At 42.4% G+C, this 72,089-nt stretch overlaps 2 protein-coding genes across 2 annotated transcripts; both read left to right on the forward strand.

Annotated features, from left to right (window-relative positions):
* Positions 1-8,724: 8,724 nt before the first annotated feature.
* On the forward strand, positions 8,725-47,987 carry LOC122761231 (BAH and coiled-coil domain-containing protein 1). The gene is made up of 27 exons (XM_044016412.1): positions 8,725-8,752; positions 16,871-17,053; positions 23,988-24,113; positions 24,328-26,754; positions 27,028-27,142; positions 27,252-27,451; positions 27,680-27,838; positions 28,927-29,213; positions 29,550-29,895; positions 30,618-31,556; positions 32,792-32,955; positions 33,042-33,178; positions 33,360-33,473; positions 35,689-35,803; positions 36,111-36,345; positions 36,469-36,663; positions 37,442-37,615; positions 37,750-38,033; positions 39,839-39,965; positions 40,050-40,164; positions 40,757-40,832; positions 42,890-42,998; positions 43,118-43,234; positions 43,336-43,497; positions 44,031-45,277; positions 45,423-45,659; positions 45,754-47,987. Exons 1-27 carry the CDS (start codon positions 8,740-8,742, stop codon positions 45,961-45,963), a joined length of 8,613 nt encoding a protein of 2,870 aa, XP_043872347.1. The 5' UTR covers positions 8,725-8,739; the 3' UTR covers positions 45,964-47,987.
* Positions 47,988-64,161: 16,174 nt separating this feature from the next.
* Positions 64,162-70,607, forward strand: LOC122761230 (fascin-2-like). The gene is made up of 5 exons (XM_044016411.1): positions 64,162-65,218; positions 67,852-68,008; positions 68,117-68,238; positions 68,322-68,489; positions 68,573-70,607. Exons 1-5 carry the CDS (start codon positions 64,396-64,398, stop codon positions 68,776-68,778), a joined length of 1,476 nt encoding a protein of 491 aa, XP_043872346.1. The 5' UTR covers positions 64,162-64,395; the 3' UTR covers positions 68,779-70,607.
* The last annotated feature ends 1,482 nt before the right edge of the window (positions 70,608-72,089 follow it).

Consider the following 72,089-nt stretch of genomic DNA (forward strand, 5'->3'; position numbering starts at 1 on the left):
TCTTCCAAAATCAACCAAAAAAGTTATAGTATAGTATGTCGTTCAAAATCCCCCAAAAAAGTCATAGTATAGTTTGTCGTCCAAAATCACTCAAAAAGTCAGTTTTTGTTTGTAGGTCCAAAATGCCAAAAATGTCATAGTATAGTATGTCGTCCAAAATCACCAAAAAAAGTCATCGTATAGTATGTTGTCCAAAATCACCCAAAAATGTCATTGTATAGTATGTAGGTCAAATCACTCAAAAAGTCATTGTATAGTATGTAGGTCACTCAAAAAGTCATAGTATAGTATGTTGTCCAAAATCACTTAAAAAGTCATAGTATAGTATGTTGTCCAAAATCACCCCAAAAGTCATCAGTTTAGCACATATTTGTCCAAAAATCACTCAATAGTATAATGCGTCAAAATCACTCAAAAAAGTCATAGTATAGTATGTCGTCAAAAAAAAACAAAAAAAAGTCCTAATATTGTATGTCGTCCAATTACTCAGAAATGTCATAGTATAGTATATGGAGTCCAAAATCACCCAAAAATTGTCATAGTATAGTATGTGGAGTCCAAAAAATCACCAAAAAGTCATAAAAAGTATATGTTGTGTAGTATGTTGTCCAAAACCCAAAAATGTCATTAACATAGTATGTAGATCCAAAAACCCATAGTAAAAATGTATAGTATGTGGAGTCAAAAATTACTAAAAGTCATAGTATAGTATGTTGTCCAAAATCACCCAAAAATGTCATTGTATAGTATGTCGTCCAAAATCACCCAAATAATGTCATGTATAGTATATAGGTCAAATTACTAAAAAAGTCATAGTATAGTATGTTGTCCAAAATCACCCAAAAGTCATGTATTGTAATATGTAGTCAAATCACTCAAAAAGTCATAGTATATTATGTCAGGTCAAAATCACCAAAAAGGTCATAGTATAGTATGTCGTCAAAAATCACCCTAAAAAGTCATGGTATAGTATGTCATCCAAAATCACAAAAAATATGTCATAGTATAGTATGTCGTTCAAAATTACACAAAAAATTAAAGTAGTTTATGATGTCAAAATCACCCAAAAATGTCATAGTATAGTATGTAGGTCAAAATCACCCAAAAAGTATAGGTAAGTAGTTGGCGTCCAAAATCACTCAAAAGTCATAGTATAGTATGTTGTCCCAAAATCACTCAAAAAGTCATGATATGGTATGTAGTATCCTGTCATAGTATAGTATGTCGTCCAAAATCACCCAAAAATGTCATAGTATAGTATGATGTCCAAAATCTCCCAAAAAAGTCATAGTATAGTATGTGGGTAAAATTGCTAAAAAAGTCATAATAGTTTAGTATGGCGTCCAAAATCCTCAAAAAGTCTAGTATGTGGTCAAAATCCTCAAAATAGTATAGTATGGTGTAATGATCCAAAATCACTCAAAATGTCATAATATAGTATGTAAAATAGTATGTAAAATCACCCAAAAAGTCATAGTAGTGTATGTCCCAAAATCACTCAAAAAGTCAGTATAGGTATGTGCGTCCAAATCAACCAAAAAAAAGTATAGTATGGTCAAAATCAACCAAAAAAGTAAGTTTAGTATGGCGTCCAAAATCACTCAAGAGTCATGAGTATGAGTATGTAAAGTCCAAAATCACTCAAAAGTCATAGTATAGTATGTAGACCAAAATCACTAAAAAAGTCATAGTATAGAGTAGTCCAAAATTATAAAAAAGAGGACATGTATAGTATGTCCCAAAAATCACTCAAAATAGTCTTAGTATAGTATAATATCCCAAAATCACCCAAAAAGTCTTAGTATAGTATTAGGTCCAAAATTACTAAAAAAGTCATAGTATAGTATGTAATCAATCAAAACAAAAAAAAAGTCAGAATATAGAATGTGGATCCAAATCACCCAAAAAGTCAGTAATAGTATATGAGTCCAAAATTACTAAAAGTCATAGTATAGTATGTTGTCCAAATCACCAAAAGCGTCTAATAAGTATAGTATGTTGTCAAAATCACCCAAAAATGTCATAGTATAGAATGTAAAGATCCCAAATCAAAAGTCAAGTATAGTATGTCGTCCAAAATTACTAAAAAAAAGTCATAGTATAGTATGTTGTCCAAAATCACCAAAAACGATCCTTATGTTGTATAAATCACCAAATCTTAAATGTCATATAGTATAGCAGGTCAAAATCACCCAAAAAGTCAGTATTTCAAAAATCACTCAAAAGTCATAGCATAGTAGTAATAAGTTTCAAAATCACCCAAAAAGTCATAGTATAGTATGTAGTCCAAAATCACTCAAAAAAAGTCATAGTAAAGTATGTCGTCCAAAATCACTCAGAATAGTCATAGTATAGTATGGTGTCCAAAATTTCTAAAAAAAAAGTCATAGTATAGTATGTCGTCCAAAATCACACAAAAAAGTCATAGCATAGTATCTTATCCAAAATGTCCATAAAGCGTCACCTTTTTGTATGTAGTTCAAATTCACCGAAAAACTTCATACTGTAGTGTTTTTGTGTGTGTTTTTAGTAATTGTTGGTTTGGTGTGTTTGAGTGCTCATTGTTACTATTAGAGATCCAATGTTCAGTGACATTTTTATTTGTGCATCTTAGAAAGCAAATACTGATACTGACATAATGGCATACAATACATTTGGAAATTTGAACAACATTGTTGCATAACACTTGGTTGGTTGTCACCATGATACAGAGCTAGAGTTCAGTAGGGTGACAGCTGCAGAAAAGAAGCTTTCTCTGAACCTGCTGATTCAGGTGCGGAGAGACCTTTAAGTAAAAGGGGGAGTGGCTACAGTCGAGCAGCGAAAGCCTATGTGTGCTTCTTTTTATATTTAACAATGTCTTTTGCATTACTTGTCCAAACAATTTCAAACTTGTCACTGCACTTATTCGTGCCCGTAGCAAGACACCTGTCAAGTTTGAAATCAATCGGACTATTGGTTTGAGAGATATGCCAGCAACGCACACACAGACAGACAGACGTCCCTGGAATTTATAGATCGATAGATGGAGCTGCTTTCATTTATGTAGTGTTGTGGGTATCATTATACATCCAGAGGAGATGGGGAGACTCAAGACATGGGACGCCTGTGGGGCTTATCTGTTTGTTTATCTGTGTATGGAGGCTATTGCACCCCTTTTATTCTCCCTCTTCATGCTGCTCATGTCTCCTCCAAGGCAAATTTACTTTTAAGTTCAATGGAGCACACTCTCCTGTGGTGAGGTAACATCCACCCACATCCACACTCCACTTTTCCAAAGCCTATCTATCTAGCACCACCGGGTGAGAGAAGAGAGGTTTAGACCACCCAGGAACGGGTAGTCAAAGAGCTGCTTTGATGTGGCACAAGCATATGTGCAGTGCATGGGTACAATCTCTGCTAAAACACACTCACAAAGCACAGTTTTACTGTACTGCCTCCTTGTGCGGCATCATTACTCCTCATCACTGGAGCTGTAGGATGCTTGAAAAGAGAAGTGAGGGAGCAGCAGCCACCTCCTGTGCCAGGCTGAAATACTGGAGCCGTATGGTCACCCTGAGGGAGGGGAAACCTGCCCAGTCTAACCACATCTCAATTAACCAATTAAGTTCAAAAGTTAACAGGGGACTAATTAGAGAGAATAGTGCTGAGCACGTGTTTTCATCTGCCTTTTTTTCCTCTACCACCAGCCCTGTCTGTGTCCGTGACCTTGCTGGCTGAGCTTTGGCTGTGTCGGCTGAAACATGGCACGCAAGCCGCCGTTACTCACCCATCCAACTCCATGGCCTGAACATAAAACCATTGGATTTAGACAGATCAGTCATCAGCCGTAAAGCAAACCAGATCCAGAGCATTCCTTGTGATGTTTCCATGTGGAACAAGAGAACCATGCAAATCCTACAGTTTTGATCTGGACAATGACAGACCTGTGAGAGAGCATTCACAATTGGAAGACAGTCTTCTCATTTGACGTGGCTGTTTCCTGTGCACTTTGTCGTATTCGGTCCCGCAGATGGGTTTTAATGGATGCCAAATGGGAGGTTTAGTGCCTTGCTATTGGCCTGTTGCAGTCTCTTTTTAACACAGCGATAATAAATGACTTGTGTTTAGTACTCAAGGCTACAGCGAGCTCCTCTCTTTGACAATAAGCCTTGGGCACGAGGTGTTTGTAACTTACCAGTAAAAGTACAAATTTTATCCCTGTGTTCAAAGGGAGGTAAGGGGGGAGGGTACTATATTGTCTGCTGAAGCACCTATAAAAGAAATGTGGGCTGTATGACACAATTGTAGTGTGACTGCTTTGAGCCCTGGAGCCAAATGCAGTGTATTTGGAAACAGGCTGACAGCTAGATCGAGAAAAGAGAGAGAGCGAGAGAGAGAGGTGAGAAATCCCTCTCTGACTCTGCTCCTTCTACAGCAGGGATAACTTTGTGCCTTGATTTTCTTTTTTTGGATTATTGAAAGGCTGTGACAATTTAAGTTATTGTACAGCTGGGGGGAAAGACGGTGAGAGAAGTCTTGGATGTCAGGATGCAGTTTGAGGGGTGAAGGACTCCCCTGTTTTATGTGAGATCCTTGGGGATTCCTCCCCCTCCTCATCTTCCTCCCTTCTTCACTCCCTTACATTCATCTCCTCCTCTGTGAGATTCACAATGCTGGGAAGAAATGTGTCATTAACAGGGGAGACCAAAATAATGTTTATGGGCTCAAGCAGCACTGAAATCATTTTCCATATCAGTGCAACTGCATGGGCCCTGTGGGGGAGTAAATCTGATTTTCTCCTCTCTGTGCCAATGGGAAACATCATGGGAAAGAAAACAGATTGGATTGTTAAAGAGATGGCCTGACGCAGCTGTGGGCGGCTCTTTGTGTGTTAGGGTGTGTTGCTGCATCTGTGCTTGTTTGTGTGTGTGTGGGTCTGTGAGAAGAAAAGAGATAGAAAAGGCAAAATAAAAATCCGGAAGTGTAGTGCGTGTGTATATGTAGATGAGAGAATGAGATGGATGAGCCCCACTATGGTAATCACAATTTCATGCCTCAGGAATAATAAAAAAATATATAAATAATTGGGATACAACAAAACGGCCCTGAAATGCATGCTCTCATTGAACAATGGGTCAGTTAACAAGCACACTCACCAAAGTTTTGACACATAACAAATGGTTCTCCTTGAGGAGTGTACAATAGCGTCTCTGTAAACGGAGAATAATGTGCCTCTGGCCCAAAAGTGTGAGGCAAAAAATCAAGCCCATGTTGGCCATTCCATATCGCCCCTTTTTTTCCACTGGTCAGAAAGCCACTAACACCAACTAACATCTGGCTTTTTTTTCCTGTAATGGAAATATATACAATATGCATTTATTCCAAGGTCAAATGCCAGCAAATGTGGGATTTTATCAGTGCTGTTTGACAGTGAGTGAACCTCAGTGAATGTGCTAATTGCCTTTATTTTGGCGGTCCAGATTAGGGCTGAACAATTGATCGCTTTCAAATTTAAAACATTGCAAGTGCAGTGATTTAAAAGCAGTGCGTCTGTTTCACGGTTTACACTTCACTGTCAATTAATGCTTATTGTCTTATGTAGTACATACATATTGTGAGCAGTGTGCATTATAATATAGAGTGGTTAATCATTTCTGATGGTGTTATGTGGTAATGTTCCATCATGTTGTGTAAATGATATACTATACTGTACTATACTATACTAAAATACTGAAGTTAAATTGGACTTGAACAAAATTAGATTGCAAATCAATTACAGTGTAAATATATACGTAGTATTTGGCAGGAAAACTTCATTAATTTTTTTCTCCAAGTCTTTCTGCCCCTGTCTGATTGCAGACTGCACCTTTTCTGCCAAACGCTATGAATCCCACTGTGTAAGCAGCGCTCTAATCGTTGTTTTGTCACCACTCAGTTTGAAAGAAGAACTTGAGTGGACACTTCAAGTGTGACCATGTCTCTGTGGCATTTTCTAGCACTCTTTCTTACGTGTACGAAGAACTGCATTAAAAACATTTTATCTGTAGCAAAAGGATGGTTGTATTACTCTGAAAGTAGCTCTGTTTGAATAAAGGCATTTTAATCCGAATTTAAGTATTTTTGCTCTTGTGTCGTGAAAAAACATGTCTTTATTATATTATTTATTCATTTTTTGTTGGGGGAGGGTTGTTCTCATGTGTTAAGAGATGGCAACAATGCAACAATAAGAAGACTCTTCCACTCACCTCTTTCTTTTTTTCTAAGCATGTCGGGGAACTACGGTGGCCTTCACATACCAGAAAGAATGAAAACACTCTTTTGCAATTCCCTCCACTCACCCACTCTTCCTGCCATTTCTTCTTTCTTCTTTGTTGGTTTGTGCATCAGGTTTTTTTTTTTTTTATGGGGCTAAGCTGTTCAACATCATTTCCATAGCAAGTTCCCACAAAATGTGCAATGTTCATGTGTTTGGGCAGCCATAGAAATGTTAAAGCAAGCTCCTTACCCTATAAAGCATGTACAATTCCTTATCCTAATGCTACAAAACCAAAGCAATTATACACTTATAGTATATTCAATTTCAATATCCCCTCCACACTCTTTAAGTGCATCTCTACCTCTTTTCTAAGATACATTAAAAAAAAGGCAGGGCTTTTATAATGTGAGTGTTGATGGGAATAATGAGGTGGTGCTTTGAGTCATACCACGAGAGACAAGTCAAAATAAAACTGCAATGTTCCTGTGAAATATGCACCTCCTGTTGCATCACTCTTAAGTTCTAAAACAGAAAGAAGGAACAAATGGAGAGAGAATCTGAGAGTGGGGTTAGGTAATTTTTGAATTGTGACTCTGCTTTTCTTGTGTGAACTATTAAATGTGTGTTGTGGGCGTAGTAGGGAATGTGAGTGAGCGTGTGTGGGTGGGAGTGAAAGGAAGGTAATGGGCCTTGAGCTCATATGTCCTGGCCTGGTCCTGTTGCTGTTTCGCTGTTTCAAATCCATCCTCCCACCTACGTGTCTCTGCTTAGATGCCTGCACGTTCTCCACAGATGAGGCCTGTGACTCAGCACACTGCTTGACTTTCACACGGCTCGCAGTGAGGACACCTTAATGAGTCCAGACTCATGTCCCAGCAACTTCAACAGGTTACACTGAACATGAGCCCGCAGGTCGTGACCCTTGTTTACCTTTCACTTCCTCACCCTTACCACAGTTTCTTTTTCTCACCCTGTAGCTTTCTTTTATCCACACTGCTCTACCTTTGACACCCGGAGGTCTTTCTGGCTCACTCCCTAGAAAATAGCTGCACTTGCGCTATACAGCCCATGTTTTTGCAGATTTCCGTAGATGCGTGTTCCTTGACATCGCTCCACCCCGATTAAATCAAAATACCCCTCAGACGTTTTCCCTGTTTTCTCTGTGGCATCACAGTATGTGGAGATGCATTGTTGTTTTCAGGCTTCCCGCCAAACTGGGACAAGCCAGTTGGACTAATTTGTTTAGGATTAGAATCTCTTATTCCCATCATGTCAACTTGTATATTGTATAAACAGCTGGGTGAAGTGGGCGGTGTACTCCGGCTGACCTCCCAGAGCCAATTTATTTGCATAGCACTTCTGTAAAAATAAGAAAAAAAAAGAAGAAAAAAAAACCCCTGAGAACCTCTTTTACCCCTGCCATTGCTTCAATCACAAAGTGGCTGACCACGAAGCCACTCTGCAAACACAGACTGGCAACTTCAGCGAGACCACCACCATAGTCGCACACAATCACACACACACAGGCTCGCATATGCTGAGCGGCACACACTCCCACACACTCTCTGCCGCTCTTTCACTCACAAACTTTCTCACATTTTCTGACACCCCTGATCTACACTTCTTGACCACACTCTCACCCCTTACCCCTCCTCTGGATGTTGCCTTGTTGTGTAGGCAATCTCTCCCACTCTCTTCCTGCATCCATCCCTCCAACTGCTTCTCCTTCTCCCTTTCCACTTCTCCCACCCCCGCACTGACCACATCCACTAAACTCACTCCACAGGCACGCAGTGTAGAGAGTGTCGGAGGCGTGCGCTGCTGGCACTTTCCCCCACCCCTGCACTGGGCCCAGCTCCAGGACTGGACGGCCTGCTTGCTCTTTCTCCCACTGTCTCTCTCTTACTACAGCATGCTTCTCATCAGACCAGCCTCTGAGTAGAAATGTAGATGTGGGCGCAGTCCCTCAGTCCCACTATCCAACCACCCACTGACCTGAAAAGATAAAGTCTGGGAAGGATTTTAAAAGCAGGGGGGGGGGGTGAGCAACACAAACAAAACAAAAAAAACTCTTGTGATGGTTGTTTCCGAAGTGAGGAGGAATTTGGCTACCAGTTGTGCTAATGTTTTCAAGATGACTTTGACTGTTTGAAGGAAATCCCCCCTTCTTTAGTAGCCATTTGAAATTCCTTCTGTGTTTTATTGTGAGGAAGTAGGCGCTGGGTTAGTCAGCGGCCCTTCAGGGTAGCGTGTTCAGTCTGTCTGGGGCCACTGGTGCGTACAGCTGCCCAATCCAATCCAGTTTCCCTATGTAACTGCGAAGGCTCTGAAAAACCTAGCCGTGTGCTCATGAGTGAATTTGTGTGTGGAAAGACTGGCCGGCTTCTTCTTGGGCGTCTGAATTCTTGGGCAGAACATGGAGCTACATCAGTCAGAAAGTCTGATGAGAAAGACACTGAAGCGGGAGTGAAATTCTCTAACCATTAGACATCCTGCTAAATATGTTTTTACTTGGTAAGTAAACATTCAGATGTCTATTTCTTCTGTCTTGAGTCTCTGCTTCCTGCTTTTAGCTGCCTTCCTCGTGTTAGTCAAGTATTAAAAAACAAAACAAAAAAAAAACATTAAGACTTACAGCTAACACAGAAGGTCTTAATGGCTCAAATAAGAAAACTCTGAAAGCAATAATAACCCAAGTCTTGTATCTTACCAGTACACACTCTGGTGTTGATTGTCAGAGAAGCAAAACAGTGTCACCAGTTGCTGAATTTTAAGGAGCCTTGAGAATAATGATTCTTTGATCCCTCAACTCTTGGTGACATTTATTTGATTTATTTGAAACAAAGAGAGAGGAGGGTGCGTTTTATTTTATTTTTTTTTTGCCACAGAACATGATGGAGCTACAGTACACACTGTAGTGTTTAAACTGCTTACTGTATAACCTCATCTGCCTTTTTGCTCACTGAACTAGTCGCATGTGTGTGTGTGTGTGTGTGTGTGTGTGTGTGTGTGTGTGTGTGTGTAATCTCCTTTTTCTTTTCCTGCTGTCCTTCCCTCTCTGGTGCCTGCTGATAACTGAGCTGTGGAGAACAGGTTGATGCAGTCACACCTTCAATTTTCTCTCCGTCTTCCCTCTTGTCTTGTCACCATCACTCTCATCTCCTGTTGCCTGTCTGGCGTCCTTGTCTAGACAATGCGTCCATCCGTCCCTTCAGGCTGCCTTTTCCGGATAAAACGAGAAAGCGAAAACTATACCCTGGCTCATTTTTCAAGAGCAGACGGAAATATGTTGCACACTGTGATAATTGTACTTCATCTTCTCTTCGACAATAAGTATAGTTGTAGATTTGTGTGTGTGCGTGTGTAGGTGTACGAACAGCATGCTCAGTGTAAGTGCATGTGGGTACGTGTGTATTTTCTCACGGAGGAAATGTTGCTCTGATTCCCAGCATTCAAAAGAACAGTGTATTGTGGGTGGCTGCTTGTTGTCTTGGTTATGTTTTTTCTTGGGCCCACACTAAATCTCTTTACATCCCATTATTGTGTAACTCCTCGTTAAGACACCAAGCAAGTTACGCACATGGATATAGGGGCGGATTAGTGACCCAAACAGGGCCAACGTTTATGACACCATCCTCCCAGCAGTTTAACAATTGAATCCAGATTAAATTGTGGGGTACGTGAGTGCACTGTGATCTAAACGGTTAATTGGGTGTGGTTTCAAGGTTGGTAGGATGGACTGTTGTTGCTGAGCAGCACACTGACCAACTGCATCTGGCCACTGCTGGTGTAATGGCCAGCACTCAGACTCTTTGCCTCAAGCACTGTTTCATTCCCATGACAACAAGGCCTTCTTCTCCCTGCTCTGCTTCTGCGCCTGCAGCTCATTCTGTGCCATTCAGGAGAGCTTCTGCTGGTGTGTGCGGGTGTTTGCAGTTGTGTTCTTTCACCCCACACACCCACACTGAAGAAAAAAACATTACAACTAACACCTCCACCTCCAGAGGTTCTGCTGTATTTGTGCATTTGTTAAGTTTTGGTGTTCGAAATGTTAATTCTGTTCACTAGTTTTCGAATTTTCACATAGTCAGATTTTACTGTGGACTTTTTAATCTCAGAATGCACATTATAGTCAAAAAACTGCTTTTAAGTAACATTTCATGCAACTGACATTTGTATGTAAAGATGGAGCAACATTAGCAAATCAAATCCAGTCTAACGCTCACTAAGACAACATCCATATTACTGTTTTGTTTTGGGTTTTTTTACACCATGTTTTCAGTGGATCTTCAACCATACAAGAGTCTAACTCTGTTTCGGAATCAAGAATGAATGTGTTTGCCAGCCTAAACAGGAAGCAGACTGTGTACTTGCAGTCGGTTGCTTAGTTGCAGAAAATACAACTCACAAGAAACGGCAATGATCAAAAGTAAAAGGAGGAATTTTTATTGGACCACCAGCCTGAGTGCTAGTTGTGTACTAGATTTTGTTACACAGTTAGGATTCATATGACTTGTACACGACTGTTGTTTTTTTTATGCGTTATTAAAACACTAATATCAGTTTTGTGGCCACTACATTACTGCACATCTTGACATTAGACTTTGTTACCATGTCTGTTAGTGGTTGCCCTCCTAGTGATTTCATAGCCACAGGCCTTCTTTCCCAACAATATCACATTTGTTTGGCATTATACTTCTTCTTCTTCTTCTTCTGCTAATAATGTCCAGGCTGTACACCTGGAGGTGTAATGCTGCCCTCCACAGTTCAAAGTTTTTAATCACATTCTCAAGGTCATTCATGTATCATTCATCCTCATCCAGCGTTATACCTTGCATATCTTGTAATTGTCCACAACTTGGACACAGTTCATGTTCCTTTCCCTTCATTACTATCTGATTTCCTACAGTCATAACGCTTAAGTGCATAGCTGCTGTATGTCTGCACAGAGAAAATGTACTGAACAGTCATTCAGTCTATTCTTTTTTTCAATCAATAATTCTATTCAGTTTTTCTTCATAAAATGTATACTTATACAGTGTGACCCATTTAAACATAAAGGTGACCGTGTTGGGGGGGATGCGAGGTTCCACCTTTCCATCCCAACACTCCCCTCTCCTCCAATTCTCTAATAGGATGAATCTCCATCTTGGCACGTGACACGAGTCAGTACAAGTCCACCGCTGGATCCACACATTAAATTTTAAAACTGTAGTGCGTATACATTCAAACCGTCGTCGGAATGAGTTCACACATTCACCGATTAAGCCTATCCACTCCACACGACTCTCGCGTGTTTCTCAGAATAGCAGTGTTTAGATCTTCCTGTGTTGATTATCATGATTCCCGAGCTGCGCGCAGTAATTGATTTGATCAATGTCAATACAAACAGAGGCAACGGCAACACTCACACAACGCTAGTGAAGCCAGATGGCTGCAAACAGGTTGAAGTGTGACTGAAAAGACACAATGCAGCGCCCTACAACAAGTTTCAGAAGTGAAGTCTACCGCTCAAAAAAAACAGGAAGAACATTCGGGTGCTGACAATTGACAAATGAAGGTCACAGCAAAGAAAATGATGTCTCGGTGTAATCACTTCTATTCACAAAATAGACAAAATAGTAATAATAACACAAAAAAGCTAAGCTAAATATTGAATATTGCGCTCTCGTCATGACTTAGACCTTTGCTCCACTTTCCTTCTGCATGGCTTTTACACCCCGACTGTTACTGCCCAAGCACTGCAGGGGAGCCGGTACACTTTTATAACATGTGTGCTCTCTCTCCAACATCACTGAATCATTGTTTAGCTTTTAGTAGGTTCAGGGAGGGCATTACATAAACCCAGGGTGAGTGTAGTGGATTAGTGGCACGAGGACGTCCATGCACACTGCTGAAGAAAGACGGAGATTCGTGCAGCATCGTGTACACTGTGTTTCTCAGCGGGGTGCGTAGGTGTAACACAGAGGGAGGGGTTACTTACTGTGTGAGTGATGATGGTTGCTGTTCTTTTGTTCTACTACAGCCCCAATAATAGTGGTCATTGTTTCTTCTGGTCCAATCCGTATGATATTTTCAGAAATGAATTCTGAATGATGTTCTATTAACCTGTGATGAAGCAGCAGTGAATGGCGTCAGGGTCAAAGGAGTTCCCAACAGCAGGAGATTATCTAGAACGTTTAGGTGAAGGCAGACACATGGGTGGAGCATAAAGGAAGCATGCGGGAAACTCCCCCACTAGCTCTCAGTTCATGATCCTCACACGAGCTTCCTTGGACATTATCCTAACATTTGACTATGGAGCTGTCAGGAGAAGGTCCAGAAAACATCTGGACATCAGGACTTCAGCACATGCTTGAAAGCAGCTTTAGATCTACTTTGCTTTGGAATGGACTTATGAGTTGATATTGGACTCTCAAAGGCCGGAGATACTTGAATGTTTAGTCTAGTGTTTGCACAGACTCAGATGTGTCCTAAGCTCAGCTGTTTGCGTGTACATGTACTACATGCGTAGAATTTCACCTCAAATTTAGCTTTCTTCTGTTTGACTGAAACTTGGCAATGACTGTTCTCTGCTTAATTAAACTGCCCCATGTTTCTGGCTGAGGCAGTGGCCTCACGATGCTCTACGACGAAATGTGGAAAGCAACCTCTGTGAGTGTCACCCGTGTCTGCTTCATTTGAGCCAATTTCCCATTTGTCTATCATCCACTTAAGCCTAATACAGACTTGTTTTAAATTAAAATTCTGCATTGTTGCATTTGCATTGGTACAAAAAATGTTCTAACAACTGAATTTATATCATGCCTTGATAGTATTTTAATTTTACAATTCCTACCCTCTCCAAAGGCCACATCCTTGATCTCATCTGTTGCCCCGGTGTAACTCCACGTCACTGTGCTGCTTCTGATTAGAATACCCAAAACTATTCCACCTTGTTCCATTTCTTTTCATAATTTGAACCATCACAGGAAACTCATCCATACAACACATCACCCCTGGCTCTCTGTACACTGAATACTGCGACTATCAAAATCCTCCTCCTGACCTTCAAAGCTCTCCATAACCTGGCACCCTCATACGTCTCCGACTTCCTCCATATCTACACACTTCCCTGTACTCTAAGATCTTCATCATCCACGCTTCTCACTACTCCTCCAGCCCATTTATCCTCTATGGGGTCAAGAGCCCTCAGCTGTGCAGCTCCCTGTCTCTGGAACTCTCTCCCACAAACCATTCATAACGCTGACTCTCTTCGTACCTTCAAATCCACCCTCAAAATTCACCCTTTTTTTTTATTTAACCATTTAACTTCCTACCAATTATTATTTTGTTTCTGGACGGTATTCTTGAAAGACACCCTTAAAAATACATGCATTATTATTTTAGTAGGAACACACTACAGAACTCTGTGGGCCACAGATCAAATTTTTCATATTCACGGCAGCATTGGATGTGTTTCGCTTCGTTACTTCTGAGATCATGGCGGCAAACGATTGTGGCTACATTGTAGATGCTATGCGAGGTCCTTAAATCAACACATTTGTGACAATGGCAACACTGCCTCTGCATGACCACCATCATTCATTCATCTTGCGGATGCGTCACGCAAATTTATGAGGGCATGCATAACCAATGCACTAAGTGGACAGTCTATGCAAAGCATTTGTGAGGGATAATAATTATATCTGGCATGTTGTAACGTTTTCTTCATCATCTTTCTCACCTAACATTAGCTTTAAATTTCAAACATCCTATTGTCTCACGTCAAGACTTTTTTCTTTTCTTTTTTTTTATCTATTGTCCCTCTCCTCCTCCTCTCCTTGTCTTTGTGGCAGAGGCTTTCTCCTCTCTTGGTGTGTGAAGAGGGGCTTTGCAGCCTCTCCCTGTCACTCTCTATGCCTCACTCCCTTTTTTGTCCCCCTGGGGTGAGGCTGTTAATAATGCAGGGGGATTAGCTGATTTATGTGAGCTGGGGTTCCTGGGGGTGACACAGAGAAAGACAAGGGGCTGACGAGTGAGCAGTGTAGAGGGCGGTGGCATACAGGAGCCCTGGGTGTCTGGATGACGGGGGCTGGATGTGTGCCCAGTGAGCATGCTGGCCATAATCCTCTCCCCCGCTCCCCACCACACCCCAGACCCCCAGTCTGCACTCCACAGGGCAGTGCCAGCAGCTCTCTGCAGGGACAGGGGTGATGGGAGGTGGCAATGAGGGTGCAAGGAGGGGAAGGTGGGCTGCATGTCATCAGCCTCACTCGCGATGCCGCCCACATGCATGTGCATGTTGCTGTGGCACCTGATATTTGAGGTCATCCACATTTATTCGATTTGTATTGATTTATTGCAATTCTATACAAGTATTGTGACTCAATAGTGAAGATGGTTGCAATTTCCCTTCTTTAAGCCCAAATGAAATGACACATTTCTTAACACAAATAGCCTCAGAATCATATTTCCAAAAGCACTGCAATCAGTCGGTCGGACATTAATCTAAAGTGAATGTACAACAGAACGTTTTTAAATAAGCTGCTCCATTTAAAATGTGAATAAAAAAATAAAATTCAAATAGGCCAAGTAGAGGATAAAGTCTGAGCTTGTGGTGCAAAAAAATATAATAAAAAGCTGGACAAAAAATGAACCTTTAATTTGAGCCTATAAATGAACATGCTTCAAATGATGCCGTCTTTTCAAAACCCTGCATCGCAGAGAGGGCTGATAAACACCATTTACAATACGTTTTGAGGTAAATTGGTAATTGCTACTTTTAGCCTTTTCTGTTCAACAAGGGAGGAGACATTTCATGATTCAGGGAGAGAAAACAATTTTTAAAATTGCTTCACAAACAAACAAAACAAAAACAAAAAATCCCAATATTGCAAGTCATTTCCCCCGACCCCTACTATATAAGTCACTAGATAACACTAAATAAGTAATAAAATTATATGAAAACAAGTGACAACATTTTACCAAAAACAAGGAACCTAACACCTAATGCTTTCTACTGTCATCACATTTCAGTCTCTATGTTGCTCTGTAATATTAACTGTATGAGTTTAACACACAATGGTGACAGTTAATGTTTTTCCTTGAGTTTGTGATAGATAGCACACCTACACCCACACACACTCACACACACAAGAGGGATATTGGGGGATTTCCACCTGTCTGGGGTTGTGGTGCAAAGTGTGAAAGAAGTGTGTCTGTTGTGTGCGAGGAGGCATATCAATGCCTATTTCTATCTGTGAAGTGTATGAGCGTGCCTGTGCACGCTCCTGTGCTCTGGCCCTTGAGCTGTAGCCTATGTGGTGCAGGAGAGAGCGGCAGACTGATGGGTTTATCCCTGCTGTCTGCCCAGAGGATGTGCTCACTCATTGCCTGGCTGATTAAGACTTCCACGTGATCGTCCCTACACTTCCAGAAAAAGGATCGATTCATGTTTTGAGCTGATTCGTGCTTAAAGAAATGCTAAACGCACATCGTTTCTTGTTAGATCAGCTCGTCACGCGGGGCCGATAATGAATTTAAACCGTGTTGCTCTTGCCGCTACCTCTGTGTGCACAATGTGTGATAACAGAATTGGGTGCAAGTATGTGCATGTGAGCGCTCATCCAGGCATCTTTATACATATGCATGAGACTTTGCAGCAGTGAGACTTAGGGGGGGAATGTGCAAAGAGTTGGGCACCTGGGCCCCTCGCTCAAGTGCACTGGCGGGCGCGTAATGGGAATGCAATTTAAGCAGTGGTTAATCAGTGTGTTTTCGCCAGCTTGCCCAGTAATGCATAATAGACAATCACCCCGCAGTCACACGGGCGTTGCTACAATGGTCAATTACTCATCATAGTCTTGTTAAACACATAGTTCAGCCAGCCAGGGACAGATTACTCTGCTGGTGCCATCATTATGGTAAAGAACAAAGCAATGCTATGTTATGTGTCAGAAAAAAGAGGGACAGAGAGAGAGAGAGAGGAAAATGATGTTTGGGAAAGAGGCTCATTGAGATGGCACCAAGGAGGGAAGAGCGAGGAGAAGAGAGGGTCACTGTGACAAAGTAGAGGCAGCAAGCTGGAGGAGTAAAACACCAAGATGGAACCAAAGAAGGATACGGGATTGTCTGTCATGTGCCGAACGAGAGCAAGAATGAGAGAGAGACAGAGAGGAGGTGAAATGGAGCAGAGCAATAAGAGAGATTGAGGCCATGAAAGTGAGAGATGGAGAGCATAAGATAATGGAGAGAGGGAGAGAAATTGAGAAAGGGACACTGGGGAGCGGGAGTAAAAGTGTGTGAGAGTGAGAGGGAGAGAGCCTGAGAAAGTGTGTACTCAGCTGTGAGATGAGACCTCTGTCTGCCCATGGGGAGAGAAGACGAGGGGAAAGGACTCAGCTGTCAGTGAGGGGGAGGAGAGTCTCACACTCTTTTGCTCTCTCTTTCTCTCTCTCTCTTCTCCCATCACAGCAATCAAATTTGCCTCGTTAAATGATTCCTAGAGGGTCAGTGAGCCATCGTCCTTTTACATCTACATGTTGATCTTCAGATTGTTTTTGGTCACACTCATGGTCACAGTGTACACATGCACTCCTCTAATGCTAACCATGTTTTCTCTCCTCACCTTTTGTCCCCATGGGAATGCAGGCAGTGGATTGATGGGCAATTCCTCCGCCTCCTTCATGGGAACCTTTCTGGCCAGTAGTCTGGGTTCCCCCCCTTCCCACCCGTCTCACCCCTCCCGGCCACCCTCCTCACCCTCCTCACCTTCCTTCCGGGGCGGACCCCACTCCAGCGCCTCGCAAATCTGGTTTCCCCACTCACATGAAGGTACCTGAAATCACACATGTACACAGTTCTCACTCCTCATCTGATCGAGCTTTACATGGTGTGTTGTTGCTCTGATGTTGTGTATTTTTTTTTTGGATGTGTTGGAATTCCACTAAAACGCAGTTTATAGCAAAAGCCAAGCTCCCACCCTTTTTATTTGTGAACCAAAATAGGCTCAGGCCCAGGCCCAACATGTTTTGGATGGATCACAGTGCCATGGTTTTCTGGATGGGGGACTCGGGGTCAAAAGTTCAGCCAAGGAATCTTGCGGTATTCCATTCACGTCAGCAGAATTTGTCACTCCAAGGCTCTCTGAGGCTGCATGTTTGAATGCAGGCCAGTAAAACATTGCAACGCTTTCAGATGGTGCCTCTGCCACAGTTTACTAGGGTAGTTACCACCCAACACCATTTCAAAACTCCAGCTGCACAATCACACACACGCAGTCAAACAAAAATAAACACTCGTACGTACACACTGAGTTCAGCAACTCACATTTCTGACTAAATAAAACCAGAGACAAGGATGAAGCAGCCATCATTCTGCTCAGTAATGGTTCAGAGAAATGTGAAACCTATCACCGGTACCAGTCCCGGTAATAATAAAAGCTTGGTCTCCTTGCCTTCACTGCTAGATTTACTTTTTTAACCACCTTTAGTTAATAGTTAGCACCATGACCACTCAAAACCTCCTGGAAAACCACATTCATTGATGTTGATGGATTTGTTGTTTCAGCTATCTTGTATTTGTTTATGTGTTTTCTAAGACGAGACCAGCTGTTAGTCCATATGGGTTGGGGCTGGGTTTTTTTTTTTCATTTGTGGTCACTGATCAACAGTGTCTCTGTTGTGGGATGTGTTACTAAAGGGCTGATTTGGATGTTTCGCAGCTGAGATGCTGTGTCTGTTAAGCCAGTAGATGCCTCACAGCAACTCTACTCCCAACCCCCCTTGCTTTTATGTCCTGACCACCGGGGATTGAGTAAAAAAAAATAATAATAAAATGCGGAGACAAGAAGTTTTCGAGATGAATATCAGCCCTAGCATCAGCTCAATTTGACATAGTTTTCCTCGTAAGTGATTTCTGTGTTCCTTTACCTTACAGTATAGTTTCAGGGGCTTCACTGTCAGACTTTACTCTTGTGGAAAAATAGAATAATATTAATAAGAGTGATGATGATAACGCCAAGCCTAATAAAAGTAATGGAGGTGATTATGACTGGGATTATTACTCAGTTGGCAATGGAGGCCATTATCTCTATTGCAGTTTAATTGCATATAACGCACTAAGAGCATGATTGAATCCAGACTGTTCATCAACCACATTCAGCTGTTCCCTCCTCAAGATAATTGCATATTGTCTTTTTCCTGTTTTGCATAAAAAGCAAGTCATCAAAATGAGCGGCACAATTACCCAGACTCTCGCCTCCTCTCTCCGGGTGTCAGCAGAACCCCACCAGCAGCGGAGCACTCCCTAACTTGTGCATATGTGTGTGTGTGTGCAATTTATAGCCTTAAAGAAATTCTCTGTATATTTTATTCTCTGGCAAGTGTGTCCTTAAAAGAAGCTGCTTGCATGCAAAACCGAGCAGCAGCATGAAATCGTATTCAAAGATGACTGCACGGTCCTCATGTCTCCGACACATACAGTACGTGTCATGGAGGAGATTTTCCGCAGATTAAAGAGATAAAGTATCTCACACACCAAGCAATCATTAACAATGATTCCATAAAAGGTGCTGCATAAAGATGGGCTGTATGGACTTGGTAAATGTGACTTGTGAAGGACTTGGGGTGGTTGTTCAGACTAAAAAAGCATCAAATAAATGCAGTTAGAACTGGAGTTGACTTGAAATGCAGTGGCCTCCCCAGTCTCTCATTAGTATACGCAGTTCAGACATCAGGGTCCTTGCAGGTGGACAAAGGTGTCACTTCCAGTTCCAGACTCAAGCTTTTAAAACGATGAGTCATATCTTTTACCTGGATAAATCAATTAACATAGATTGAAAAGGTTTAATAATTAAACTATGGATTAGACATTGATAAAAACGTCAATTATTATAGATCGTCTGGCAAAAGTCAACACACTCTCTGAATGTAAAAATATATATATTTAAGCAGTAAAAAGCTAAGACTCTTCCATTGGACAATTACTGCAGTGTTAAATATGTGTCAGCTGGCAGCGTACAGTATTATTTAACCCTAACGTACCGAGTAGCTTCTCATCTCTTAAACAACTATGTCAGAAGACACATTCATGGTCGTGGATAGTGGTCAACCATCATATTCAAGGGGAAATGTGGTGAGAAAATAAAAAAAACAACAACTTGAAATCATCATCATCAGAGATCACTTAAATGAGAGTAATAATTTAATTTAAAATAAAAAATCAACTTCAACAACTATAACTCATGGCTATGAGAGCATTTCCACATGCACATTGTGAAACAAACTTAAGGGATTGGGACTAAACAGCTGTGAAGCCCCAAGAAAGTCACTTATCACTGCATCAAAATATGGAAAAAGGCATCAGTGGGGAGCATAAAGATTATATGACTCTTTGGAGCCATGGAAAAAAGGTCATGTGGTCAAATGAGTCAGGATTTATCCTGTTCCGATGTGATGGATGCATCAGCTTAAGAAGAAAGGTGGATGAAGTGATGCACCCATAATGTTTAGTGCCTACCACAAAAGCCTGTGGGGACAGTGCTATGATCGAGGGTCGCTTCAGTTGGTCAGGTCTGGGTGCAGCAACATATAATACCAGCAGCTTTGTCCATCAGAGGATTTGTTTCTTCCTGATGGCACAAACATCAGGAACGCCAATGCCAGGATTCATTGAGCTCAAACTGTGAAATAATTGTTCAGGGAGCATGAGACTTCATTTTGGCCTCCACATAGTCTAGACCAGGGGTGTCAAACATACGGCCCGGGGGCCAGAACCGGCCCGCCAGAGGGTCCAATCTGGCCCACAGGATGAATTTGTTAAAATTTCACACTACGATTACAAGCTAAACGTAATGTCAAATGCAATATTTTTCACTTCCAGATACCTGTGACTAAATGTCTGTGCCTGTATAGATCCAGTGTGATGTGCAAATAGTAAATTTAGGCATGATATTGTTGCAATTGCACTAAAATATCCTTCATTAAATGGCAAAACAATTTTTGTTGGTCACTATTGGTACTGGTCCGGCCCACTTGAGATGAAATTGTGTGAGGATACACACGGAGCATATGTTGTGATTTCAGTAAGTTCCAGATCTGTTTTTTATTTATTTTTTTGTTGAAAAATGAATATGACTTTGCAGCACACATCTGTCTGACATCCTTCCACTCTTTTAAATTGTTTTTGTGCTATTCCACTAACTAACAGAAACAACAACAACACCTGGGAGCCTAAATGACTGAACAAATACACCTGACTAGTATCTGCTCACTGGTTTTAGCACTTGTTTTATAACAGAATTGAAAAATGATGTATGACATATTAAAAACTTGAACTTAGTATTTCCTGGGTCCATGTGAACATGAAAAGCATTATTTTTGCAATTAATCCAAGTAGCAAATACCTTTTAAAGCTCAGTCTCTGGGTTTAAAGGAGAAAAATGTTCTTAACGTTGTACTCACACATCAGCACGAACATGGTTTCAGTATGTGTGCAGAGGCCAGTTATGCATGCAGATTACATTTCTACTGGGAGCATAAGTGACAAACCATTAGCTGAGCGACACACACGCCTATAAATAACACCACCCCCCGACAAAGGTGCCATGGTCCTCTGGATCATGATGTGTTTGGCAGAGAGAGTTGATGAATGTAGGGCTTTTGCATTTGAACAAGGAAGTACATACTCTCCCTCAGATGCTGAGATATTTGTGAGTGTGGTGTGTGTATATAAGGAAAGAGTTGTGTTTTTTTCTCTTTTACATCAGATCTCCCGATTGATTGAAATACTGTAACAACCATCGTGTGCAGAGCACCACATTTGGGATGGACTGTCCTTCATTTGCTGAGTGGGAGACAAAGACCTACTGACACTAGAGAGAGGAGTGGCATTTTGATTTTGCCTGTGAGAGGAGAGAGAAGGGGGAAAAAAGATGAACAAAAACAAGGACAGATGTACTGTGGTGACTATTTTAATACATGTAATGTGACAAAGGATTAGTTCCCTTTGCGCGATTGATTTTCCTGTATTTGACTCCATATGTTTGAATAAGCCCCTCTGAATCAAATGAGTGCAAAAAAGAAAAACAAGAACATGGTCAACATGAAAGGAAAACAACCCTGTAGACACCTCACAAGCCCAAGGCCAGCTGGCAAAGGTCCAAATGACTTCTTACCCTACGGTGACAACAATCGCACTCTCATATCTCGGTCCACACATACCATACAAATAGACACACACTCGCCTTGCACACACCTGTCTAATCCACTTCTGTTTGAAAGGCCTTTCCAAGCCTATCTTCAGTTGTCCTAGCAGTTGCTAGCTTTTCCTTTTGTGGGAGTTAAGCTGCATCCCCCCAGCTCTCCTCTTTTACGTACTGGTCGCTGCCTCTTTCGTTCTCTCCTTCTCTCTCTCTTGTACCAGGCTGCATCCCTTCCTTTCAATTAGTCAAACCTGAAGAGATCCGCCACAGCACTGCCCCTCCTCCACCAAACATTTCTCTTCTTCTCTCTCCTTCTCCTCCCTTTTTCTGTCTTGATGGTTCTGTCACTTTTTCTCAATTAGCAGACCTGACAGGCAGCTCAGCCCACTCCTCCCTCTTGATTTCCTCTGCTATGCTCTTTCTCTGTCCTGCTATCTCTCTATTTCTGGAATGCCACGGCTATTGAGCCAGAGATAACATACACTTACACTAGCCTTTATGTTAAGAAACCCTTAAATTATAGTGACATTGTCTTCAGATAAGTGGACACGAGTGGAGATGGTGGCATCTAAATATTCTGTTGTATGCCTCTTATTCAGCACACTTAATCCTCCTCTGCATCTAATTTCTGTTGTATACACAGCTCCCATTGTTGTCCGTGTTGTTGGCCTGCTTCTCTCATTTCACCACGCTGTTGCTGACATATCCTCAGAACTTCTAGAAATGCCTCCCTGGGACACACCTTTTCTTTGCTCTGCCTCTTGACCCTGTCCTGCCCTGGAAAGGATAGCATATGCTGTGAACTTGCCAATGCTGACTTGTGTTTGCGTGTGTGCGTGTGTGTGTGTGTGTGTGTGTGCATGGAGCAAACGGGAGGGAGGCAGTGAGGCTGCTGTGTAGTCAGCAGACTGCACTAAAAGACCCTGCCTACACTGCCTGCAGCAGAAGCAGCCACTTCCTTGTCCTGGCCAGATTAATGGCTGAATGAGCTATGCCATGCCCAGCAGTCCCCCTCTTGCCGCCCCAGTGGAGGGCATGGTGAAACTGAGCGGGCTGGCATTATCGGGCACAGCCAGACCACGCTGTGAAAAGGGATTACGCCGTCAGTCGTCACGCTCACAAACAACATGCTGCTGCAGAAAAAAAAGCCCCTCTCCCAGCTTTGATAAAGACTGCCAACCAGCTCCCTGCTCTTTTCCCTCCCCACAACATAGAAAAAACATTTTGCTTTGACAAAGGATCCCCCCCCCCTTCTTCCCCATCTGCAGATGAATTGGCATAAACGTGTATGCTTATTAATCATGACGGCAAAGAAAGGAAAAGAGACAAAACGTAAGAAAGGTAGAAAATAGACAAAAGAAAGAAATAGAGATGGAAAAGTGATGGAACATATATGTACTGTAATTATCACCCCAATGCCCTTCTCAGAAAGCAGCACCTCCTGTGTTTTTGCAGTGCTTCTGGCCTTCTCTGTGCATTTCATTAATTAAAGCTAGAGGATGCAGAAGCCTCTCCGAGACGAGGTCATTAGGCCTACTATAACACTCCTCCCTCACCAGAGCTGGTCTCACAGCACTGGCCCTATTGTTCTACTGGCAGAAAGTGAGACATTCAACAATCACTAGCTGATGTATAATACAAACACACACAAACACACACACACACACACACACACTGCATCTGTGCTTTTACGGGATCAGGTCGTGTGCTTGCCAACACAAATATGTCTATCTTTCGTTTACCTCCTAGAGCCATGTATTCCTCTGTCCCCTTTCCTTCACTCCATCTGTGAGTTGTGTTTAAAAGTAAAGCTGAGGTTGAAACAGGTGCAGAGAGAAAGAGACGTGAAGCACCTGGGCTATAGATGACTTGAAGGTTACTGAGATGCTTGTATGTGGTGATGGTTTACAGCAGAAGACTGCTTTGTCCTGAAGAGTCACACATTTTATAAAAGTGTTTCTGGTTCATTAATATAAGTGCATAATGATTCATTTCTTTTCTTGGTGAGATCCTACTTATAATTTACCATTATTTGATTTGATTATATCTTGTAGACCCTATAGTTACCCATTTTCTCCACCTCTGCTTGCCACACCACAAAATGAGTCTCATTCATGTTTGGATGTAGTGTAAATGTCCTCCAGATTGGCTTGGTGTAATAAGCTCAAGTTTACTAGCTCAAAGGCCCAACATCCATATGACATTTTACATGATGTAGGTCAACAAAGGTCAGCCGCCCAGCTTTCACATCATGGTAAACACAACCTCTTAAGATGGATAGAGGTGATACTGCCTATTCTGAGAGAGATACAACAAGGAGCTGTACGTGTCAAAGACAAATTTCATACATCACAGCAATCCCCATGCTTGTCTTGTATTGTTTAGATACTGAAATCAGGCATGAAAGGCAAACATGACAGGCAGAGTCTGACTTATTTTTGTATGAACATCACCAGCTGCATTGGACTTAAAGAATTATACTGGGTTACTCTGGATAACTGCATCTCGTGGTTATTGTCCTGTCTTATCAATTCTCTTCTCTCCTCCCTCCACTATCTATCTCAGCAGCTCCAGGGTATCCACGATTCTCAGGGAGTCTGGCCCACACTTTCCTTCCCATGAGCCACCTGGATCACCATGCCAACAGTGGCGTTCTCTATGGGCAGCACCGTTTCTATGACACCCAAAAAGGTGAGATGTGTGATGATTAAAATTTAATCATTCTGAAATAACATATTTCAATCCAATTTATACAACATAGTGTGGTGTAATTTGATGTGGGATACTGACATAAGGATGCCTAGGGACACTATCATGAGAGCTGAATAATCTAGTTCTGTCATTGTCTTTTCCTTTCTTGACTAAAGCATTTGTCTTTACTGATCTGCCATTCTCTCTATCTTAGAGAACTTCTACCTTCGAGGTCTCCCATCCCAGCCTCCTCTCATCTCAGCCAATCACAGTCTACCCCCAATGTCCAGGGCAGGTTCAGGCCACTCTCAGGGGTCCTGCAGCAGAGACAGAGATGCAGGGGTCGGCACAGCTATTCATAAGGGTCTTAAAGAGGGGTCTGTTGAAAGAGGAGTGGTACCTGTCAAGGACAAGGAGAGGTCAAGTACCAAGCAAGAGGCAAAGGAAAGGCAACAGCAGCAACAACACCACAGCCATCAGCAACCTCACCCCACACACCACCACCATTCCCACTCCCATCAGCAGCACCCACACTACCCACAGCACCCACTGCCTTTGGAGGAGATCAACAGTCGCTCTCTGGAGAGGCACAAGGCATCACTCACGATGGAGTACAGCAAGGAACACTCTCAGAGTATGGGCAAGTCCCTCAGTGCCTGCTTGCACAACGGCAAGATGCAAAATGGAGATGCAGGAACTGGAGCAGGGGCTAAGGCCTCTATGTCCAGCTATGGGGGGGAGGGCACAGCCCTTGGGCCTATTGGTGGTGGAGGGAGCAGCCATGGCAGACATATGGTTTCCAGTGGCAGCAACCGCTGCACCAAGGAGGGTGTAAGTGGGGAAATGAGGATCAGTGAACAATCTTCAGACTGTCTGGAAAGGGGTCAGGCACCACTCCACCACTCTCTACCCTACTCTGTACCCCCACCCTTACACATGGGTTCAGCTGTAGGAGGTGCACACTCCCATCCCCATCCACATCCTCATGCTCACCCCCACACACATCCTCACCCAGGGGGCTTCCACTGCCTTCAGCTCCACCCCAGCCATCCACACCACCCACACCATTCCCACCATACACACCACCATCCGGACTTCTTCTGTCCGCCTCCCTCTGCTCCTCTAGCCCACCCAGCTTCACATGAGAGTGGACCAGCCAATTTGGGTCGAGAACTTAAAGTCACAGGACCTACATTTGTGCCATCAGTGGCAGATCTGGGGGACAAAACTAATGGGCCATTTCAACTTGGCATCCCTGACTGTCAGGGTGTTGGTAGCTGTGGGGGAGGTGGCAATGCCAAGGACAAGGTAATAGAAAAGAATGGTGGTAATGGTCATCATAGTAGTTGGCACAGAAAACAGCAACAACAGCAACAACAGCAACAGCAGCAGCAACAACAGCAGCAGCAACAACAGCAACACCAACAACACCAACAGCAACAACAGCACCAATACAGAAAGACAGAAAAGGCTCCAGACTGGATGCAGTCCCACCACCAGCACCTTCAACCCTCACAGCTTCCACCACCTTCCCAGCAACAACAGTCTTCACATCCCCAACAGCAGCACCAGGTGGTACGATCACGCAGTGCTGAATGTATCAACAGTGGTGTGGACATGGATGTCTTTAGAACATCGCTGCCCCAGGGGCACAAGGCAGGACACTCAGTCTCTCATTCCGTAAACACTTCTCCTTATAGAGACTGTTCCCATTCTAGACCACCACCTAACTCCTCCCCACTTGGTTGTAAAAGCATGAGTCAACATAGTGGGGCAGGACCCACCCATGGCCCAAGTCCAGGAGGTAGCTGCTCGTTACAGAGAGATGGCCAAAAGGTAGCTAGGATACGCCACCAGCAACATGGCCGACCTGGCCCTGATGCTTCTTCTCCTGCTGAGTTGAACCAGGGGAATAGTCAGGAGCTGAAAAGAAAGATGGATCTGTCTCCTTATGGTTACAGCAACAGTAGTGGGCAGCCCCACCACCAGCAGCCACCAGTGCCACCCTGGTCCATGAGGCCTCCCCACCCCATGTCCCAACCTGAAGAGGAGCAGAGGAAGTCCTACATGGAGTTAGGGAGCACTGGTGGGCAACTCTCTCAGCAGCAGCAGCCGCAGCAGAGTATGACCCTGCCTCCTCCCCAGCCTCTCCCTCCACCTCCACTCAGTCAGCAACAGCCACAGCAACAGCAACAGCAACAGCAACAGCAACAGCCACAGCCACAGCCACAGCCACAGCAACAGCCACAGCAGCAGCCTGAACCCCAATGTCCAACTCAGGGGGAGAGCAGTGCTATGAAAAGCTTACTAAAGTACAGCAACCAGCAACAACCACTGCTCCTCTCCCAGAAAAGCCCTTTTGGGGGACTCGGAAGCCTCAAATCAGGTCCTACTGGTGGGAGTTGTGCCCTGCAGGGCAACAAACAGACTCTCCCTTCCAAGAAGGGTCCAGTCAATGATGAGCGCCCTGATTACAGCGGGCGGGGTAGAGATATTGGAGATGCAGGTCATGGGGAAAGTGAAGTGCGACAGCCACCAGTGGGAATAGCAGTGGCGGTGGCCAGACAAAGGGAGCCACCTTGTCGTTCAACAGACAGTCATCCCAACAGCCGGCAGGGCAGAGTCCACCCCTCTGTTAAAGGTAGGCAGTCAAGGTCACATACCCATAATGGGAGACAGGGAACAGTGGTCAGTCGTTTTTGTTATCTATGACCTGTAAAGACCTCACTGTGAAAAAAACAAAAATCTTTGTTAAGTGCTGAGACAAGCCTTTAGTGCATGGAATGTTATGTTATTCAACCTCACACAAGTGCAATAGTATTTAGCTTTCTTATTTCCTTGAAAAATAGATATTTTTTGAAGCATTAAGACGTATCGGTGAAAGCTTAAGTTTCAGTTTATGTTTGTTTCACAGGACCACCCAGATCCATGTATCCTTCAGATCCTACCACAGAGGAGGAGAGGAAGAGGATGAGTGGGGAACAGATAGGTCTGACATGCTTGGACAGAGAGAGAGATCCATACATCAGGTAGCGAGATGGGAAACCACAGCTTCACACACAAATGAACTTAGTTATAGTTGTCCAGTATATTTGGTCTCCATTTCATTTCTTTATCTTTATGTCATCCTGATGTCAGGGATAATAAGGAAAGGGTGGAGTTTGCAAGGATCCATCCCTCCAACAGCTGTCATGGTGATCTCACCTCTCATCTCATGGTCCCAGGCGGGACTTCCCTCCAGTCTGGCCAATTAGGAGACCCTGCTGCACATTCTGCTCACCATCACTGGATGCCAAGAAATGGGAGTCCATCCCTCTGGATGACTGGACACTCTTATGGTAAGATGGTAATATTGTTGGTATCAAAGATGCCAATGTATTTACTTGCAGCTATTTTCCAGCTATTTGACAGAAATAGCAAATTTGTAGTTAATTGTATGGGGTATATACATAAGATACATAATATACATTATATATTATATTATTGTATTATATACATATATATGTATATATATATACATATATATATACAAAATACATAAGCAATACTGATGTCTTTGCTAGCAGGTATAGGTCATACAGCCCTGCACCAGAATCTGCCTCCAGGTTTCTCTGCAGCCATGCCAGGCCCTCTCCAGCCAGTTTTGCCTCTGCCTCAGGATCCCTCTGCGCAGCTTGTGGTCCTGCCCACTGAGCCTCCTGCACATCCTGCAACACATCACCTAGGTAAGCCATTTGACCAATTAAGTTGTTGTAGTGTATTTTTAAAACGTTCTAAACACAAACTGTTGTGAATGGTTAGTTAATGAGCTGTTATCAGTTATACAACAAATCCAAAAAGTACATTTTTACCGCACCAGAGAAAAGAGGAAATTTGAGTGAGCACAAGAAAGATAACTCACAAAAGTCATTCTAGACCCAGAGTTTGAAGAGGCTGCAAATTTAATTAGCTCACAGGTCTAAACAGTATGTTTCTTTGTGCATGCCACAGGAATTTCATTTGAGAAAGGACATGTATCCTCATAAGCTTTCCCACAGGAAACATTAGAGTGGCCACATTTATGTCACCGTTCAAGGATTTTTGCAGTGTCTCAGCAAAAAGTGGTTGAAGAGAGTCAAATTGGATATAACCGCTTATAAGGGGGGGAAAAGTGTATTAAATACAGAAAAAAGCTATTGTGTTATTATTGTTTTGGTCAATTACTACCCCAGTGGTAATACTGTAGCATGTCAACCACATCATGTCCATAAGGTTACATGTTGACAAACATTGTCCAACTGTGGACATGGGAACTGAGCTTCCTGCTGGTTTCTCTCACAGACTACACTCGTCTATGGTTTGCCTTGAAGGTGGGACTTTTCGTCAAATAGCCTTTTAAATCGTCTACTGGGATATGAGCATAACCAGCCCATTATTTCTGACCTCTAATCAGCATGTAGCCATCATCTGTTCACATTTCATCATTGTCATAACTTTTTTTGAACAACATTCCAGCAAATTCTCTAGGCTGTTCTTAAGAGAATTGTGTTCAGAGCAGAGGAGTGTGGGATTACTGTTGTCTAGGGAGATATTGTTCCATGAAGTCATTTTTTTAAGATTTAAAAATGTGTTATTATAAAATGTTTATAGATAATGGTTTCAGTGAATTGATATGGTTGTGTGGGAGTTATATGAGACATATGGATAATGTCTCATATAATAATAATGTTGTGTTCATGTGTATGAATCGAAAAAGGAAAGTGTGTATGTGTGAGGAAATCTTTTTTGTTCAAAGGTAGCCTCTGTCACATTTCTCCTCTTTTTTTCTCATTAGACGTGATGGAGCAGCCTGGGCTATGGCCCCCTGTGTATGGTGCCCGGGGCCCACCCTCCCACATGCAACATCCTGCTGTGTACTCTCGATCCCAGTTTCTACGGCAACAGGAGCTGTACGCTCTCCAGCAGCATCAACAACTCCAACATCAGCATCAACATCAGCACCAGAGCCACCCATCACAGCAAATACAACCACAGGCTCAACCTCAGCAGCAGCAACAGCAGCTGCAGCACAGAGCGACGCATGGCATAGACATGCAACATCACACTCCACACAATGCCCAGGTTTTTGAAAATTCAAAATATTATTCAAGATTGAGGAACTTTATTGTCATTGGTAATACATAAAAAAATTGCTTTTGCGACAACCCCAGAGGTGTCTTTAAAATCTCAAGGCATACATTAAAATATCAAAGCATTAAAGAACAAAAGAGAATGATAATTTATAAGCTGAAAAGCAAAAACACTAACAGCAGTTTTGTGAAGGTTCAAAATAATCCCCCTTCTGGGATGCACTGTTTTTCTTAGAGGGATGATACAAATAATATAATAGATTGCCAGGAAGTAATTGCTGCATTGCTCTTATACAATGACACTGATTTTATTTTTGAAATGCTACAGATGCAGAAGAGGCCAATTGAGCCTTCGGTTGAGCTAGAGGAACTCATTTCAGAGCCCAGAACATCCAAACCTGCCAAGCCCTACTCTTACAACCCACCTCAGAAGAACACCTCTCCTCCAGTGGCCTGCACCACTCATCTGTCCCCTTGCTGCCAGTCCCCCTCACTACGACCACATCCCAAAAGCACTCCTTCTACACCCTGCCCTGCTCTCAGCCCTGCCACAGCAGTACCCCACTCACCTGCCATCAGCCCAGCCCCACCTCAGAGGCCAAAGGGGGCAGAATCACAGGACAAGCGAGTTGAGGGACAGCCACCACAGGTTTACCCAGAGTCTCCTGAGCCTGGTAAGTTTAAGCAAAAGAATAGAATAACATATAGAAAGATAATAGATAACACATGTACCAAGTAGAAATGATAAGTGAAATAAGTCACAGTGATAGAAAGATAGCAGTACCTTTTACATGATACCAAATGCATCAGAATTAGCCACTGTTGTAACAATCTCTTTTTTTCTGTTGGTGTTCTCATATTGTGTGTGGGTGAATGTTGGCAAGGCCCTGATTGACTCAACAGCTCTAAGCTACAGAAAATGGCTGCCAGCTAAGCAGGGCCTTTTCTAGTACTGTTACCCCAGTAATAACTGATAAACACCTCAGTACCAGCCTCACCTTACCTCCACCCCCGAGGCAACGCACTCTCTTTATCATCATTAATGTCTAGCTAACTGCTGCCACACGCCAGAGGAATTGTGTCAGGCACACTGATAAACCAAAGGCCTGGCCCACCTCAAATAACACACTCACAAAAGGTTGCATTCTTCTTCTTCCTATACTGCTGCTTGGAGATCAAGCATGAGTGCCACTTTGTTTCCTTTTCCTGTTGTTCACCCCTTGTGACCTTAAAGGTAGCGTGTTAGTTCACAGTGAGCCGTGTGTGTAAGAATTTTAGTTTTACTTCATGCCACTGAGTCACTTTCAGAGGAATTGTGCTCTGTGTTATTTGAAATAATCAGAATAGTAAAGTCATTATTGATGATTCTGTTAACTATATTTCTGTCTTTCCATAGATTTGCCTCCTGGATACAACTACCCCCCTACTGCCATGGGCTACAGGAGTGGGCCTTCCCCTCAGGATGTTCGACTGGCTGAGCCAGCGGACCTGGAAACAGTCCAAGTGGAGCCTGCTGAGCATGCTCCTGACTCCCTTTCCAGGCTGGGGGAGGAGATAGACTGCCAAGCTGTTGTCAGACCTCTTTCAGAGCCACTCCCACCTGAAGAAGTGGTGCAGGAAGAGCAGGAAAAAGTGGTTGATAGAATTTTGGAACAGAGGGAGGAGAAGGATGTAGCAGCCAACTATGTGCCTGAGAAGGAGGAAGTGGAGGAGCAGAGGCCTGCTGAGGAAGAGGTGCTGGTTTGCCCCCCTGTTGAGAGCCCAGTGTGCGAGGCTGCTTCCTGTCCAGTCCCCCTTTCAACAGAGCAGTCCGAAAGGCCAGAAGCTGTCATCACTTTGGAAGAGGAAGAGGATGATGAGGTGGTGGGTGAGGGGAACCAGGTGGAGCATGCTCAAAAGGTCAACATGTCTGTTGAGCTGGAGCCAGACCTGCCCACCATCATCGAGCTTGACCCATCTTCCCCTGCAGCCCCCAAGCCACAATCCCTGGCCCCTGATGGGGCAAAGGACAGTGAGCAGCAGCAGGAGAATGAGATGACTACTGATGATGCCGCCGTAGATTTTGTGTGTCTTTCCCCAGCCTCAGCTTCCTCTTCCAGCCCCAGCCAGGCAATAGTTGCTGTGCCCAAAAAACCTCTTGTGCCCTGCTACTGGAGTCTGGAGTTGCTGATTGCTGCTGCCTTCTGCACAGACATTCCGCCATTTCCGTTGTTCCCATTTAACACCCCATCAGTTGCTCCTTCGCCACCCAACCCACACCAGGGTATGGAGCTTCTGAGTGAGCTGGCAGATCTGGAGCTGCAACAGCAAAAGCGCACTTGTGGGAACAACCAGGGTGAGGGACAGTGGCTCTTCATTACTCATGCACATTAACATGCACACAGACACATATCAGCAGAATTCATTTAATGCTCCTAATTTACACTCCTTTTGTTTTGCATCCACTGTGACAAAGTCCCACTCCTCCCTCAGGCCTAGCCTTGGTCGCTCTGTGTTCCCTCCCAGTTTCTTCTTTCTTGCTGCTGGTCCTAAGAGCCTCTGGTGGATTCTAACATGTCCCCAGAGAAGCCATCGGCATGCCTGCTTGCCATTCCTCTTCTTTGGTGTGTTAAAGGCACTTTTATTTCCTAAAAGGCTGTTCTAACGATGCAGAGGCCTCAGGAGAGGGAGAAGAAGGAGGAGGACAGGGCTGAACTTCTAGCGAGGGGTGTACACCTCCCGTTCTCATTCCCTTCCAGCTTTCCTCTGGGAGCTGTCGCTCTGTCTCTCCATCCTGCCGCTGTTTGATCCACACGTGTGCTTGTGTGAAACACAAAAAAACCCAAACACCAAACACACACTCACAGAAACACCGCTGAAAATACACACTTAAACCAAAATGAAAAGACACACCAGTTGGTATTCCACTCTCCCAAACACAACATGTTATTGAAAGTTAGTGTGTAATCACAAAAGCAGTCGATGTTTTCAGCACCCTGGGGCATTGCCTGGCTAATTAGACCCCATTGTTTTAAAGTGCCTTTAAAAGCTTCCTTGTTTTCAAAGCACCATGTGTTTTTTTTTATTCATGCAAAAGGATGTTTTGTGTTTACCACAGCATCCTAATGCATTTAACTGCTCCCAAAAGAGGCCTCCATAAAAAAGGTATCATCAACTGATTCAAGTCAGGGATGTTGCGATACAATTGGTAGCTACGAGAAGTGGCACATGTTACAGCAAAGGTCTTTGCTAAACCAAATGTTAAGAAAGAAAATACAATAAAATGTGTTTTTATTTGTATATATTTTATTTGTTACTTTCTCAATTTCCATGATAATGAAGCAGCCCCTTGTGGATGAGTATATCTAGTATCCCAAAATGCCTTACTTCCTCACAGTTTACCCACAGTAAGACATGGTTACTGCTAAACCACAACATGTGCACAAACATGTTTGTATTTGATGTGCACATTTACAAACCCCACCATCTTTCTTGCTTTCTTTGAAATAAGCTGTAGTGCCTCTTAATCAAGCAGTAATGGACAAAGTGTGAAATAAATCCTTTTTTTTCTTTCTTGTCGCTTCCAAACAGAAGAGGAATTGCTGATGTTTGATCTCCAGAGCCTTGCTACTCTGGCCACTGCTCGTGCACTGGAGATGGGTTCTCATGAAGGTAGCGGTACAGGGCGACAATTTCCCGCCCGCAAGATCCTCAATTTACGCAGGAAATGCAGCTGGACACCTCGCAATGAACCAGTAAGACTCCAATTCCAGACCCTCCCCTCCACTCATTTAAAATTGCTTTTAAAGTTGAAATCAACTATTCATGCTGTGTACTTCAGGTGTGCCCAGCCAAAGGCAGCATGGAAACAATGGATGGTCCTGAGCTTGCAATGCGTGTGAAATTGGCTGAGCTACAGCGTCGCTACAAAGAGAAGCAAAAGGAGTTAGCCAAACTTCAGAGAAAGCATGACCACCAGTGAGTATGACTTAATCCCCCTTAACCATACCACATTAAATCATCGTTTGTTTGTTCAGAAAGGATGTCTTTTGTTATTGTATTTTTCTGTACTCTTTTCTGTGCCAACGTTTGCTGTTTGGTATCTCAAGAGTTTCTCCTCTGTCCTCCTCTGTGTGTTTACATCTGCATGTGCAAGCAGGAGAGAGGAAACTCCCCGCAGCCCAGCACGACGAGGACCGGGGAGGCCAAGGAAGCGGAAACCCACCCTCAGCACAGGTCCAATGTCCTCATCAGAAGGCCAAAGAAAAGTCAAGTGAGTGTCAATCTGACCATCTCCGATGGCTGGATAAAGTTCACCGTGGCCTGATCTGTGTCCCAGAGACTGCCTCTTGTTGGCATTAACGGAAAATGGGAGAATTCAGCTGAACCACTCATGGATGTCAAATTGAACCCTTTCTAATTTACTCAACACTTGTGTAAATTGGTGCATAATTGGTGTCAGTGCTGTATGCTTGTTATGTAAGTTATTCATGCCCACAAAACCACTCATAGATGCCATTGGGTTTCGACACAGCAAACTGTAAACCACAGTGGCATTACTGTAGTGCATGTTGGGCTTAGCTGGGCAGTGTTTGAGGGTGGAGTGGGGTGGGGAGTGCTGGCCGACTGGAGGGAGATGACAGGCAGAGGATGTAATTAGAGTACTGTGAATTCTCCTGTAATCTGTCCCAGCAGCAGGAATGTGACACACCACTGCCATTACAGCCCCACGGGGTCACTAGCAGTCCAAAGGATAATGTGACGATCAGACAGCCTAGGCATTCAGAGATAAGCTGACATTTAGAGCTTTCATACAACATGTGTGTTTCTGAGAGTGAGGAAAAGAAGTATAATACAGTGGGAAGAAGAGAAGAATTAAAAAAAGCAATGGGGGAAGATATAAACAGATTGAGGGATATTTGAGAGGAAACATCCCTCCCTTGTTCATAAAATTTTAGACAGTTCAAATGTCGGCTTTTAGCAAAACCAGGCACATCATTGCTATTTGTCAGTGGCTGGGGGAACTGATAAACCAAATGGGTTGAAGGAATAAAGGTTTGCTGTCAGGCCTCAATATCTCTTGGTGTCAGGGTTTGGAAAGGCCAATAAATTTCACCTCGCATTATTCCCGCTCCCTCCCTCCATCTTCTCTTCTCTTCTCTTCTTTTCTCACTGTGGGTTGTGGGCATAGTGTTCACAGCTGCCCCTCTGCAATGTCACCTCTACTCTCCTTCCACTCATGTACCCCCTGCCCCCTCGCCAGGCCAGCACTGATCACTGAGTGGGGACACTGATGATTGGTGACAATGTCACTCACATGAAAGGTTAAGTGGGTCAGTGGGTATCGGGCCCATCTTTTCAGTGTCTGGTTTCTTAGCTTAGTTTGTTTGATCCTCAGGGAGCGTGTGCCGTGATGTTTCACTTAGAGATGTATTTATGCCTCCCTGCCTGTGCGTTCTGTGTAATTAGGTATAAATGCAGCTGTATGCTTATGCGCATTTATTCGGGCAGTGTTTGTTTTTGTACGTGCCTCTGTTGGCTTGTGGGTAGAGCAATGGGGTCCTTTGTGGTGCCACTTTGATTTTTGGGGGCTGCAAAGAACTCCTGCAAACCCCGCTAATCAATTCTGTTTAATTAGTTACTGTACGCTCAATCCCTCCAACTCCCACAGAGGGGTGGGACTCTGTCACATTGTGTTTGTCAGCTGTGGAAAGCAAGCCATGACGGGATCTGCCTTACAGGGACAACTCACACTTCACTGCCACCTCTGTCATTCTCCCGTCAACGGCTAGACAGCCCAACTCACAGACAGTCACCTTCGTTCTCTTCATGTTCTGTTACAGATGTGCACTGACATTCTTGTAATCAGTTTCATGAATAATTTGGGTCAGTGTACAAACTTTGTGTTGCTGTGGCGAACACACACATAGAAAATTACATATTCACACATTTGATCCGAAACGATGTGCATTTACAGACAGTATAGTGAGTAAAGTGGCTGTGTGCAAGTGTGGAGAGGGGAAGTTCATCTTTCGCTCGAGCCAGGCCTGGTCGGTTTCCTGAGGCAAATTCAAAGGTATTTGGAGTGGTTGGACTGTGATGCTGCACAGTGTAGGGGGAAGAGTGCGCCACAGGGTTATGACAATGCTACAGGAGAGCAATGATATACACTGAGAACAATGGAGCTGCAAACAATGGAGCTGCAAACAATTGCCATGACTAGTTATAGCGGTAAGGCTTATTATGTCACACTGCCCTAAAACAATTCCAGGTTCCTTGTTTGATCCTAATTTTACAAGTGTATTGTTAGACACCGGGCTCGCCAGTCTTCCTTTTTGCCATTCAGTTCATCAAACTGATAACGGAGAGTCCCTTAGAGAGGTGACTCAACTCTGTTTTCCACTGTGATGTTCTACCCTATATTTTTCTTTCAAACCACCACCACCATTCTTCCCTTATGATTGCCTCTCCCTTGTTTTGACTAGCAGATTGATGGGGGCGGGGCTTGCCTTGTCACCTGAGGACCTAGGAGCAGGCGGAGACAGCCAGAGAAGGAAGAAGAGGCTATCCAATCGAGGCTTTGAGCGACTTAGCAGCACACAGGTCAGGGTCCCCTTGTCCTCCTCCCTCTTGTCCTCTCTGCTGCTTGAAATAAAAGAGCAAAGTCTTTGTTTCTTTATGTTTGATACACTCTTTTGTTGCACATGCTACATAATTAGGTGCTACCCTCAGGAGCCAAATCCTCTGCTCTCCATATTAATATAATTCTCATTGGGGGTGTTCCTTTTTTCTTTTTTGTGTGAGAGCAAATGAAAAACCTCTTCGTCTGACGTCCTGATGTTGTTGCAGCTTCTGTGGCCAAGGGAGTAACCGGCTCTCACTGGCTCTCTCACATCTCTCTCTGTTGCAGCAGATGAAAGCGCAGGGTTGCAGAAAAAGCAATCTTCACAGCGTACTCAGCTCTAAGCTGGCCAGTGATGTGGCTCAGCTCAAACAGAAAGCACAGGGTAAAAAGAATCTCTCAGGGACTGGCTCCAGGGACAAGGAAGTTTTGCCTTGCAACTCTAACCCCAAGCATGGACACAGAAGCCAGAGTACAAGCAAAGTGGAATCCAGGCGCGAGTCTGGGGGACAAAGTGACACAGGTAGTTTCAGAAAATCACACACACACTGTACGGTTCATTCAGTGACAGATTGATGAAGTTCCACCAACATTGCCTAACTAAGATTTGACCTGTGGTTGTTTTTTGTTTTGCAAACTTTCTCAGCAGCCAGTGTGGACAGTGGCCCCCAGGAGAGCTGGGCTCAACTGGTACAGCGTGGAAGTAAAAAGGGTTCCACCACCCTGAAACATGGTTCCTCCTGTCTGAGCCAGGCCAGACCAAGGGCTCTCCGTGGCCAGAGACAGGAGGCCATTGTGGAGGAGGAGAGTTCCCCTGCAGACAGCGACTCCTCTGATCAAGGTGCGACAGTGAATACTGAGTTTGGTATGAAACATACATATGTTCAGTGAATGGTAATGAAACAGGCAAACCAGTGCTTCATGGTAAACAGCTCAAACCGAAAGGCCCTTGGCCTTGATCCTTTCAGTAAAGTGAATGTGTGTTTTCCTGTATTGACCGAGTTGATTTATGGGTTTGGGTTTGTTTAGGGTGTTTCCGTTGAGAAAGAAGGGAGCACATTCAAGGGTTTCAACTCAAAAATAAAGAGTCAAACTCCGACACAATGACATCTAACTGGGGGCTTCACGACACACTGAATCGGGTTTCCTCACATGTGTGTAATGCACACTTTTAAGTGTGTATAGAAATCAAAGTCGAGTGAAACAAGTGTTGATGAACGTGTTGTAGCAGACAGGGATCTGCATGGACATTTGACACCTCACCTCACTTGGCTGATCGCTAGATGTGCAGCCACAGCTGTGGACACTTGCCTGTGACAGGCTTTGACAGCCCCAGAGACGAACTGACTGGGCCAAAGAGCTGCCTGAGAAAGACACACACACACACACACACACACACGGCACACAAGCTCTATAGCATGGGGGTTCACACCAGGAATTAACACTGAGGCAAAGCACTTCATACATCATTTCTATCAGCAGTTATTGATATGCTAAAGGCGTGCCTGTGAAATGATGAAGACGACATTTAAGAAATTCGCTGGTCGGTAATGACTCAAAGAGATGCTGTTTCATGAAACCTTAGCGTCTTATTGCTGTATTGTTTTCCTCTACACTAGATGATGATGAAGAGGACGGCAGTTACGATACCGATGAAGGTCAAGATTACAGAGTCCAACCACCCAGAGACGTCACTTCCAGCTCCTCCATGACAGGTCCAAGTCCCTCCTCTGTCGTAAAGTTGGAGGCCAATCAGAAAGCCAGGAACAAAAAACAGAGACAGGAGCTGTATGGTAAGACTGTCCTTAGAAACTGATTTACGACCTAACAACGATGCCCTACAGATTAATGGGAAGCATCTGCTTTCTGTTTTTCCTGCTGGCTTGTCAGCTCGGTCTAAGACTGTTTCTCTAATTGAACCACACAGCCTCTCAGAGTCTATCTGGAGCAGAGGGGGAGGTCAAAATAAGGAAGAAACCCCCCTGCAGGATGGGCCTGGCCACTGCAGTCAAGAACTATCACGATGATCACCGGCCTGAAGGGGTGAGAAGACCATGCGGTCCTCGTTCTAAAGAGCCACGGTGGGGCAGCCTTGGGACCAGAGGCAAACGCTTCCGAAGAAGCATGGGACTGGCTACCTTCCCTACAACCAGTGAGAGGCTAAAGAGGGCGACTCGCAAGAGCACCATGTTGAGAGGAGCAATTGACAAGGTGAACAGAAACATTTTCATAGAAATATACTGAATAGCACTGACACAGCATACAAACAGGGAGGAATGAAGGAATCAAAATAAAATGTATAGTTTTGGCATGATACACATACTCATCTCAGTCTCCTAAAAATGTCACATGAATTTTTTAGCCCTGAGTGTAAGAGCAGCCATACATCGTACTGTATGTACTCCGCACATAACTTTGCGACTTAACGGTTTTGGTGGGCTTATCTCTCTGTCATCACATAAATGTGCATGATAGTAAAAAGGTGTGTGATATATTAAGCGTAAGGTGACGGTAAATTCTCAACAGTTCAAGCAGAGCCTGGCAGGTATGAAACATTTTGATAATTTATACGTATACATTTAACTAGTGGATGTGAATAAAAAATGTAATAGTGCTCACAAATTAGAAATATGCCCCCTTGAACTATTAATTTATATCCTTAAAGGATTAATGTTGTGCACAGACTTTTGTCTGCTGCTTTTACAAAGGAGAAGTTGTTGGTCAGTCAGGGCCTCACCTTTACAGAGTGAGGAGGGCATCAGTGGCTAAAGGAGCAAAGGCCAACAGGCACCAGACAGAGTGAATTCAAACAAGACAAGGTCAGCATCTCGTAAATGGCTTGACAGTGTACCGTCACGTGAGGACCATTTGCATATTCATGACACTATTGCATCATAATTGTGTCTCGTGTCAGCCAGTTGTATCCATTTTCGCTATCATCACTTTCTGTGCCCACATTCTGTGTGCAGTAAATGCTTTTCACACAACCAATCCTAGCCCCTGTGTGAAATAGTGACATCCATCAGGATTACAGTTAGTTTTTAAGCCATTTCCAAGCTGCTACACTACACTTCTAAAACCCAGGTTTCTTTGCCAGAGGATAGTCTAAAAATATCACTAAGCCCGAGTTAAAAACAAAGGTAGTGCTGAAATGTTGGCTTTAATAACATGCAAAATAATTGCATAACGATTATGTTGAAGGTAAAATAATATTATTATTTTTATTACTTATTTGAGCATTTTAAACTTTTTCAACCCTGGTTAATGTAATGTAGCAGATCTGCAGCGCCCCTTCACACATGCAGCACACAACCAGAGACTTCCCATGTGTGATGAGTTCACACATGCTAGAAATATTCCGTTTGTTTTTTATTAGAGGGGTAGCACCTGGAGGGAGCAGGGGAAATGACAGAAACTGCATGAACATGCCTACTCGTTTGTTGTGATTTTCCTCCTTAACAAAGAGCCTCTAATTATGTCGCAGCTTGATCGGACATTACATGGACTTAATACTAGTCAGCTGGCAGTGTAATAATTATTAAATGTCTGGATATTGTAATTTATGTCCACACAAATCTTCTGAGTCATATCCAGGAAAGTACAAGGTCGTGTATATCGCAAATGGCACCACCTCCATCTGGGTATCATGGGTAGATGGATTGAGGGGCGTGCCTCTTGTTCCCAGGTCAACACAGACTAACTGTTGTCTATGAAAAATAGCAAAGGTTTGACCAAAATGCTGGTAGGTTTGTCTGTAGGTGTCTTATGACTAAACGTTGCTGAAGGGTCACCAAAGGTTGGGTTGAACAGAAACACCCAATACTCAGCTCCATTCGAACTCGACTCAGTCATGGACATTCGAGGATTTCGCCAAACAAAAACTCTCAAATTGTCATTCAGGAAACAGGAAAAAACTAAATTATGAAAACGTGAGCCTTCATAGTTTCGTTAATCTGATGAGGTCTATTTCACCGTCCATTTATCCTTCTGTCTGTTTCATCTGCTGTATTTTGCAGCCAAAGGGAAGAGCAGTGAGTCGACTCCTGGAGAGCTTTGCAGCAGACGAGGGCTTTCAGATGGATGGTAGCAGCTTCTCGGAGGAAGAGGAAAACAGCAGCTGTTCACACAACAAAAGCCCCAAAAGTAAGTGGCGTCGCTGGGTTTTAAGCAACACATAGTTTGTTGATTATGAAATATTAAATGCGATGTTTGCATTTCTTTCCGCAGTTCCGAACTGTGTCCTGACCAAAGAACTCTTGACTGATGGTCTAAAGGTGTTAATCTCCAAAGAGGACGAGCTTCTCTACGCTGCCAGGGTCCACAATCTGGAGCTCCCAGACATGTAAGCAAACGTGCAGTGATTCAAGCGATGTCCCTCAGTGCACATACAATACATGCCACGTAAAAACCCTGAACCTTTGCCACGGGTTTATTCTTCACATTCTGTAAATGAGTATCATAAAATGAACAAGATAGAGACTGCTCTGTGTCCGTATCCATATCATTATCAAAATGTCACAATTTCTACCTTAGGCCATAACAATGTAATGTAATCAAAATCCATACAGGCACTAGCAAAAACATAACAGCCTCGGACGAGGTAATAATGCTAATTGGGTTTATTGAGAAAGACATCAATACAATGAAATCAATAAAATGTGTAATCTTGCATGAGGGAGCTAAGTTACCAGTATCAATTTTTGTCTTTTTCCTCTTTGCGTAACAAACCCCACATTTTTCAATACATTCAGTAAAATCCAATACAATGCTCTGGGTGTCAATACAGCTCGTCTGACTCGAGCATGAAAGAGGAGCTATTACAACAGCAGAGTGGGGGTTATATATGACATGAGATCCAGGCAAGTATAATTTAAGCAACAGAAAATAGCCTAATCATTTGCTTTCTGTTCTGTGCTTTTTTTTCTCTCCTCCAGCTTCAGCATTGTTATTGATGGTGAAAGAGGAAACCGCCCAAGAATCTATTCACTGGAGCAACTGCTGCAGGAAGCTGTAAGTTGCTCTTTGCATTTCTTTATTGCTTTCCAGCCTTTCTGCTTGTTTGTAATTTCCTTTGCTTTCTCTCTTTCAAACTCTGTTGACCATTTCTTGGACTCAGCTAGGCCATCTACAGTAAATCTCTTTAGGTTTCTGTGAGCGAGTGAGTGAGTGAGTGTCTCTGTCTGTGGGTGGAATAAGGCCATGTACACCTGGATCCAGTCATGTTTTGGGGGTTTAAAGGAGACTGTGTGAAATTTGTACTTGTAACAAAGTCATGGTTTAGAGCAATAAAGATAGCATACAAAGATAATCTAGCCAATGATAACCGGGAGTGCTTTTTACAGTCATGAGTTTCATGTCGATGAAGGACTACAGTGTACTTAGTCATTTAGTCATGAGACATGCTCTTCCATGTGTGCTTTGTATCCACAATGAAATGTGAGTGTTTACTTACATTTGTCCCATTTTTTCGACCGAGAAGATCACTGGTCTCTCTGGACAGTGAATGGTTAACGGTTCTGTATTTATAGAGTCTTGATGACCACTCAGTGATGACCACTGCTTTACATTACAGTTTTGCCATTTACCCATTCACACCCACATTCATACAGCACAGCTATGTACAATGGCGGAACAGCTGTCAGTAGCAACGCAGGGTTAAGTGCCTTGCCCGATGACATATCAACATGTACACTAGCTGAGCAGGGAATCAAACCCACAACCTTCCACAACCTCACTATACCACTGAGTTACCATTGCCCCTACAGTGGTCTTCTTCCCTACCTCAAACATTACCCCCATGTTTTTTAACTGTAGATATAGGTCTCCCTTATTTCCATATGGGGCACCAAATGTTGTGTTTACACACAATGGAGAGTCTGCAGGCAGCGACCCTGGAATAGAAGAGCAGAGTTGTAACTGGCATGACTGGGCCTTGGGTTATATGCACAAACAAATGGGTATGATAATAACTGTTCAGGGACCTTGCATGACATAGCCTTGGATCGCATTTAATCTCAAGTTATGAATAATAAAGTGATAATTACAGTTCTCCACCAATTTCACATTAACCATACAGTTGTGAGCTGCATGTATTGACCTCGACTATTTCCTTCTTTTTGAAGTGATTATAAAGGGCATACCTTTTCACAAGTATAAAGTTTTCAGTGAAAGCTGAATGAAATATTCAGTACACATTTGAAAGCCTAAGTTAAATGAGACTACGTTTATTTTGTGTGCATTCAATAACACACGTCTCACTTCCTACTAGTTTTAGTGCATTTTGGAATACAACTTTACTATTATTTAAAAATCCCTATTAGCAAAGACTTATCATACTATTCATTTTTGTGGAAGATCAATACCCATCTGGTTCTTGTTGTTTGCAATTTAAGATCCTCCCATTCACCCCCGCGCCATTTTGACATGCGACTATTTATCTTCTTATTATCTCATCTATGTAAACTTGCTCATACAATTTCACTTTCTCGACTGGAAGTTCTACACCAAGCACTTATAGTCTTATCAAAACACTCACCCGTTAGCAGCTGGTTCTAATTATTCCGTATTCCCAATTTTCTTGTCTTAAAATAATTTCAAAAGCCATTTATATGACACCAATTTACACACTGAACACCTTCTATCTCACCCATGTACACCCCAGCCCCCCAGCCACCGCCACCACATCCACACCTCATCAGTCAAAGGGTTCCTTGCCATGGCAACAGTAAATGAAAGCAACCTAAAAGAGCCCCCACTGAGTGGCGGATGCTGGGGCTGCCTGCATTGTTGGAGGGAAGATCTGGCAACCTGCAATCACAAGCACTCCATTCAGGCCCTCTTTAGTATTACTCAGCAAGTCAGGATTTACTGCATTATGGCTTCCGTTCCTTTCAGCTCTGACTGGCACATTGGCATGAGATAAGTGCCGCTTGGAAACGTGGCACAGTGGCTGCCCATGCACAATGCTCCCTTGCTCTCCCACTGTGTATGTGTGTATGTCTGTCTGTCTTCATGTGCTTGTGTGCAGCCTGTAATGAATCTTAATTATGTTTTGGTCGGGCTTTCAGGTCCTGGATATACGTCCAGAGTCGGAGGCTATGCTCAGTGAAGGAACCAGGGTGTGTGCTTACTGGAGCGAACGCTCACGCTGCTTATATCCAGGCTACGTTCGCAGAGGTGAGACATCAATTATTTTCCATTCCTATTTTCTGTGTATCCCCAATAACTTAATACTGCATTGCACGATCATACAATCACTCTTTATCACACATTTACAATCACACTGTTCATTGCAGGTGGTTCAACTGATGAGGGGAAGCAAGGAGGAGTGATGGTAGAGTTTGATGATGGAGACCGAGGGAAGATTTCTCTCCCACACATCCGCCTCCTCCCTCCAGGATACCAGATTCACTGTAGGTGTTTCATTATTTTGTAGTTGGAAATTTGCCCTTTAAAATGACAGTATATTGTCCACCTGTAACTCAACATAATCCTCTTCCTTCTTGTCTTTTAGGTGGGGAGACATCACCTGCCCTACTGGTACCCAGTGGGACAACAACCAAGAGAAGCTCCTGTCTAGAGCAGGCCCCTATCAGTGACAGACATTTGGACAGACACAGTACTATCAATACTGTAATCAATAGTCAAAATCTAAATGTTCACAAAAGGAGACCAGGTAAGAAAAAAGTCTTAAATTCAGAATTTAAAAATGTTTTTTGTATTTGTATTAACCATAACCTTCTATATTGCTTACATTGGTAGAAAGTTCAGTATAAATTTTGTTTTATATAGCTGCCTATTGCCTGCAACAGACATTTTTACTGTACAGTTTTTGAGAAATTCCCATATCACATGTTTTAATAAAAATATTGTCAACTTTGAGATTAAATAAAAAATAGTTTTTTATAGAGGTTCCTCAAATTCAAAAATCCATTCCTAATGGTTTATACACGGCAAAGATACACAAAGCTTAAGAACAACAGCAAAGATGTTTTTTGGTGTTTCTTTGGATATATCCATTCGATAGAATGTTATATCTAGTTTTTATTTACACCATGCATATAAATTGGGATGGGTGGGGTAACTACATAAGTGTTAAATCGATTCATCTCAAAAACAGAGTCAACTAAAATGAGCAGCAGTAGATTTACAACAACAGGCTATGTTGTGGGGCTGCTGAATATATTACATATGTTTTATTCATTTCAGGGAGACCAAAGGGCTCTGGGAAAAAGCAAAAGCAACAGCAGCAGGCTGAGAGTGCCAATAAAAATCCCTCACCTTTCTTGGGTTGGCCCCCATTGGTTAACACCAGGAAGAGAACGTCTGACAATCTGTTTCAACTCAATGGGGCATCTAGGAAAGTCATGAGAGGGAAGGAGGATGACCTGTTTCCCTTGCCTCAAACCCAGCCACTGGCTTCAGTCCCATCCAAAGGCCTTTTTAGCAGCAGCTCCTTTGAGGTGGACTCGTTCAGCAGCATTGCAAATGGCTACTCCTCCTTCTGTACTCAATCTACGGGACCAGGTCCAGATTTATCTCTGGGCCCCAGAAGTGGGTTATATGGCCAGAAACGCAGGCAAGATGAACCGGTTATACCAAGGAACAGGAAGTCTGGACAAGAATTCCTTGTCAAGTTAGATCATGAAGGAGTGACTTCACCCAAGACAAAGAACAGCAAGGCTCTGCTGTTGCGAGGTGGATCTTCCAATGTGAGCAGTATGCCCACAACAGAGGCGTACTCACACCCAGTCCTTCTGGTCAAGGACAACAAAAAAGGTGGTGCCTCCAGGGTCGAACTTCTACTGAAAGGAACCACACACCAAAGAAAGCCCTCCCCTTCTTTACGTCTGGGGGAGTATGGTGATTTGGGCTTCAGCTCCCATCGAGATTGTCACAGCTCCTATTCTGATCTGGAAGATGATGATGAAGAAGAAGAGGAAGAGGAGAGGAGGGCTGCACTGGCTGCAGCCTCAGGAGGACTAAGGACAGCTGGTCGTTTCCTCTCTCGTCTCTCCGTCTCCTCCTCTTCTTCTGGTTCTTCTAGCTCTTCCTCTTCAGGCTCTCTCTCCAGTTCCAGCCTGTGCTCCTCAGACAATGATTCATCCTACAGCTCAGAGGATGAAGACAGTTCTACACTAATGCTGCAGAGTTGTCTGTCTTCCCACCGCGGGCTCTTACGACCATCTGAACCCACCACTTCTTCAAGGCCACATCAGCATTCCTTTGTGGCCAAAGCTTTGGCCGTTTCCAATTCCAAAGGTGGGACTACTGAACAGATCTCCAACAGCAAGTCTCTGAAGAGAAAAGAATGCACCAGCTCTATGCCTAAACTGAAGGAATTCATAAAGAAGCAGAGGATGCTTACAAACGACTCCTCATTTATTCCAAGGCCAAAAATGTCTGCATTCTTAGCAGGGCGACAAATGTGGAAGTGGTCAGGAAACCCTACACAGGTGAGAATATACTATTTGTGTTTCTACTGCTTCTACAGCAATATAGCAAAGCTGTGTCCTTCTTAGGTTTACTGATATCAGTTCAGTTTATGTAGGACACTAAGTCATAAAAGAAGAGTGATTCAAGTGTCTGGTTTTTCCACAGAGGCGAGGTCTAAAGGGCAAGGCCAGGAAGCTTTTCTACAAGGCCATTGTTCGAGGCAGAGACACAGTGAGAGTGGGAGATTGTGCTGTGTTCCTCTCAGCTGGGCGCCCTAATCTCCCATACATTGGCCGAATCGAGAGCTTTTGGGAGTCCTGGACCTCCAGCATGGTGGTCAAAGTCAAGTGGTTCTACCACCCTGAAGAGACCAAGCTAGGCAAAAGACATCAAGATGGCAAGGTAAGTCATGATGGAAGCTACAGTTTATAAAGACTTTAGATTGTTTCTTTGTTGGCGATCGTGATGTGACTAAGACTGTCTTTTACTTCTCCAGCAGGCCCTGTACCAGTCATGTCATGAGGATGAGAACGACGTCCAGACAATCTCTCATAAGTGCCAGGTGGTGAGCAAAGAGGAGTATGAGTGTCTGACTCGCATTCAGAAGTCGAACAATACCTCTTCAGACCTCTACTACCTGGCTGGGACATATGAGCCGACGACTGGTCAGTTGGTCACTGCTGAGGGAGTTTCTGTCTTGTGTTAAACCTCCGCGATGACACTACTGAAGGACTCCTATGGAGAGAGAAAAAAAAAGTCTTTGACTTTACCTACCAGACAGTTCAGCCTTGGAAGAGGAGAAATGTTCTTTGGGTATGCCCCAAGGACCCATGGACTAATGTCAGCACCAACGCAGGGCTGTCTGAGGTTACACACTGGAGTCTACTGGCCTCTAATCTCGTTAGAAGTGAAGGGGGGTGTCTATAACTGGTTGATCGTTTAAGAAGAATAGTTGAAAGTCTGGTTCTTCCTGGGTAACAACAAATTCAATAAGTGGTGTTTGAGTCGTCGAGCTAATCTCTTTTTAACAGATCCCATGTGATTTGCAGCTTCATAAATGGTTTTAAGACTCACGCTTCCAGCTCCTATGATACTATGTCACCAAAGGAAAGCTTAGATTGCACTGGACTGTGCAAAATATCACGAAGCTGTAGAGTCTCAGTGGACCAATTCTTTAAAGGTAGCCTTACCTGAGAAAATGGAAATGAAAGCAAGGCATAGGGGCTTTCCTTTGACCTCTCCATTCCAGTGAAGTTGAAAACATGTAAAGGATGTAAAGTTGATGTCTGTAAATATTTTTTAATTTTCCCAATCAAGCCATACACTTCAGTACCTCTTGCCTGTCTCAACTGTTCAGGTGTACATTGTACAGTTCAGTTATTGTATTGTTGTCTGTTGTCTATATGTACATAAAAGCTATTTTATATGGGAGTTTATTGTATATATATGAGATGTATCTTTCCATGTTTGCGACTGATTTATTTTTATATGGGTGTGGAATACATTACCTTGTTTTTATCCTTTGCTTTGGGAAGTCAAGATTGGAGATGTAAGTGTTGCACTGCATATGCCCTGCTGAGACAGATAGACATACAGAAAGACAGACAGACAGAGCACAGAGAAAAACAGAGGGGTTTAGTCTAAAACGGGACAAGACTCACTTTCTGAGAGCGAGGAGTCGTCTTGTTTAAAAAAAAAATAGGTCAAGTGGCTTTTGGTATAGGTGTTCTGTAACTTTGCATTTCTGTTATCCTGTTCAAACAAACAAACAAAAAAAGTTTTATTTATGCTGATCATCATCACAAGTCAGATCCAACTGGACTGCAATCACGGGTCAAAAATGATTTAAGAGTAATGATATGAGTGTACCATTATGACACAATCTCTGTGTATGATGAGTGTCCTGGCATCACTATAGTCATGTCCACTCAAATCAATTTAGAACAAGACTGGGTCTTTTAATTAAAATGTGTCAAATGTGCATTGCACCCATGAATGCATCGTTTAGCACACTATTACAAAAATACCAAAGTGTCTTTATTAAATTTTATTTAAATCTAACATTATGTCTAGCACCTGTACTGAATTAAAATCAGAAATCACTGGTAACTTAGAATACTTGTCCTTGCGTATACTTGCATATATGTTGGCTTTGCATTGTGACAATGGTTTCTTGCACATGTACCTGCAGTTTTGATTAGTACAAAAATATGCAGCAAAAGGCCACCTGGGAGTGTGTCTATGAAGGTCAAGGTACTGACAAAGTAAGATGTTGAGTGCTGACAATTTGTTGGAATTAGTCTTTTCTTTTAGTTCCATTAGCCATCTGTGTCTATTTTGTACAGTACACGCACATACTCAATGCTAACTGTGAAGGACAATCAGATTCACAAAGCAATGGACATAGATTAGTTTCACTCAGTCTGAAAAAAAATACTTATGATTATTTAATTTGTGCCAAGTACATTTTGTCTGTTCTTGATTTGTTTATGCAATCTTAACTATTCTTTGTTGGAAATGATATTTTTATTTGTTTTTTTTTCCCGCCAACATTTTATTTATTGTCACTGTTGCTGTTTGTTTATGCCAAGAGCGCTTTATGAGAATGTGACATTGTTTTTTTTTTTTCTTGGTGTGATGTCGCATTTGCATTTCTTAAATAAAACTGGTCTGGTAGAGGCCATGTAGTGAAAAGAAATAAAGCAACACTGGATTCTTCTCATCCACAAACCTTTGTGAATTTTTCTATTATACAGTACATTTGGCTTTGTAGCTCACTGCATCTGTCATTTAACACTCATGTGTTAAATCCAGCATTTTTGCACCTACTTCACCTATTTCCAAAGCTTAACTTCATCAGTTTTCTCAGCCTAAAACACAGAAATAAGTAATACCCCTGTTGCCGTAAAAAACATTCCCAATTGTAGTGTGTGCATATGTGTGGGATATGAATGTGATAATTAAAATTGCAAAAGCAGACCTTTTTGTATATGACATGAAACAAGCAGGGAGCAATATTTCAGAGAGTGTGGAATAGGCAGATTTAATTCAATTATGTAATGTGACAGAGACAGCACCTTTAAACGACATAATACATTTCACAATTAGACAAATAGAAACAACATTTCATTCTCATAGTTTACTTTATAAAATGCACTGGTAATTTTTTTCATAATACATCTCTGAGTTCAGTTTGTTAGTGTTTTAAAAGGAAGAATAAATTGAATTTTCAGCTTGTCCATGATCATTAGTGGAGAAAAGGCCCTTTATTTTTGCTGTATGTCACCAGCCCATCAGTATAATTTGAATATAATAATCTCCAGCAGTCAATGAGTCAATAAGGAGTTGCACTATTAACCATCAACTGCATTTGTTTAAGTGTTTAATTACTAGATGTGGTGATAGCAGCCTAGTTGTACATTACTTACAGTATATCACTTACATGTGTGTGTGTGTGTCTGTGTGTGTGTGGGGGTGTTATTTATACACTTTAAAGAGTTCTCCCATTTTCCCCTTAAATCTTGAGGCTATTCAGATTCATTTGTAAAGGCAAATTCACTAAGCACAAGTCCTTTTTCTGCCAAATTATTTTATTTGTTGAAATAAATTCTTTGATGTAAGTGCCTCTAGCCGAACTAAGTTTATGTGAGCTTTGAGTGCTTTCGTAAATAGAGATGGATCAGTCACAGCATCGCATAAAACCTGCAGGATTTAACTGCCAAGCTCTGCAAATATGATGTGGACTGATTCAGAGAGAAATGTAAACTCGAATACACTTTGCCTATGTTCTTTTTAAATGAATGATGTAAATGTGAGGTAGCAGAAAATCATTACATGGAACCAGAAGCTAATTTAACTTCAACTGTAAAAAAAAAAAAAAAATCAAAGTGTGTCATCATTTAATGTAATAATCTTTTAAAAAATTATCAATGTGCAATTTCAGTATTTTTCTGCACTTTTTATTTATATAATTTGTGATTCATATTTTAAAATAAGTATGAATATATTCACATTAAATGAATGTTTCTCAAATTATGTTTTATCTACATAAACGTTCTCATTCTCTTATATGACCAATGTACAGTGTATATGTAAAAGAGGGCGCTCTCTAGTGGAATACAAAGCACCCTACATGTGCATGTGTCATTTTGATTCAGACACACAGTGTAGTATCATATTGTGTTTGTTTTTTTTTTAGTACTGTACAAAGTGGCAGTAAAAATATGTACCTTTCTTTATTAAATGTCTGGAGCAGCCTCTGTGTGCCACGACTGTATACATTTATTTAACCTGGGGCATCTGTCCATTTGCATACATGCTCATCAGCCTGGACAAATCCAATCTCTTTACAAATGAATCAGTGAAATAACCACTGGCTCAGCCTGACGGAGACACAATATGGGTCAGTGGCCTTTCTCTGCGAGCCCAGGGGTCTTTTTGACCTGCATGGAGCCTGAGTGCCGCCTCCCCTCCCCCCAATGCCCAGACGGGGGCTAATGGGCACATCAGTCATCTCTAACAGCAACCCAGTGAACACAAACATCGCTGTTTACCACCACAACCTTTTGTGTTGACTATGGCCACTGCCCCCGTGTCTGAGCTGGGGCACTTCCTGTATCAGCAACATGGGGGTAGAGGGGACTCGCCACACCACAGGACCAGAGAACAGGGTTAAGAATGGGTGTGTGTGTGTGTGGGTTATTATGTTTTTAAAGAGTGTTGCTCCATTAACCCTCTGTACGTATATATGCAGTCAAGATAAGACACACAATACCCTGTAATAGGGACAATTTAGGTTGTGTGAAAGATATTTCATAAATTATATACACAAAACCAAACGTGCTCTATCTGTGGAAAAGATAAGGCCATTAAAACAAGTCAGTGCACCAGAGGATTCTATTTTCTGTGCACATTCTGTACATTTTGCACTCTATAACCTGGACTTTGTTACCTCTCACTTGATAGACTGGTCTGTCTGCCTCACTTTTCAGTGCCTCTTCTGGTTCAACTCGCTCAGCATCCAGACTGTGTTGCTCAGTGTCAACAGAAGGGCTGCTTTGCTGCACAAATATCTACACCTCATAAATGTCTCACCTTCTGCTTGACCCCGTCTGGCCTGTGACTTTGAGGGGGTTGAACAGGGGACAGGCTGCCTGGTGTATGGAGGTGTGTGTAGCAGTTTAGGTTGGAGGTGAGGTCGTGGATCTTAAAAAAAGGTGCAGGGAACAGAGAGCAGGACAAACACATCACGCAGGCTTTGACTGCTTCATCTAAAAAAAAAGGAATAAGGTGACAAAGTATTAATTACCAGCAAGTTTAAAGGTATTTCTGTGGTAAACAAGATGATATTATTTGCTTCATGCTGACTGCTGAACCACTTGCTGCTTCCAAATGTCTGTGCTTCCTCATATAGATATTTTGGACTAATGCATACTTGTGCTTTGCACAGACAAATGCTATAACACACAGTCTTCCCACAACTGTGCAGTGTGTTGCTAACTGTGGCCCAGATCCAGCCACGCCGCCCCTAATCCATTTCTCTGTTGCTCATTATTAGTGGCTAGTAAAGATTCGGTATCAGCGATGCTAAAAGAGCTTTGCGCAGTATTACATGGGATTAGTGTTGCTCCTCACTGCATATGTTGCTCACAAACTCTGATGTGATATCACCACCCCGTTAGTTGGGTAAAATGGTAATACATCCTCTTTTATCCAAAAGATATTTCCATATCGTTCCTTCGTGGTAGTCTGCATAAAATGGCGACGGGAGGCGAAATTAGTAATGTAAGTGAATAATTTAATTTAAGGAGGATAAAGAATTCCAATATCATGGAATATCATATACTGTATACACTCACAGGTGTTTGATCCATTAAATATTTATTTAAAAATGGTCAATACAGTTAAAAGTCTGAGACCAGGTCTTGTTTTGTCCACAACCAAAGACTTTCAGTTTATCATCATAGCAGAGAAACAATCTCTGAAATCACAGAACACCCAACCCAATTAAAAAACGATCAAAACAATTAATTTAGTGTTGAATTAATAGATGAATTGCCCAACAGCAGGAGAATATTGCATAATCAGGAGATGGGTGAATCAAAACATCTTTTCAGCTTTGATTCTGTGACAAGAAACAAATAGGAATCGTTAAAAATGCAGATCCACTTGTGTTTGTTGTGACCCCAGCGACGACACAAATCCATGTTGGACCATGTATAATAAACTGTATCCTTCCTGTGTTTCATGTTAATACATACATGTCCAGTTGTCATTGTGCAACAAATACCGAAGCTGTGCCAACAGCCACAGTTGTACTCGAAGTGTCCACAGTACTCTACTGACCCAACAACAGCAGGGAGAGTTACAGCCTGTAATAAAAGAGGTCAGGCACATTCTCATACTATCTCATTTGTAAGTGCTAAACAGCTGGAAACACTATGTATCTCATAAATAAGAAAGAACGGCCTTTGGCCTTCCTGGGAGGGAGATCACCAATGGACGCTATTAATTAGTTTCTTCCAAAAATCAAATCAAATTAAACTCTCTTTTTAAAAATATGAATTACTGGGGCTGGTCTCCAAGGCGGCAGGTATGATTTTTGTGTCTCAACTCTTGTAATTATGTGTTCCATCACAATAAAAATGATACAGGTTGGGTATCATAAGGGAGCTGATGTGGAAATAAAAGCATAACTGTTTTTTACATAACACCCTCCTCTCTTCCCACACCTTCCTGTGTAATGGTGTTTGTGCATTCCTGTGTCGACAACCCTTCCATCTAGTTCTCTAGGGTGTTTATCCCCCTTCACAGTAGCAGGGAAGCAGCTCCCTCCATCCCATCTCTGTTTACATTGCTCTTCCCCTCTATTTACTCTGTGCCCCAGCACCCTGGTGCACCGCGCTCCAAACAGCTGTTCCATTATGAAGAGAGCGGGCGCTTTAACCACACAATGCTGCCACACAGCTCTCTCTCTCTCTCTCTCTCTCTCTGACAGCCCACCATGGTCGCAACCACGAAGTCTGGGTCCGCTGGCACGCCTGTCATTGTTGCCATAAAGCTCAATCTCCTAAAATGCCACAGGGGCTTCTGGGCACGGAGTCAGCCAGGGCAACTGTTGGAGAGTGTCTACAAACCGCAAGACACATTTGCAGAGTTCGGCTTCTGATTAAGTATCTCTGTGTAAGATGCAGCGCAATCCTCTGGTGGTGTTTTTAAACAAGACGTAATCACATCCAGCTGATGGAGTCTGAACTGGCACAAACCTATTAAAACTAGGCTTTTACAGTGTGACAATAACAACACATTAGAGTTTAGACGATATGTCGATTGTATAATGATCTGGATTTATATCTCAATTTAACTAGAAGTGCAATTCAGTAACCGTTGATACGATTTCTTCCTTAAACCAAAACTAAATGGTTTCAAAAATATCTTTTCTCAAAACCCTGAAATGAAGATAACAAGGAGAAACAGAACTTCCAATACCTTTTTTCAGGAAAATTGGCAATTCTCGGGGAGAAAAAAAGTTTTGAAATAGTCCCAAAAAAATCACTATACCTGCACTTACATGACATTGTCCATGGGACATTATCTCACAGAGAATGATGGCGCTTCCTCTGTCACGCTTTGCTTACCTTGCTGTTCGGTAAAAGTAAGAGTATTCTCCAACTGACTACCTTAGGGTCACACTACACCATGAATCTTCACCGAATTATTTTTACCCTTGGCATGTTCCTTTTTCCTGCACAGCTGGTGCTGAGTCAGGAGGCAGGAAACCTGGGAGAAAGGCCACCATGCATCCCCACGCTCCCAGCAGACCGCTACAGGGCCTTGAGGCGATAGCGACAGGAGACACTCCATTTATCAAAATACAATAGCCTCTACATAGAGCCAGCGGAATATGGGCCTGTCCGGGCCTATATGCGCCTCCAAGTGATAATATGTGAAGTATACTGTATATGCATGTGTGTTTTTGTGTCATTTCAGGTTCCATGTGTCTCATGAGATCCTCTCAAATAACAAATGATTAACAGCAGCAGCACTGCAGTGAGTTACACATTTAAGAAACGGGTTCAATCCAGTCAAATGTTTGAAATGTATAGGGATTTCACTTTTAGTGATAGTAAATGATATACAACCATGTCATCGCACCACTGTCAAAAAAGGATATAGATCTCACTTCCTCTCCCTGTGTGCACTTCCTTGTGGTTTAATTTGAATATTTTTTTTAATCAAAGTTTGTCGGTTTTATGCAAATAGGGAAACTAAAAACACTAACGTTTGTGCAAACTAAGCAGTCAATAAAGATTAGACCATAAGGAAAATTAATTAATTGCACATTTGAGCTATTGTCTCCTCTTTCTAACAAAACAATAAATCCAGACCTTGAACTAAACAAATACACACTCACGCACAAGCCCTTCTTCCTGTCTAGCGCAGCTCTGTCGCAGCCTCACCCACGGTGAAACGGGATATCAGCATGTACAACAGCATGAGTGGTGTGTGAGCGTAGGACATGGAACTCATTCATAGCAGGATATGAAAGATTCCTGCCCAGCTGCCAGTCCCCCAGCTCAGGTTTTCACAACCCTTAAACTCATCAGTCACTATATGCCTCTGCGTTCCTCCTCATTTATATCCATCACTTTTAAGAAAATATATATACAATCTGCTTGGATACAAGGCAGTCGTAAGCTCCATGGCATTGGACGCCTCATCAACATGAGTTAAAGCCCCTGGGCAACGGGCTTTGATCAGGCATTTTTAGAGACATCTCCTGTTTTCTTCAAACAAATCCATTGGGGTTGCTGTGCTAAATTTGAAATAAACTCAAAGCACTAAACCCACCTTGTGATGCAGGAAACTGACACTCAGCCACACACGTTTGGCTTAATAAAGAGGTGAGACGCTGAAAAACAATCTAGGAGGGGAAGAGGTAAAGATGTCAAAGGGATGAGGACAAAGAAGGGCGAAGAGAAATTCTGTCAGAGGGAGGAGAGGGAAGAGCACAGCATGCATGCGGCCGTGCTATGAGATCAACTGACAAACATCTCTGCAACCTCGGCAGCGGCAAATCGGCTCCCACCCTCCGAATGGCCTGTGACAGCTGATATGTATGAAGAGCCAATTTTGTCTTACACCTTCTCTTGAATTTTAGCCCTTCTACCTGTCAGTGGGAGAGAAACAGAAGAGAGAGTGAATGAAAGAGCGGGACAGAAAAGTCGGGATATGGACATGCTGCTGAACAGTGGGGGTGAGAGTAAAAGAAAAGGAGAAACAGAAAGATGTAGGCAAGAAAGAAAATGAAACCTAAATGGACCAATTCAGCTGGCGGAGCCACACTGAGCATTCACCTGAGGCAGTCTTATGCCCTGTTTGTGTCTCCATGGAGACAGACCTCCTGAGTGTGCACTTCTCTACAGACTGACAGTTGTCCGGCTAGTTAGTCCTGCTATTGATTTCTGCACAATTTCCCAGACCAGATCATTGGAAAAAGCTAAAGTGTGGTTATATTCTCTGCTGTGATTGACAGCGAAAAAAAAACTCCTCAGATTCATTCATTTTTACCGTAAAAAAAAAACCTTTTTACCGTACCGTATAGAAATAATTGATGGAGTTGTCCAGTTTGCCAATGAAGCCAGAAGGAAGTAAGAGTGTCCTGGGGGCGACTTCACTGGTTGCAAAAAGAACTTACTTAAAGTGAAAGTCTATCGGAATATAAGGCCACTTTTTACTTAAATTCTAACATCATTAAGCTTTTCTCTGAAGAGTTAATGTCTCAAAATGACTGACCTGGTGTCGTCCATCTCTGTTTGCAGAAGATCAACAACATCATATCATGAATCTTAAGGCTTCAAAACAAGGGTTCAGATTCTTCTGGTTGACAGCACGACCGGTTGCCACTTGGCTGATCACTAACATCCAGGAAGTGCTTTGAGAGACAGTTAATGATGCATCCCTTATAATGTAAAACTCCTATCCCATCAGACAAAGTGTTTTCTCAGCTGCTATCAGGCATTTGCAAAAGAAACTCTCGAGCTTTTAACATATTAATGTTTAAAGACTTCAAACCAACTGGACTTTGATAACATCTAATACTCTTGAGATATAAATACATCTACAGTATGGTGCCTATCTGTTTTGTAATCTGCGTGGTTTGGAGCCCTGAGGGCAGTTGTGCTTAATGACAAGGCTTTTCTGTCATCTCTCCCCACTCAGCTCCCCTTTCCTTCCTATACTGACCATAGGAACCGGATCAGAGGCTCACGATGGCCTTTGTCTGGGGTCTATTGGCCAGTGTCAGCTTACAGGCCCCACTCTATACACACGGCACATTATGGAAGTTTTAATAGGTGATCAGAGCAGCTGTTGCCAGCACAGCGTTGATTTACTGTGGCTAAGAGAGGGTTTAATGACTATAGAGGCAGACAGCTCTTAACCCTTTGATGTGCACTGGATAATGTAATAGGATCAGGTAGCCCCCCTGGGAATGTTGCTCATGCAATAACATAAGCATACGCAAGCACAAACAATCTTGGAACACAATTATACAGTGTAGAGGCTCCTCAATCAGTGGATGCCAACCTCTGTACAGTAGACAACATATGGGTTTGACTTGTGCCCCCAGTCATGGTACGCATGTAAAGTCCATGCGGGGAACATGTGAACACTCCTGCAAACACTCATGCAAGCACAGTGGTGTTGTTTGCTGACAGGTGGTGCATGCTCAAGGAAATACAAGCTTACCCAGCACAAACAGCCCCAATGGGCTTAGCACTTCAGCAGAGAGCAATTGGACTACTTATGCAGCACTATTCAGACCATACAGCATCCATCTCGGGGGGAGGGGTCAAAGGCCACAAATTCTGTTTGCACCTTTAAGACTCCAATCCTCTCTTTTACAGTACGTAAACCTCGCAGCTGGGCAAACAACAGGCCAAACAGTCATGAGATGGATTAAACGTTTGACGACTTACAGCTTTGACAAACAATTGTGCGGCCACAAAGAAACACACACACACACACACACACACACACACACATTTCTAAGCAGTAATCATGGCTGTAACAACTGACACTCTCTGCCAACCCACTGTTTTGAACCCCAGCATATATACCTCCAGCCCAGGCCCCATTAACCAATCTAAAAAATGATAACTAAATCGTCCACTGGCTTTCCAAGAACAGGCAGGGCGGAATCAAAAACAGACAGAATAATCAAGCAAAATGCTCTCTATCTGGAAAATATGTCTCCCAAAAGCACATGAATTGCATTGAAGCAGGCAATGGGCCTGTGTGAATGATGTTGTCTACTTGCATTAGCCAAGTCACTGTATCCCAATGCCAAGTGAGTTGATGCCAGCCACTTCCTGCTGTAAACAATCTACCCAGAAGGAGAAAGAGGGGAGGAAACCTCTGAATGAGAAACAACAGGAGACGGGGAGAAGACCCAGTTGTTCAATGAACATTTCCACAACGAACAAATGTGCTCAATTTGTCAGACAAGCTACGGTAGTCTGGTTGTAGGGAATGTGTGTGTGTGTGTTAGGACAAATGGCATCTCTCTCTGTGTAGATGAACACAAACCAAGTGCTCAGAGCTTATGGAGACAGACGTTGGATATACAGCTTGGCTGAGTTCGCACTACATAATAACGGCTCCCTCTCCTTTCTTTATCACTCTCCTCTCTCCTCCCTCGCATCCTCTCCTCTCTTCCAACTGACGGCCCAAACTGCCGCCTTCAAGCCAGTGTCATTAGCTATCAGCGCCAATATTGATCTCACGTCATAATCTGGAGCTGTTGTAGCGCCGCCTTTGATCACAATTTGTCAAATCTATCTATCTATCTATCTATCTATCTATCTATCTATCTATCTATCTATCTATCTATCTATCTATCTATCCATCTATCCATCCACATATACAGAAGTGGATGACAGTAGCTCTTTCAACTCAAAGGTTGTGGGTTTGGTTACTGGCACCGTTAGTCTACATGCCGATGTGTCCTTGGACCAGCAGCGTGTGAACTGGCATGAAAGATGAGTGACATAAAATGTGCTGCACATGTATTACGCTATATGAATGGGTGAATGGCAAAACTGTCATGTAAAGCTGCTTTGCATGGTCATCATGGGCAGAAAAGCACAACAATGAATGTAATATAAAAAATATACTCTTTACACACAATCTTGAACAGCATTTTACGTGAGGACACTCTTATAGCCCCCCTGTGAAAACCTTAGCTTTCACAACTAAATGCCTAACCCAAACCTTAATTTAAACCCTAATTCTTACCCTACCTAAAACCTATTCTTGAACCATTAACAGCCATGTAAGTACACGCACGCACACACACACACGCATCAGAACAAGAGTCTGCACATAGCCAAACACAGACACCGATTAATCAATGAAGTGCAGCTTTTACACATTACCTATTTACAGTCTGCTTACACAGAGAGCTGAGCTATCTTTGTCAATAACGTTTTTGTGCTGACATAACCTCCAATTAGGTGATTCCGCCGTCTCTCTCTGCACTAGCAGGTCTTTGTCTTCACTTCTTGATGAGTGAGGAAGAGGAGGGGCGGGTGGTGGCGGCAGTTTTACAAGTTTGGCTCACTCTAAAAACAAATGATATCCTGCAAAACAAATGTGGCATTACAACTGAGAATTAAAAGGCTTGACATTTACCGAGGCTCATTTATATGGCTACCCACACTTAGCTCATTGGCAGCGCCCATTACGCTGGGTAAAGCAGGAGTGAGGAGTGCAGGACTGGGCTGGACTGGGGCCGGGTAAACACAGTGGGGTGAGCTGTTAACGGCCTGTGGGAGGATCTTCCTGCAGATGAATGAACACCTGGATTAATGGGGTCAGTGATCGCCAAGCTGCTGAGGAAGGAGAATCCCAGCCAAGGCAGCCATTTTACATTTTACTTTTACTGCATATCTCATGGGCCGTTTTCCTCTGGTGGTTTTAAAGGGGGCAGCAGGATGCTCCTGCAGGGACGGGCACGGGCAGCAGAGAAAGGACATTTTTTTTGCACCCGAGCATTGGAAGTGATAGTTACACAGTTAGGATTTAATAAACTCACCGACACTCCAAGGACACAACACTCTGAATGGTTTATGCTGATGTACAATGATTCAGAATGTCTTACCAGAATTGGTGACTGCACCTTTCTGATGATTTCATTGTGAAAAATCTTCTTATTCATTGTGGATTTTTTTTAGGTGAAAAATGTCTCATGTTATTCATTAGACGAGTTTAGACATTTGTGCCTTAGGCCTTTAAGGGTTATTTGGATCTATTTTGTTACTCGACAACCTTGACTCTTCTGTGAAAGAGCTTTACAATGCAAGCCAAACGAGGAGGGCACTGGCCCTTTAAATAGAGCTCTGAGTGCTTGGCAGGCTAATAGATGCAGTCTAAGGGTACTAATGGATGGCAACCTGAAAAATGGTCTTATCTGAAAAGGTCCTGGACAGTTATAAATTAAATAATCACGCCGGGCACATTAATCCATGTACATGCCCCAAGGGGGGGGACCTCAGCTCACCATTTGATCTGTGTGTGTGAGCACATGTACAGTATATGCATGTCTACGCACATGCATATACTGTACATATGTTTGCAGGTAACCACCCCCTTTCAATCATTTTCTTTTAGAGCTAACAATATATATATATATATATAATTATTTATTTATTTTTTTTTTCTTATAGGAAGCAGACAATATGAGGAAAGAAAGATGGATGATGGATGGATGTTTTATAAAATAAATACAAAAAAACCAGGAGGACAACCAAGAGAGAGCGACAGGAGAAGGTAGTATAGGCAATATGGCTTGGCCGCTGGACTACCACAGTTAAAATGTGCCAAGATTCTTAGAGTGCCAGGCAACCCAGACCTGCGAGGCAGAAGTAGTGTCTGAAGGACAACTGAATGATCTATGATTTATGAAATATTTCAATCAACACAGACTCACTGGATAATGGTGACAGTGTTTCCTCAGGACACCTCCATGGTTCTTTTCACCTGTGACATCCCATCACATCTTCATATTTCTCTCACAGAATGTTTTAGGATCCTGAAAGCACAAAAGCAAAAACAATGAAGAAAAATCACACCAACTCTTAATGTTGCTTGGTCACCCTTCCTTTTAACACATCTGTATCGCACATATACATGATATTTAACAGGACTTAAGAACAGAACTGTTTGCCCTATAGTTCACATAATCTATTAACAACTAAACTGACAAATACTTTACACCAGAGTGTATGGATGGAGAGTTGAGTGAGACTTTTCTTTAGGGAGAAAAAAATTGAGAAATTAAATTATTCAGCTTTTACTTTGTGTTCGACAATCCCTGAAGAGATCAGGAGTAGTAGGCGTAGGTAATCCAGTTGCAATTTATGGTCAACAGTGCCATCTACTGGGCTTGCATTAATTGTACCAACAATTAATTCAATTCAATTTTATTTGTATAGAGCCAAATCATAACATACATTATCTCAAGGCACTGTACATAGACATCATCATGGAGAGCAGAGAAACCCAACAATTCACACAATGAGCAAACACTAAATGCATGTGTTTGGACACAATTTTAAAACAGAGGTGACATCCATGTCCAAATAATGTGAATTCTCTTAAATCAGTGTTGTACAAAGAGATAAGAAGCATCTGGAGGACTTTTTTTAAAATGTCAACAGTCTGTGTTATCCTTACTTTTATCTCTCAGACAGTATAGGTCAAAGTTCACAAACACATGCACCCTAAAGCTCCTCTACGCAGTTCGGTGATGCTTTCTTTCTGTCTTTCAGTTTCTGCTCAAAACTATCTATAGTCCCCAAAATAAGATCACTTCAGCAAATTGACCGCCATGTTTTGTCAATAATTAACAGAGCTTCTGTATAGATGCACTGGATGTGTGTGTGTGTGTGTGTGTGTGTGTGTGAATGTGTGAATGTCAAAAATGTAGGGAAAAGCATTTTAAATGGTCATCAAGACCAGAAAAGGGCTTCAGACCAACTAGCATAACATACAATTTGGGTGTGAAGATGTGATAATGAAACATCAGTAGCTGTACACCATTGTGTATGCTGATACTGCAATGCAGTGCTGCCACCTAATGGACACATTGTGATAATACTCTGTAAAAAATACTAAATGACAGTATGCTTTGTAAGAGAATGAAATGATGGGTTGGCTTTAATTTGAGGTTGTGGAGGTTTTGTTTTGCTTCTCACTGACACAAATCAAGACAAGTAAAAGCAAAACAAACTCATCTGTAAAATTAGCATTGCCATTCAGTAACTGAGACTGTGTATTCATTCATGCAACAGAAATTAAATCGTCAGGGTCAGTTGGGAAACGAGGGGGCACATAGGTTAAATATAGGGATAATGGTGCTCACTCAGTCAGTCTCACCTGAAAATACAGTGTTTCATTAGAGCCGAGTTCCACCCCAGATCCTTTTCACACCTCCTACTTTTTTTTTTCCTGTTTTCACACTGTTACTTCTGTCACTTAAAGAGCCGAGCGCAGCGCTATGAATGCTTTGAGGATCAAATGATAGCGTGTTTTTAGTGTATTGTTCAAGGCGTTTCAATAAACTTACCTTTGGTTGAAATATACTAGCCCCTATACAACACCTTGTCTGACCTTGTCAAAAATCTGGCGTGTGTTTATTTTGCAGTTTTTTCAAGCAGACACACTCAAAGGCAAAGAGGCGTAGGCATAGAGATAAATGCTAATCATCACATTGAAGGGGAATAAGCAATATCATCTGTCAAATGCATTTATAGTTTATCCTTGATCTGTCCCTTCCCCATGATACCCATAGGAATGTTTCTCTCTAACTTGACTTGAAGAAGAATTAACATCTAAACATTTTTTGTTGGTACAGTCCTATGGTAAATAATTCAACATTTCATCCACCACACTCCCCTGCCTGTGCAGACTTCATTATGTTCAAATGACTTGCACCTCGTGGACATTCATAATAACAGGCGTACACAAAAATAAGCTATGGGGTTGTTGTCTGTATGAAAGGGCATTTTCTTAAGCCCAGTGTGTACAGCCTGTTCAAGGAAAGAATGCTGCTCCTGTTCCGCCTCACCTTACCTTTGTGTAAAAATGCATGGATACAGAGACAGATGGTGCTCATGTTACAATAGTAAGCAGCTGGAAGCAGAGACACTCGCAGTCGGTAGGGAGTGAAAGATGCTTGCATTGAATTTACATGTCGCACCCGTTTCTGGGACACCAGCATGCTGTTTATGATCATACACTGGGGTTATTCATGACACAGGCTTTCTTAGTGTTTTTGCCTCACTGGGTTCAAATCTGCCAGCCTGAGCCTTTCTTTAAACATGTTGTGTGCATGTATGCACAGTTTTCCTCTAGGTACAGAGACACGCAGACATGCATGTTATCTGGCGACCATTCGTGCCAAGTGTCAGTGTCAGGGACTGGCTCCCACCTGTGACCCTTCAAAAGTGTAGGTAGAGTAGCTAATAGACAGATGGATCTCAGTTGGAAAAGGTGTTTTACAGAAAGACATTAAAATCATAACTACAGTACTCTCTCATCTCTACAAGCTGCCCCATTGTGGTGTGAAATTGTTTGCGATTTAAAGACATTTACAGACGTGTGTCTGTTGAGCACTTGTGCTTGCTTGTGTTTAAATGTGTGCAGTGTTTCCGGAAATGTTCATATGCTCAGACTTATACACTTCTCATAATTACTTGAAAGATCACTGACTTGTTGTTTTGCCCTTGGCGTCATTGTTGCTCACTGACTGTGCTTGAATCGTTCGACTGTCTAGCAATCTATACTTACAGAATGTTTTTCTTTCACTGTTCTTTGACATCAAATTGCCTGTTTTGGCTCCAGGCCTCCCTCTCGCCCATGATCGGACTCCGCCGCTGTGCTGAAAGGTTGAGCCAGCGGGCTGGTTACATGACCAAACACTGTGCAAAATACTGGTAACACGGCAACCACAGTGTCCGCACTAAAACTTGAGTGCTCCAGCCGATAAAAGAGAGGCTTTTTAGAAAAGTGGCCAGCTCCATTTTGATTTAAAAACTCAAGAAACTACACAGATTTTACATTTATTCCCATTCTCTTTCAAACTGAGTCCCATCAGTATAGATTTTACAGCATTTCTGTCTGTCTGTGACTAATTGGTGTTTGTCTGAATCAGGTCTCTCCTGAGAATGAGACCACCAACAGTGAATGCAAAGCATTGCTGTCTCAGACTTTCAGTATGTAAATGCTTATGTAAAATGTGCTTTCATGTGTGCCTGACCTGTCGAAAAGGGACACACGGTTGGTGTAGTGATGAGCACTCTTGCCTTTGCAGCAAGAAGACCTCGGTTGCCGACCCGGTATGATTTCTTGCATGTTTTCTCTGGGTTCTCCAGTTTCCTCCCACAGTCTAAAAACATGCAGATTGGACACTCTAAATTGACTGTAGGTGTGAGTGAAAAGTTGTTTGTTTGTTGGTGTGATGGACTGGCGATCTATCCAGGGTGTACCCCACCTTTTGCCTTATGTCAACTGGGATTGGCACCTGTGACCCTCATGTGGAAGATAAAGCTGCAGAAGATGGATGGATGGAGCTAAAATACTTGTCATATTACTGTGGATATTTTCACAGATGCCTGCACACGTCACCTCGAATGACAGTGTTATGAACAATAAGAATATAACCATACTAAAAGAATATCTGCTTTTCAACTACAATAAATATCCATGTGAAACACATATTGTTGCTTCTATTTAGCTTTGGGTTATAACTAAACTTAGAATTCTGTCCTTAGAATAACATTAGAGCATTAACTTCCTGTGTGGTAAAGATCATTATCCTAATACCTCTTAACTGTCACAGCCATTGGATGAGATCATTTACCATTAAATGTAAAAATGTGTTAACTATAGATTTTGCTTTCTGCTCCAGTTGGAATCTCACAAGCATAATGCAGCATATACTCTTCCTGGCCTCTGCCCTCAAAATCCCTCTCAAACCTCAATGAAAGATGGTGGTAATGCTCTTACAAAGGTTGATCTTGGTGTGCACTGTGATAAAGGTCACCGGGCAGGAAGCGTCAAATTCTATTATCAATTGCCAAGCAAAATAAAATAAAATAAAAAAAGATAGGAGGATTAGGAGAGGCTAAGGCTGAGAAACAATCATGACAAAAGTGGAGGAAAGGCCAAATGCTTGTACATTCAAATGTGACCTATTCAAATTCTGAGCTCCGCGACTTGACTCATTTAAATATCTCTGAAGCCTTAAACCAAACATAATGTTGCTCCTCAAAAACCTGCATGTGGCAAACAGAAATTACAATTCTCAAATAGAAACCTTTGTCCTGCTGTGGGAGTTAAGACCATGCCTCTAAATCACTCGCCCATACATAAATTCGATGTAAAAGAGGCTCTTTGTGAATAGAGTTTTAATCTTAACATCATGTTTTTAAACAGGCAAAATGCACAGTCATGGACAGGAAATTTCATTCCAAATGTGAGAAACAGCGGGAACAAAAGATCAAAGCTGAGATAATCCTCGGGCTGAAATGGTGCGATCACTGGTGGACCTAAATACAAGAGTTAAGCAAAACGAGGTCCAGCTAAGAAATTCATGTGTGTCATTGTGAAATGTCCAGGAAATGAAGGCAAGGGAAGACGAGAAAAGACAGAGATGAGAATGTGATGAGATAAATGTTGGGGGAAAAAAAACACACACAAAATGAAGCTCTGCTGTGTGTGTCACACAGCAGGAGTGGGAGGAAGGGGTGTTTGTGGTTGGTGCTCTGGTATGTGACGTCAGCGGCTTGTTGGACTGAGCTACTGTGTCATGCTGATTTTAATCCTAACTCATTAAGGAACAGAGAGCAAGTGCCTGTACAAGCCCTCTGGGGAAAGCAAGAAAGTGACAACAGAAGAAAGAACTCTTCTCAAAGGCAGAAAAGTGGAGTTAAATATCAGCTAAGCAGTCAGAACAGGGGAGATTTCAAGCCTTTTATTTCGCTTCTCGTTCTCATGTCTGCTTCCCCTCATTACCCTCTCCCTTTTTTGTCCTAACTTTCTTTCTTTTCAATCGCGACGTGTGGCCTGGTCAAGCATGCCCACAAACGGAATCAACAGGGCCCTGAAGCTACAGTTTGGCCTCATTAACCATGAGAACCGCTACCTGACCGCCGAGAACTTCGGCTTCAAGGTGAACGCCTCCGGTACCAGTATGAAGAAGAAACAGATCTGGACCTTAGAACAGGATGAGCAAGATGGCCAAATAGTGTTCCTCCGCAGCCACCTGGGACGCTATCTGGCCTCTGACAAGGATGGGAAGATCTCATGTGGGGCCGAGAAGCCCGACCATGACTGCCATTTCCTTATTGTGCCCCAATCGGATGGTCGCTGGGCACTGCAATCAGAGCCGTATCTACGCTACTTTGGAGGTTCTGCAGACTACCTGTCTTGCTTTGCCCAAGTCGTTGGGGAACAAGAGCTGTGGGCTGTCCATTTGGCTTTACACCCACAGGCCAGCCTGCTCAGTGTAGCACGTAAGCGCTATGCCCATCTGTCTGCCTCAGAAGGAGAGATCTCTGTGGACAGCAACATTCCCTGGGGAGTGGACTCCCTGGTCACCTTGGTATACCTGGATGGCAAGTACAGCCTAAAGACCTGCAACAGCCGTTTCCTCAGTAATGACGGCAAACTGGTGAAGGAGAACACTAACGCTACAAGCTTCACTCTGGAGTTGAAATCTGGCAAGCTGGCCTTTAAGGACTGTGAGGGGAAATATCTGACCCCCATAGGTCCCACAGGAACGCTGCGTTCTGGCCGATGCTCCAAGCCTGGAAAGGATGAGCTGTTTGATCTTGAGGAGAGTCACCCGCAAGTAGTTTTTCAAGCCGTCAATAAAAGATTTGTCTCGGTCAAGCAAGGTAATCAACTGGTAATGTGATTTGTGTGTGTAATTGAATCCGACCTCGCCTAATGATAATATATTTGTGTTTGTTTGACAAAAATGAAATGTCCCATAGAGAAAATGATGCTTTAAACTGCTGAAAGAGAGTTTGACAGATGATACTGGGATGTTGGCAAATACATGTAAAAGTGTGATGCTTTCATAAAGGCAAACAGACAGAAGTGCATGCAAATATGTAAGCATTTCGATCTAGCCCCAGTGGCTGCATCAATAAGAAAGACAAAACTATAAATGAAGCACTTGAGTAAATAAATGACAGAAATGACCTCCACTGTAATTCTGCCCCGCTGTGATTCCTAACCCAGGGGTGAGCATGTGAGACGACATGAGTACATTATCAAAAGTGGCAAAAAGTTACTGGTAAAGTATAATTCCACTATCCTTTCAAGATTATTCTACTTTTCTCATACAGACAGGGACATTTTGCAGATTTTGATAGTGCATTTGGTTAGAAGTAAAGTTTTCCCTATGTAAAACAGCTAAAACGTCACAGCACAGTACAGTATACACTTCGACAGAACACAGTATATTGTTGAGTGGAGCGGTGACACTTTTGGGTGTGAAGTAAATTCAAATATTGTATGTACAGTCGCGAAGGGCTGAAAATAACGTCACATTATTATCGGCCTGGAATTGGAGTCGTTCTTTTCGACTGTACCTGTTGTTGGTGGTTGACAGTTACAGTGTGGAGGCAACTGTGATAATGGGCTTTGTCATGTCCACTGTGTCCATTGAAGATTAAGTGTGCAAATGACTCCAGGGCAGATTTGTGCCTCAATGGTGTCAGTTACCATCAACAGGATTTAAGCCTTGTAGCTACTTGTGCTTTATTGTCAGGTACTGGCAGAAGTTCCTCCAAATGTCGAAAATGTGGCAATGAGTTAACGACACAAAATAGCTATGGTTACGCGACGCCTGACAGATCGATTACACGTTCCCGTCACAGCGTGCATGCTGTGATCTCCTCTGTCCTCTATGATTATTCGAGGAAACCATGTGGGTGAACAAGGGCAAAAAGTGTTTCCTGTCACAGCTTTTTACAGCTTTAAAACCTGGTTACAATAGCAATTAATAACTGCGTGACATACTGCTGTAAACTAACGGCACAGTGTATATGCAACAATATAGCATTCATTAGCATTAATTAGAAATGGCCTAACTTGAGACTACAGTCATATGCTCGTGCATTAATAAAACTGCTTTTTAAAAGTTACAGTTAGGGTAATATTTTTAAACTGTATTCTCATTATGTGGGGAACATAGTGACATGTTTAAATGTTCCTTTTTGTTTTGTGGCAATTTTACTTTTTTTTTTTAAGGAACAAGACACTGAAAGCTGCTTAGTGGTGCAGATTTGCATTTCACCACTCAGGGAATTACTGGGAGGGTGGAAGGGTGACTGTGGGGGATTAGGGTTGTAACAGGCTTAAGAGAAAGGTTAAAGGATATTTCTGTAGCATCCAGTTTGAACGACGGCAGACACGACTCACTTCTGTGTCTGTGTGTTCTCCTCCACCTAAAAACGCCCGCACCAGACAGAGAGTTAATACATGTGGATTAAGTAAATAACAGAAAATTGGCTGCAAGTGGAAACATTCGAGGTTTAGACAACAGTGCACTAAGGGACTAAATGCAAAGATAGTTACATATTCAGTAAGGTAGCCTGTTTTGTGTTTGTTTTTGTGCTTTGCTTGTGTGTTGCATAGAGGCATCTAAATGTACATAGTTTAAAGCAGAGGTCTTAAACCTGTAGCCCTCCAATCAATAACATATAGCCCACTATATAATATCATGTTATAATGAAAACGTGGCCCGCGACTTGCTCTTCCTTGTAAACGCAGCAGAGGTGGTAGAATATAGAATATAGAGCACTAAATATGTCTGTAAGCAATATTTTTATTATTATAATAATAATAATAATAACAATAATAATACATTTTTGCTTAGTTTTAAGTGCTCTTATTACAGATATGTTATTTATTTCATTTCAAAACAAACATGTTTACTTGACATTTCTGCAATATCATCATTCATTTTTTAATAGTAATATGCAGTAATATTGTGTTATGATTTAATTTTTTTTCTCAGACAGATACAAATGCCAAACCCACCCTGCAGCAGTATTCACTTCTACAAAAAAAAAAAGCTGACAAAAGCTTTGTTTTTCCTTCTATTTGTAGACAGTTACATTAACTCACTGTGTAATTACAATGACACACTGATGGCCTTGCATTATTTCAAAATTGCAAGGGTCCGTTTGTCCGGCCCACGGGAATGTTGAAGCAACACCATGCACACTTTGAAACCTACAGGTTGCGACACTCACGAGTTGATCTGATCGAGTGACAATTTAACATACAGTACAACCCACAGCAACTATTACAAGAAAAACTACAAATTATAGCAATGCACAAAGACATAATGCAAAAAATAAGATGTTCGATGCAAACAGATAGCACACTCTATGCAACATCTGCATGGATGTAACTAAATGTCGGATTACAATTATGAACATCATCCCTGCGAGAGGCTACGTTGTAATCCATCATTACTATTGAATAAATGTCTGTCTTTTCCCCTCATTGCCAGGAGTGAGTATTTCAGCCAATCAAGATGCGGAGACAGACATGGAGACCTTCCAGATGGAGATTGATAAGGAGAATAAAAAAGCTATGTTTAGGACCAATGGCGGATCCTACTGGACTCTGGTCACTCACGCCGAGATCCAGTCCACTGCCACAGAAGTGTAAGGGGATTTTGTTTTGCTCTACGAGAAAAGCTCCTTTGTCTGACTGCATTCACCTCTTACCTGAACCCTCCGCTTCTCCCCAAACGTGTGTTTTTTTTCGCCCAGAGAGATCAACACAATGTTTGACATTGAGTGGCGAGGACAGAGAGTGGCACTCAAGGCGAGTAATGGAAAATATGTGTGTACTAAGAAGAATGGGCAGCTCTCAGCAGTGAGCGATACAGTGGGTAAGTGGGCTCAAGATTCAGTGACTTGATTGATAGAGTGATTGAATGAATATCGAATGAACAGTATTTATCCTTCATTACAGGCGATGATGAATTATTCCTGATGAAACTCATCAACCGCCCTATGCTGATCCTCCATGGAGAGAACGGCTTTGTGTGTCACCATAAGAACTCCAACACTCTCGACGCAAACCGATCCGTCTATGATATTTTCTCGCTGATCTTCAACGACGGCGCCTACAACGTAAAAAGTCAGTGGTTCAATGTGTCTCATCACACTCCATATATCTGTATACGGACAGTAGTTGTTAACTCACTGGATGTCCTCCTACAGGTGTGAACGCAAAGTTCTGGTACATCTCGACCAGTGGCTTTGTGTGCACCGACGGAGACAAGCCAGAAGACTTTTTCCTCGAGTTCCTGGAACATGGACGCGTTGCCATCAAGGGTTCCAATGGCAAATACCTCCGTGGAGATAAGGGAGGCACACTTATGGGTGATGGTACATCTGTGGATGCATCTTCTCTTTGGGAGTACTGACCCGCTCAAATGAGGGTCCTCAATGAGGGCCGAGTGGTTGCACAACCCGCTTCCGTCAGCTTACATGAAGTGAACTGAGTGATGAACATTTTCCTGCCTGTTTTTATACTAGTTGCCAGGTGTTTGTCACTGTTTTTTTTTTTGTTTTTTTTTTTAATTGGGATGACGTGAATACTAGTTTTCTTTCTGTAAATGTTAAATGTTTTGTCTTCCAAATGATCAACATCAACATGCCAACAACAAGCAGTGTAATTTCACACATTAATGGAATAAGAAAGTGAATGTTCCAGTTCCTTCAGACACATTTTGTTCGATGTAGGTGGAGTGACAACGTTTATCAGACACAATAGTCAGACAGTGTAACAGTTAACAACTCACTGTGACACATTCTTTGGTTAGTCTTTCTTAGAATGAATGTCTGTTAAGTTCCACAAGGCAAATAGATAAAATACAGCGCTGGCAAAATTCAACAACTAATGAAACATTTAGCAGACATTAGTGAGTTGTGTTCCAACTTTTGAATGATTTTAATAGTTTGGCACTGTGGAGTCATTGGTGTAATGCATCATTGTCTTCAAGAACAGAAACGGCTGATGCCAGTGGCGTTTTCATTTATCTTAAATGGACCGTACAGAGGTTTCATAAAAGGAAAATTACAAGCAAAAAGGAAAGTGAACTGGAGGAAATAGACAGACAGTGTTCCATCAGGCACCGCTGCAATGCTGAAAAATGTCACAGAAATACACAGTCATGTATGTAGACCATACATGTTCAAAACAAGCGAGATACCAAAGGAGGCGCACATCTAATGTATTTGATGGACTTATACATCATACTTAATATATCAGATGTGAAGTGATTCTCTAGTCTTCTGCCTAGGGGCCTTAAACCATACTGCACTCTATATTCCTTTATTATTCCTTTATACCCTAATCTTATGTTTACAGTTGAGCGGTAAGGCTAAAATAATATAACATAATGAATGATTGTCCAGTAAAATAGTGAAATGCATAAAAAGTGATGCAGAAACAAATGTGTTCAACATTAATCTAAAAAAGAAATTGCTCATCTTTTGTTTGCCCATATGAGAAGATGGAATGAATTCCATTCATTCATAATAAGAAAACTATGGTTAGGATTAGATGTTAGCGGTCAAAGTTCAAGGTCAGTATGATCACAAGTCCATTCAATCTTTTTTTATGAAATTGATCATTTAACAGCAAACGCCTCAGATTTTACAAGATGAGCTGATCGGGATTCAGTGGTGAGAGGTCAAAGTCACCGTCAATGTGACTCGTTTCCAAAAAATGACTTCTTTTTGCAATTCATGGACACAAGTTGAATATTGAAATGCCGACACTTCCTGTCACAAACTGCACTAAAGTACATTCTCTTCTCTTAGTCTCTAGAAACATAATGAACACAGTTGTGCATGTTAACAAATTCAGAATAGATTCAAGGCCGTAAGTTTAGATTGAAACAGATGTCGGTGTGCACTACAGAGGAAATCTAAACTGTATAAACCTGTGTACAATTTGTCCTATAGATTGTGCTCCTTTTTTTTTTCTTTTGACCAAGGAGACATTAAATCTGCAATAGTTCAAGAATAATTTCCAACCCAATGGATGTGTGATGTGTGAAATGTGCATTTTATCAAGAAAACTGTCTAGTAAGCAAGGTCTACGAGGCTTGGTCACCTATGGACCCTGCATCAGCTCTATATAGAAAGCCCCAGGCCATAAATGAAATGTATCTAAATTATATACAGATCTTTGTAGTGTCAACATTTTTTTTGTTTGCCGATAACAATAAACACTTGACAACATCAACTTTGCTGACTTTCAGAGACTTTGGACACTTCTCCTTCGGCTAGGCACTTTGTACAACTGTGTCGACCAAATGACTGTGATGTAACATGCGGAAATGTCTGCAAACATAATTACTATTTATTATTTATGCATTATTATTTGTAATCACTTCAGGTACTTCAGGTTTGTGGAGCAGAAATTACTCGCCATCGGAAAAATCATAGGTATTAATAATAACAGTTTCCCAGCTGTTTTTATTTTCATGTTCAATTGAGTTTAGATAATCTTATACTTACAGTATCTGCTGAAAGGAGCTGATGAGTCAACAATTCCAAAACTTATCAGTGGTAACACTTGCAAATAAAAATTAAATATATACTCTTGGCAGCTACAGTATATGGCCGGTAATTTTGTTTTTCCTTTTTTTTATACCCAGAGGACATTCTAACCATGTCAGCATCCATCCACAGAGAAAAGGCTGATGAGTGTGTGTGTCCGTGGGATTTCTCCATTAACTACACTGGGTGGCAGTGTGTGTCTCTCTTAGTTCATTCTCAGTTACGGCAGTGACAAGAATACTTAAATGTGCTGCAATCACGACGAGTACAGACACCTCCTAGCAATTTGCCACACTGCCTGGAATCTTGTGACACTCCCGGCAGCTCACACTCGATCGATGGTAAAAGAAATATAAAACAAAAAGTCAACACTGTTTGAAAACACTCGAGCACAGACACACAGTAAGAACTATTCTCACTGGCCTCGTCCTCTTTAATTCTATAATTACACTGGCCAGAGTTTTCGTGGAGAATCAAGGACCATAAACGGCGCGCTCACCAGCCCTGATCAATACGCACAACTCACTGAAATGTTTTACCAGCTTAATTTTCATTCACTACGGCGCCCAAATGCCTATTGACTGTGTTATTTCTGCCATAAAAGAAACACAGACATTTGTAAACAAAAGTTTGAAGGAACTCAACGTAAATTAGATGTTTTCGTTTCCAGTAAACGGCTATTCTTATCCAAGTTCATTCCACTGTGTATGCGTGTGTGTGTGTGTGTGCGTGAACTGGAAAGCTGTGAAAGCCCTGGTAAGATTGGATGGCGAGAGGTCACGATGCGTTTCCTGGCACAGACTTCCCTTCTTCTCTTCAGAGTTGTTCTGGACAAACAACAAAGTAACAAAGGGTTACTGTGTCGGGTTGTGATGACACAAAATCTTGAATTTTCTATGTTCAGATCCACTAGCAAACACTTTTCTCATCATTACAAACATTACGGACAAATCCAATGTCGATGTCTTGTAGATTAAAAGCAAGAGCTTGCGTTCAACAGATGGCAGGCACACGCTAAGCCTTTATCCGTGGTTGCAGCCAGCTCCTTGGATCAGAGACAGAACTCCAGCAAAAACACAAACAAACAAACACGACTTACGGCCTGACTGGGAGTGTATTGGCATTTCACAGATAAATCAGTATTGGAATTTATTATGATTATTAT

Source organism: Solea senegalensis, unplaced genomic scaffold (assembly GCF_019176455.1).
Source record: "Solea senegalensis isolate Sse05_10M unplaced genomic scaffold, IFAPA_SoseM_1 scf7180000014483, whole genome shotgun sequence".
NCBI classification, from domain to species: domain Eukaryota; kingdom Metazoa; phylum Chordata; class Actinopteri; order Pleuronectiformes; family Soleidae; genus Solea; species Solea senegalensis.

What these genes read in the sequence shown, in the direction of transcription:
- LOC122761231 (XM_044016412.1), top strand. An exon ending in AGCGACTTAGCAGCACACAG is followed by an intron (nt 35,804 to 36,110) that starts GTCAGGGTCCCC and finishes TCTCTGTTGCAG; the next exon opens with CAGATGAAAGCGCAGGGTTG. An exon ending in TGGGGGACAAAGTGACACAG is followed by an intron (nt 36,346 to 36,468) that starts GTAGTTTCAGAA and finishes AAACTTTCTCAG; the next exon opens with CAGCCAGTGTGGACAGTGGC.
- LOC122761230 (XM_044016411.1), top strand. Translation starts at nt 64,396, where the DNA reads ATGCCCACAAACGGAATCAACAGGGCCCTGAAGCTACAGTTTGGCCTC. An exon ending in CAGTCCACTGCCACAGAAGT is followed by an intron (nt 68,009 to 68,116) that starts GTAAGGGGATTT and finishes TTTTTCGCCCAG; the next exon opens with AGAGATCAACACAATGTTTG. An exon ending in AGCAGTGAGCGATACAGTGG is followed by an intron (nt 68,239 to 68,321) that starts GTAAGTGGGCTC and finishes CCTTCATTACAG; the next exon opens with GCGATGATGAATTATTCCTG.